General features: G+C 33.3%; 5 protein-coding genes across 11 annotated transcripts; 1 reads left to right on the forward strand and 4 right to left on the reverse strand.

The window, feature by feature from the left end:
• Positions 1–21,074: 21,074 nt before the first annotated feature.
• LOC118054868 (G-type lectin S-receptor-like serine/threonine-protein kinase At4g27290) lies at positions 21,075–25,213 on the reverse strand. The gene is made up of 7 exons (XM_035066637.2): positions 23,943–25,213; positions 23,429–23,569; positions 23,078–23,229; positions 22,614–22,824; positions 22,087–22,324; positions 21,858–22,008; positions 21,075–21,602 (listed from the first exon to the last, which is right to left on the reverse strand). Exons 1-7 carry the CDS (start codon positions 25,207–25,209, stop codon positions 21,297–21,299), a joined length of 2,466 nt encoding a protein of 821 aa, XP_034922528.1. The 5' UTR covers positions 25,210–25,213; the 3' UTR covers positions 21,075–21,296.
• A 7,518-nt stretch (positions 25,214–32,731) lies between these two features.
• Positions 32,732–37,582, reverse strand: LOC118054869 (aldehyde dehydrogenase family 3 member I1, chloroplastic). 4 transcript variants are annotated; one of them, XM_073403558.1, is made up of 13 exons: positions 37,448–37,582; positions 37,267–37,327; positions 36,825–36,953; positions 36,496–36,736; positions 36,177–36,245; positions 35,964–36,060; positions 35,475–35,681; positions 34,608–34,723; positions 34,422–34,526; positions 34,031–34,203; positions 33,838–33,928; positions 33,598–33,747; positions 32,732–33,269 (listed from the first exon to the last, which is right to left on the reverse strand). In XM_073403558.1, the coding sequence occupies exons 1-13, from the start codon at positions 37,518–37,520 to the stop codon at positions 33,030–33,032; spliced, it is 1,752 nt and encodes a 583-aa protein (XP_073259659.1). In that variant the 5' UTR covers positions 37,521–37,582; the 3' UTR covers positions 32,732–33,029. The 4 variants fall into 4 exon arrangements, with proteins under 4 accessions (XP_073259659.1, XP_034922529.1, XP_034922534.1 ...); XM_035066638.2 differs by having other exon boundaries at positions 37,267–37,363; positions 37,448–37,562; XM_035066643.2 differs by lacking the exon at positions 37,448–37,582 and having other exon boundaries at positions 36,850–36,953; positions 37,267–37,283.
• Positions 37,583–40,104: 2,522 nt separating this feature from the next.
• LOC118054871 (SWR1 complex subunit 2) lies at positions 40,105–46,038 on the forward strand. 3 transcript variants are annotated; one of them, XM_035066645.2, is made up of 12 exons: positions 40,105–40,283; positions 40,959–41,058; positions 41,178–41,247; positions 41,559–41,630; positions 41,771–41,811; positions 41,889–42,144; positions 42,290–42,365; positions 42,486–42,605; positions 42,737–42,802; positions 43,703–43,745; positions 45,384–45,449; positions 45,591–46,038. In XM_035066645.2, the coding sequence occupies exons 2-12, from the start codon at positions 40,988–40,990 to the stop codon at positions 45,775–45,777; spliced, it is 1,068 nt and encodes a 355-aa protein (XP_034922536.1). In that variant the 5' UTR covers positions 40,105–40,283; positions 40,959–40,987; the 3' UTR covers positions 45,778–46,038. The 3 variants fall into 3 exon arrangements, with proteins under 3 accessions (XP_034922536.1, XP_034922537.1, XP_034922538.1); XM_035066646.2 differs by having other exon boundaries at positions 40,980–41,058; XM_035066647.2 differs by having other exon boundaries at positions 40,983–41,058.
• Positions 46,039–48,905: 2,867 nt separating this feature from the next.
• LOC118054855 (G-type lectin S-receptor-like serine/threonine-protein kinase At4g27290) lies at positions 48,906–53,228 on the reverse strand. The gene is made up of 7 exons (XM_035066619.2): positions 51,903–53,228; positions 51,441–51,581; positions 51,141–51,277; positions 50,687–50,897; positions 50,083–50,332; positions 49,816–49,966; positions 48,906–49,521 (listed from the first exon to the last, which is right to left on the reverse strand). Exons 1-7 carry the CDS (start codon positions 53,161–53,163, stop codon positions 49,219–49,221), a joined length of 2,454 nt encoding a protein of 817 aa, XP_034922510.1. The 5' UTR covers positions 53,164–53,228; the 3' UTR covers positions 48,906–49,218.
• A 4,062-nt stretch (positions 53,229–57,290) lies between these two features.
• On the reverse strand, positions 57,291–64,549 carry LOC118054866 (G-type lectin S-receptor-like serine/threonine-protein kinase At4g27290). Of its 2 annotated transcripts, XM_073411944.1 has the most exons (8): positions 63,193–64,549; positions 62,162–62,308; positions 61,816–61,961; positions 61,343–61,553; positions 60,992–61,229; positions 60,768–60,918; positions 60,507–60,681; positions 57,291–57,421 (listed from the first exon to the last, which is right to left on the reverse strand). In XM_073411944.1, the coding sequence occupies exons 1-8, from the start codon at positions 64,466–64,468 to the stop codon at positions 57,357–57,359; spliced, it is 2,409 nt and encodes an 802-aa protein (XP_073268045.1). In that variant the 5' UTR covers positions 64,469–64,549; the 3' UTR covers positions 57,291–57,356. The 2 variants fall into 2 exon arrangements, with proteins under 2 accessions (XP_073268045.1, XP_034922527.1); XM_035066636.2 differs by lacking the exon at positions 57,291–57,421 and having other exon boundaries at positions 60,265–60,681.
• Positions 64,550–71,635: the final 7,086 nt, after the last annotated feature.

The raw sequence follows: 71,635 nt of genomic DNA on the forward strand, positions 1-71,635 counted from the left end.
AGAGCATTATTTATCGGTTCATATTGCTTACTTGATCGGAAAGGGCTTTTAAAAGCATGTAATACAAGCTATGGTTCATGGCTATGAAAGAAAGGGAAATTCACAAGCTCAAAAAGGTGTTTGAGGGTTTCAAAGAGTTAGGATCAACATCGACTATTCATCAATTCTCTTTCTCTTGTTGTCTTTGTAGAGAAAGTAACATATAACCTTGTTATCCTCAAATATCAAAATTCTCTTAACATAAATCATAAAGCAAATCCAACTTCTTTCTTGATGAATAACCAATCTAATCATTAGAGGCTTTATCATTGATACCAAAAGACAATGTTTGTAACTTGGTTTTTTTTTTTTTTTTTCTGGTATTGACTTTTAGCATTTTCTATGTATTTTCTTAATTGAAACCTCTTTTGCTCTTTCTAGACGTGATATGATTCTCCTTCCTTAATCTTTGACTTGTCTTTTGACAATTTCTACTCTCTTTTTTCTCATAACCTTCCTCAAAGTTTTCTTACATGCCCCCAATCTATGTCTTTTTTCTTTTAACCTTTTCTCAATTGTTGGACTTTTGTTCTTAGCCTTCCCCTTATCCATTGATTCTATCAGTATCTTCAAAATATCTCTTATTTGCCCCTAGTGTGGGGGTGTGATCCTAGTCAGGGTTTCTTTTGAAAAGAAATATTCTATCAGGCTCAAATAGGGATGCTAGGGGTAAATATCTTTAGGAAGTGAGAGGATATCAAAGATGACATTTTCTCATTTCAAGCAAGGTTGATTAGAATCTATAAATTTTGACCTCATCTAGTGTAATAATTTGGACTTGTAAGAATCATGATTTGTGGGTCCATAACTACTGAATCCACTACATATCATTATGCATACTACTAAAATTTAGCTATATGTCATGGTTCAATTTCATATGAGTTCAAAATTGTTTGGTCACCTCATATGGTTTATCTTACCATTTTGACAAATATTGAGTTATTTCTGCAATCAAAATACTTTTAATCTTCAAGATTGATTAACTTTAATTTTGCATTTTGGAGTTTGATCAAAATATTTTGTCAAAAAATGAAATGCTTAACATCTTCTGACTTCAGAACAACAAAGAGACAGAGAAAGACATGTTTTGTTAAAGGATGAGATGTGATCCCAAAACAAAATGCAGAAAGGCAAAACTCCCCAACAAAATGATTGACAATTCAGCATTTTTAGCTTTTCTAACAATATTTGTCTTTAGGTTGATGAACTCCCCTTTCAAAGGATGACATATGGTCATAACTCTTGTATGATGAAACAAAAATCTTGATTCTTGCCCAAACTCTATAATGAAAATTTCTAGAGTGACAGCCATTGTGTCACCCACAAGTCTTGAGTTCAAGATGCTTCAAGAAGGGTTTGCTCTGATGCAAATAACGATAGCACATACAACCTAAAGACAGGTTCTATTCATTATGTGAGCATGGGTAGATTTTCTACCTGGTCTCATGAGCAATGACAATCTTCGTAAAGATAGTATAGGGGAGTTGCGAGAAATGGTTAAGGGACTGGTTGTGGTTAGGGAAGATATTAGCACCCCTAACGCACCTTACCTTAGGTAAGCTGCTTCGTGGCTTTGATGTGTTAAAGAAGTTTTAAAAATTTTGTCTTTTCATTGTATATTAGAAATACAACTTACGTATAAGTTAATAATTCTGGACCATGAGCAAATCAAAATATTAAATTCTTCTTTAATCTTTGGAATTTCATCATAAAAAAACACATTCACTTTCACTATATTTTCTTCTTTTTTTGTTATTTTTTTTTGGTAAATCCACACTACAAATTATAAAAAATTCAAAACTAAACAAAAATCACATTAAATAATTTAAAATTTACAAATACCCCCTAAAACTCCAGAAATTACAGGGAAGTCCCTCTGCAACTGCAGGAACCGGTGGATCGAGGTCGTCTTCCTCTTCTCTATCTTCCTACATCGGCGGTGAAGGTCACCGTCACCTGCAACAAGGGAACCAACACACAACAACAATTGATTTTAATTTTTTTTTTCTTTTTGGTCCAAATCGGCTTCTCTTTCTCTCCTTCTCCATTTTGGATTTGCTTCTCTCTACAGATCGGTTCTTTTCCTTTGCTTTCTCATTCTTCTCCATTTCAGGTGGTGATAGAGTCATGGGTCAAAGCGTCAATGGCTTGTGGTCGGCAGGTTTTGTGGAAGGGGTGGTGCCGTTGATGATCTCCTCTCCTGGTGGTAGCAGCGGCAGTTGGGCTCACTACTGTCGTTTGTGAGGCATGTGGATCTTTGGTGAGGAACATCATTGTTGAAGGCAGTGAGTTGGGTCTGCTGCCGATTGGAGGAGATGATGAAGAGAATGTCTCTGTCTTGGCTAACGGTTAGGGAGAGAAACTTTGTTGTTGGGTCTACTGGGTTTAGGTGGTGTTTGGTTGAGGGGGATGATTGGCGGCTTGTGGAAGAAGAAGACAATGGGTTCAGCTGTGTGGGGTTCAAAAATTCCAGCGGAGGGAGGGTTGTGGCTGTTTTTTTTTAAAGAGAAAGGTTTAGGTTTAGGTTTTTTTAATTTTTCTCAAATGTGCAAAATTGTCCTCCCTTTTGTGTGTGTTAAAGGATACTATTTATAGGCAAAATGTTGCTTGGGCCTCAAAATTGGTCCCTCAACTTCTTGTTTTTTTTGTAAATTTTGATTTTTCTTAGTTTTTTTGTATTTTTTGAAAACAAACAATATCAATGATTTTAAAAAAGACGCGTGAAAAGTTGAACACATTCGAAAGACCCTTAAAAATTTAAATTCTTTTTTAGATGACATTGAAAATGCTAAAATGATGAAAATATATTGAAAAACATATTTTTTGGATTTTCGTTGTTTTTCTCTATTTTTGGATTTTTCTGAAAATTTATCAAAACATGGATCAAAAATTGGGTAGCAACATATCTCTAAAGAAATGACTGATCTTCGTGAGTGCATCCTATATTTTCTTTGGCAACAAATCATGAAAAGCTAATGGGATGAGTGTTTGCATAAACACGTGGCAGTCATGACTCTTCATTGCATGCAATCTGCAGTCCTCTATATTAACCAGCCTTGATATGTTCGAGGCATGTCCATACATAAAATGTAGACTCTTGAGCCATTTATAGACTAGTAGTTGTGCGTTTTTCTCTAACATGAAGCTTGCTCTTGGTTTTGTGACCCGTGATTCATCATAAACCAACTCCATATTTTTATGGTTATAGAATAAAGCTATATCCAATCTAGCCTTGATGTTGTCCTTTGTCTTCCCCTTCACATCCATGACGATGTTGAAAATGTTCTCAAACACGTTCTTTTCAATGTGCACGATGTCAAGGTTATAGCGAAGCAGATTGATCTTCCAATAAGGAATCTCTTAAAAGATACTTTGCTTAACCCAATTATGGGTCAAACTAAAACCAGGAAACTTTTACTTACTTGATTGAAGGCCAAACACAATGTCACCGTACTCTGATACAACATCATGTAATTTCTTCACCAAAAATACACAAGGATGCAACATCTTTTTTAACTCTGCCAATAAAGAAATCTTTTTTGTTCTTTCTATACCTGTGATTAAGTGGCAAGAAGCGACGGTGACAGTAAAAAAAGAAGCTTTACCTCCGTTTGCTAGTGTGAATGCCTTGTTGTTTTCCATGCAATATGGACATGCTAGTTTCCCATGCATGCTCCAACTAGAAAGCATTCCATAAGCTGGAAAATCATTGATAGTCCACATCAAAGCCGCCCGTATAAGGAAATTTTGTTTCCTCGATATATCATAAGTTAGAGCTTTGGAGGACCACAATTGCGCCAACTCATCAATCAACAGTCGAAGACAAACATCTATATTTTGCCCTGGGCTGCTTAGACAGGTATGACAGTAGATAAAAACATGAACTCCAGCCTCATACACATTCTCGATGGCAAGTTATAAACTGTAAGTATGACCAGCCAACAAGAATAAGGAGCAGCAAATGACCCAATGGGTTGAATCCGTTAGTACACAACCCAAGATGCACATTCCTTGATTCAGCTGAAAAGTGAGGATGCACACTGTTAAAGAGTTTCCACACTTCGCCAGCAGAAGGGTGCACCATCACTCCATTAACCGCATCATGTGCTTGGTGCCATGTTATGTGCTTAGTAGTCTTTGGTGACATGAATAACCTCTGCAGTTTAGGTGTGATTAGGAAGTATCTAAGTTTTTTATATGCCATTAGAGTCTTTCCCCTGCTAGTTATGGGTTTGTAACGAGAATGTCTGCATGTCATGCACTCGGTCATCTCAGCATTTTCAAGGTAGTATAACATGCAGAAGTTAGGGCACATGTCACTTTTCTCCTAAACCGAGGGGTTTCATCATGGACTTCGCAACATAGATGTTCTCTTTCAACGTGTTCTCTTCAGGTAAAATGCTTCTTGTCGTTTTGAATCCGTCGATGATTCTGTTGGAAAAAATCACCCGCAAAAACCTTTACGTTAGTGAACCGCCTTTTTTTTTTTTAATTCTGAACTTTTCATCCGTAATTTAGTCGGTAACTACTGATGGAATTTGTCCATCGATAGTTACCGATGGAAGTAGAAATGAAAAAAGTTCCATCAGTAAGTTCGACCCCAAATTAATGAAAGAAATTTTTCGCTAGTAAATTCGTTGCTATTAAGTGAATTTTTGGTAGGGAGCTACCAAAATAGTCGATCTTTGTATCAAATGGATACATTTGATTTGAGAAATTGATATTAGGTGATTGTTTTTACCTTGAAAGTGCCGAAAAAACATATGAGCCTAGGATGATTTTTTTTAGGATTGATTTCGAGTTTTGGGATGGTGTTTTAGGGTTTTTGAGGTCATGGTAATAAAATTATTGTTGTGACTAAAAAAGTCGCGGAAGGATGAGTAGTGTTGAAATGGGGGGTGATGTGGGGGGGCTGTTCATTGCAAATTTGTTTGGGGGGTTTGTTTAGTTATAGAGGGGAAGAAAGAGAAATGAGGGAGGAGAGGGTTGACCAAGTCATATATTTTTGTAACCGGCTTGTTGATTTTCAAAGTGTTTTTCATTCGGAAATACATCAAAATAATATTTTTTTAATTTTTAAAAATTATTTTTGACATCACCACATTAAAATGATCTGAAAACATAAAAAAATATTAATTTGAAATAAAAAAAAATAAAAATAATAATTTTTTTAAAAAAACACTTTGAAAACGCATAAACAAACAAGGCCTTAATGCTTTCAAATGGATTAGCTATCCTATTCCAAATAAAAAAAAAGATTTATTGCAAATCAGCATTCTGCATTTATATTTTTCAAATTTGATATGAAGTCTGGATTTTTCAAATATGGTAGCCTAGATTAATGCATTTTTTTAAAAACAATTCTCAAAATATCTTAAGAAATAAAATAAAATAAAAAATCAAAATTACTCAACCATTAAATTATTGAGAAATTGTTTTTTTAATAAGTAAAATCATATTCTTGTACAGGTTAAGGGCATTTTTAGAATAAAAAAATTAATTATATTAAAATTTAGATTAAAATAATATTAATCTGAATCCATTAATGAAAAGTTAACTACCACTTTAACATTTCAATAACAAATCTAATAAAACCACTTGATGTATCAAATTTTATAAGTATAAGTATTCAAAGAGAAACAATTCAGTATAATTACTCAAATAACAACAAATGAGAGAATGCAATTACTCAAATGCATTATCCCTAAAAAAGAATAAAAAAAATATTAACTTCAATCCACTTAACGAAAAATTAACAACCACATTAATATTTTGATAAATATAAATATTTAAATTAAAAAAAATTAGTACAATCACTCAAAATAAAATAAATGAAAGAATGCAATTGCTTCAAATGTCATTATCCATATTGATCAAATCTTTAGCTGTATGGCACCGCCCCTTTTGTCCACAAAAAAAGAATCCCCATCGCTAGTGGGCATTGTATTACCCTCTTTAAAAGGTTAATCTTTTAAGACTTGGGTCCCTTGTCCACAGATAACACGGTTTACATCGTGTTTTTTTTAAATTTTATTTTTTTATTAAAAATTATTTTATATATATATTTATATTATTTTGATATGTAGATTTTAAAAATAATTTTTAAAAATTTAAAAAATATATTATTTTAATGCATTTCTAAGTGAAAAATACTTTGAATCGCAACCGGTACCACAATTCCAAACAAGCAATAAGTTGTGTAGAATTTTTTTTTTTAAGGTGAGGTAGATATTGTTAGAGAATTATATAAATTATATATTAGGGTCTTATCTAATAATCTAAGTTATTAAGTTAAATTGATTTTTCGACATGGTATCAGGGCCGACCTTGTTGATTAAGTGATCACGATTTCAAATCACCACTTTTATTTTATTTGATATTAAAAAATAAGCACAAGGTAATCTGTGTTTGTGCAAGATTCAAGTCTAAAATAATTATATAAATCATATCTTGAAGTCTCAATTAACAATTTAAGCTATTAGATTAAATTGATTTTTCTTTTGACAAAAATCAAGTTTCAAATTATTTTGAAAATATGATATGGGGTAAAAAAAACAAAGAATTATTGCTTGTACGAGAGTGTGATAAAGATTACGTTTCAAATAATTTTTTACTTTAATATATATCAAAATAATATATTTTTTATTTTTAAAAATTTATTTTTTAACATCACCGCATTATATAATCTAAGATCACTAAAAAAAATAACAATTAAGCACATCAGAAAAACAGACATTGACTAGCTTTCTAGATTTTTTGGAGCTTGAAAGTGACCGTACAGGCAGTATCCATTTGGCTATTGAACAATCTCAATCAACTGATGAACGGGTACTAGCTAGTGCATGCTTAAGAAATATATTTATTAATAAAGTTAAGAGGTAAAAAGGAACAAGTTTTATCTGAAGCATCTCTAAATTTATTTTATGTTCAAATCATAAAACTAAATCTAATTAGCAATCATGTTCTTAAGAAATTTAATTTTTTTTTAAAATTTAATTTTTTTATATATTTTGAATCGTTTTAACGTACTGATTTCAAAAATAATTTTAAAAAAATAAAAAAATATATCATTTTAATATATTTCAGTACGAAAAAATTATTTAAAAAACAAACAACAACCACCCTTCCAATTACTAATAACATGTGGCTATGCTTTTCAATGTCTATAAAAATACTGGCTTATTCTTCTACTTGCATAAAAAAAAGTTTAATAGGAAAAAAAATAAAATATATTTTAAAAATAATTACAATTACACTCTTAATCTATCACTAAATTCAATGAAGGCAGGCACGTGACATGCGATTGAGTGATGGATCTCTGAAGGTTACTAAGAAGAGTTTGCTTCATGTCAAAATCAATTTGTTGAAATTAGTGTGCCTTTTCTTGGCTTTTCTCTTGGACAATTCTTGCGTTCATCTATCATCCTCGTAACCTTGAAGAAATCACATCACCATGCCGTATAAATTAATCATGCCCTTAGGCTCTTTTAATCGTATTGTTAATTGGGTTCCAAAATCAAACTTTGATTTATTTTTTTTATAATTAAAATAAGGAATTATCTTTCTTCACAACTTGAAGGGGCATTAATATTTCAAAACTAATCAAGTACATAGGATAATATAGATAATCTTCTCGTATACAATAATCAAATGAAGGGGCATTAATATTTCAAAACTAATCAAGTACATAGGATAATATAGATAATCTTCTCGTATACAATAATCAAATATCTATATTTTTTTTTACAATGAAAAATATATTTAAATTAACTTACTAAACAATTGAGATTAAACCCTTTTTAAAATAATTTTAAAAACACTTTCTTATATTAATTAATATAGTTAAGAGAATAAATTTATCTAAACACTAGTATCAAGATTCTAACTTCATAGGAGCAAACATTCTTAACCATTAAAATTAACAAAACACTAGCCATACTAACAAATTATTATTCATTGGTATAGTATTTTGTGTTTTTTTTTTTAGTTTTTTTATTTCATATTTCAACAACCCATTCTTCTTATATTAATTAATATATTTTAAAAAATAAATTTATTTAAATACTAGTATCAAGATTCTAACTACATAGGAGCAGCATTCTTAACCATCAAAAATCTATCCCTTGTGATTACAACAAGAAAATTGCATGAGAAATCTTAATTTAATTACAATATTTGAATTGAATGCTTGACAATACTTACTAGTATTACCACCAGCTATTTGATAAGCTTCTTGAAAAAAATTAACAATATTATAGCAAAATAAAATACATGTAACACTACTAGAGTTTTTAGATTTAACAATGAAATTTTCTATCAATATTTATATTTTTGGTATTTATAAAACCACATATGGATTTATTAACAGCATTTCTATTGGTTAATATGATATATCACCGACATAACAACAATATGTAATTTTATTAGTGAGTATAGAGTGACAATGTCATTTGCAATACTAAGATGTGTTGTCCGAGTTTGAACTTGGTCTAAAATCACTTTAAACTTTTGAGTTTGAGTGCTCAGAACTGATTGCAAGCATCTAATGGTTGAAACATTGCGAGCTATTCGCAAGTTTTTGGTTGTAATGTTAGATGAATTATACACCTAATTTCTATTGTATCCACTGAATAATCCTGCCTCCAACAACAAATCTGGATAGAGATTCGGATGGATTGAAGGATCATCTTTGTATCTCTCATTTAATCTGGTGTTATATATATCCTAAAAAAGTAAACAAATTCAAAACAATAATAACTTAAGAAAACAATGGTTGAAAACCAACATACCACAAAATGTTGAGCTTGGCTATCCATAAGTTGTTGCACCCTTTTTTTATGGTCATTAATCCACATGTGTTTTCACAAAAAGCTTCATCGGGCTAAACTCGCATCCAAAAACCTTGGCTTGTAAGAGAAAACTATTGTTAGTTAAAAATATTTATAAAAAAAATTAAAAAATTGATCTAATAAAAAAAGAATCATACCAACCGCTTCACATGCGAAATGAACAAAACATAACCGTCGATGTGTGTGGTAACAAAACAATGAACACATCGGTTATGGTTCTCTACATCGGACTGTAATCGTCACACGAAACACTTGAACATCAGATGCTGAATATATTCCGTCCATATAGCATCTAAGATATACAGTTGTATAAAATCCTTCCAAACTTTCACGTCCTTCCAGCCTGAAAGCTCTCTTCATTCATATATTTTCATCAATGATTTCATCGTCAATATTATAATTCTGGCATCGTTATGAAGGAACCCCGCCTCAATGTGACGACTTTTTACTCAACGAGCCCGCATCGTGAGTGAATATTTGTGTTTTAGGTGCTTATTCATGATAGGCACTTAATGACTTATGGTCGTCAGAATCACTGGTAGAATAACTAGTAGCGATCCTTTCCATATGACGTATTATTGCCTTTCTCCTAGGCATATACACAACTTAAAGAATTAAGGTACCGTAAACCATTCCTATTTTTTTTATATAAAAAAAAAATCAACAACACATTCTTTATATGAGAGACTACCCAAAATTATTAAAGAAGTGAATACACAACAATTTGAATAGATTGCCATAAACCAGAATTTATTTTATTTTAATCTATGTCAATCGAATTGATTTATATGGTAGTAAGTTTACTTTAAGGATTGAACACTTCTTCCCCTTCTTTATTTTCTTGAAAAAATAAAATAAAATCCTAGGTTTTGTGTAATAAAAACCCTAATCCATACCATTTCAACCGTGTGGGATCAGAGTAGAGAGTACCCGGTATGAGTCCTAATTTGGAGGAGGCAGATAGAGGAGTATCAACTGGTTTGCACGAAGTCATATCTGCTTGTTGGATGATATCGAGGGCATACTTATGTTGGCTTAATAAGATACCCATAGCAGTAGGTTTAACTTCAATGCCCAAGAAGAAATGAACAAAACCTTAATCCCAAAGCTTAAATTCTGATTGCAGCAAAGTAATCAATCTATGAAGCATAGCTTAGTTACTCCCGGTTAATAAAATATCATCAACATACACAAGCAGGTAAATCATGGCACCATCGTGAGAGAGAATAAACAGAGAAGTATCACCCTTGGATGCCTGAAATACAATAGAGAGTAAGAACTCACTCAACCGGTTGTACCAAGCACGAGGGGCTTGTTTCAAACCATATAGAGATTTATGGAGACGACACACATGAGACGAGAGTGCAGGATTGACACGACCAAAAGCTTGATGTCTTCTCCCAAGTGCAGGAGTGTCGAAGTAATAAATAACCCGGCAAGACCGGGGTCGAACCACAGAGAGGTTAATTGTATAAATTATAAATAACAATACAACAACAATAATAACAATAATAGTAATAGTAATAATAAAGAGAGCTTTGAGATGTAAAGTTGATGTAAGGATTAAACAACGATAAAAATAAATGTCAAGGTTAGAGGATCCACTAATGGTACTTCAAACAAGTATAATATAAACTTTTATTACTCAATTGGAAACCACACATAAAAGAGGTTCCAATCATATTATAAATTGTTAACATGATTACATTAGTTATCTTATTCGAATAAAGCTAATACTTGTAAATGTTGGCAGGCATTCATGATTATAACTTATGTTAACAACAAATCAAAGTCCCTTTCATAGCTCAGGTGTCGGTTATACCATACAGTATGGGCTATGAAAGTACCAAGTATTTGTTGTACCAAGTGTTATACAACATAAATCTAGATTAACCATTTAACAAGCAAAGTATTAAAAGTGAACAAGATAACAAAATATAAAACATGTTAGTATCCAACGTTAAGGTCCATATTAAGTTTTATATTATACTTATTCTTACACCATTAGTGTACCCTTTTCACCTTGACATAATTAACTTAGCTAAACATAATGAAAGAAAGAAACATAAATGAACAAGATAAGAACATAAATGAGAAAGAAGTTAACTAAGTAAAGGAAAGGAAATGAAGTGCATAAACTTGATATTAATGAAAGCAAAACATAAGCAATACAAAGAGAGAAAGCAAGAGCATGATCTTGATCTGGAAACCAAGATGCCTCAATACATGGTAAGTGCCTCCTTTTATAGGCCAAAATTTGGAACTATTGATTTGTTGACTAATTGATGAGTGGGTGGCCACATCTTGACTAGATAACAATCCTTATCTTCTTGTCTGATCAAGACGTCATTGCTAACATCATAATTTGCCCAGAATCCTCAAGAATGTTCTAGGAAATTGTCTCAGCTTTCCAAAAAAAAAAGATGAGGTCATTTGGACTTCTAGAACTCAAGATATGGGCTGAACACTAAATAGTGTTTGGGCTGCAGGACAGCTTCGGACTTCTTCGTTGTTCCTTCAATTTGGACTTCAAAACGACCTTTTCAAATCTTGGGCTCCTCATGAAAGTTGTAGGCCTTTGTCTTACCTTTCCATCCATATAAAGTGGACCTAAATCCGAGATCTAGAGCTCCAGATATGATCCAATTACCGAGCAATGTTCCGGTTTGGACTGCACCGACATCTCTTTTCTAAGTTTGGCCATCTCTTTGTCCTTTAACTTTCAATGCTTAAACTCATCAATCATTCCTTTTATTTATGTGATAGTCCTGCATTTAAAATGAGCATTTACCATAAATTAAGGTATCTTATAATATCAAACTTGTTATTATAAAACATGCTTTAGTTAAGGAGTTATTGATACTTCAAGTGCAAAATGATGATATAAAACCTTGATAAACATGCACTTTTAAGTACTAATCACACCCCCAACCAGCTTATTACTAGTCCCTAGTAATCTAAAGCGTTAAAATAGAGAAACAATTTGCAAGTTCCACAAAGCAAGGCATTCATCATTCAACTTCCATTAATCTATCCAGATAAACAAACTCTCATTAAATTTATATTCCTGCTTCATACTTCGTAAACAAGATATTAATAAACCTTCTTTTTGTGTGCTCAATGAAAACATAGATGATGGGGCTTTTGTTGGAAGAAAACAATATTATGTTCAAATGTTTAAGGTGAACTTCCTTGGGTTGGGATTATTATTTTTCTTCTTCTTCTTCTTTTTTTTTTTTTTTTTTTTTTTATCTTTTTTTTTTTTATATACACATACAACTTAAAAACACAATGTATCTTTAACCCGTGTAACGAGTTTTAGGCTAATGACTCCCAGACCAGTTGATCTTAGGGCATTAGGTGTTGAGACACCCCTACGAGCTTAACAACTCGGGTTGCAGATACTGATACGTAGATAGTGCAATGTTTGATTCCCTTAAGCTTTTCTCCTTAACCCATGTAACAAGCTTTGGGCCAATAGCTCCCAAGTCAGTTGACTTTAGGGTATTAGGTGTTAAAACACCCCTTCGGGCTTAATTGCTTAGGTTAGGGAGGCTACGAAACCAAACTTATCCACGTTTTATTATCATCAATACTATCTCTTTTTTTTTTTTTTCTTTTTTTTTTTTTTGAAATTATATACTATCCTTTTCCCTTAGTTGTTACCTTCAACAAAAGAACATAATTAATGTAATAATCCATTGTGCAACCCACAATCATATGTTAAAGTGTGTGTGTGAAAATGAAGGTTTAATAATACTTGTTAAATGAGTATAGGAGCAGAATCAAGTGATAACAATGTGAGAGTTTGAAAACCTGAATATTTCAAGAAGTATTATGATAGACCTTGGTAATGAAACTTACTAAGATGCGTTTCTAGAGTCAATAAAATTGATTCCATACTCTGCCATCCTAATAACAATTTTGTCAAATGGTTTTAATAATAGCAAAAACAATTAGCAAGTTAGTATTTTTTTTTTTTTTTTAAACTACTACCCTCTCCCCCCAACCAAAACGAGACATTGTCCTCAATGTTCGAAGGTAGAAAGATAGAGTATAGAAGACATCACCTGAAACAGCGAACAATGACAAACCTGAAACACACTTAAACAAACATAAGAAGTAACAAAACAAAATAATATGCTATTAATAAAACCAAAAGACACAAGGTTTCACAGATGAAGGCTCAAATCTAATCTAAGCTTTTTACTTTATTTTAACAAAGCATGTATGTACAGGTAGTTGTGATTGTGGCTCACATCTTCCCTTGGTTTTACGTCCAAGAACGGCTTAAACGCCCTCTATGGGTCGGGGATAGGCTTCCCATCCAGTTTTCTTAAAAACTGGCAAACAGGGTCTTTTTTAGTCAGATTCCCAAGACTAAGTCGATCATGTTCTTTATGGAATTGTGGCCATAAATCATGAATTACACGATGTACATCTCCACTAGGATGCGTCTCAAGGGTCAACAAAAGATTATCTAAAGACCCCTTACTCAGGCCATCCTTAATGAATTGTATCTTATCTTCACGGTTTACAGATACCATTCCTAAAGAACGACATGTTGCATTACAAGTCCATCTGGCACATCTATGACAGACTTTCAGTCGTTTTGCACGACGTTTCTTTACAAAAGTGCTTTTACCTGTTCCAGGCATGTGTGAAATGAAAGAATTGGAGGACTCACCTGATAATCGGACCTTTGCTTCAATTAGCCAGCGAATATCTTCAGGAATTCCATGATTCATTAACAACCTCAATCTTGCACACCTAGCACGGTAAATTTTTGTAATCGCATTCTGAGGCAGAGCGGGAAAATACCTTTTCAACTTTTCAAGAGTGGTGTCCATTTTAAAATTAGAATTGGGGAAAATATTCAAAGAAGGGAGAAAGAGCAGAGAATTGTACAAATATATACAAATATCAGTTATTTGGGAAACTGAAAGAACCGACTTATGTCACGGAGTACCGTTATCCGCCATTTGACCGGGGTGAGAGACTAGCAAAACAAAAGTCACACTAAAAAGCAACAAAAAAAATGTGAGAAAAACAAAATAATCAACCTTTATCAATAAGATTATTCAAACCAATGGATTCATTTTCACTAGGAAACTCATCAAAGTAAGCTTTTAAACGATGTTCATTTTCCTTCAAAACATTGTCATTCTTTGGATTCTCAATATCAAGGGCCCCATAAGGATACACATGTTTCAAAATAAATGGACCGCTCCATCTTGATCTTAGTTTTTCAGGAAATAAATGGAGTTGAGAATTATAAAGCAAAACTTTTTGACCAGTATCAACTTTTTGACAATTTTCACAAGTTTTGCAGAATGCATGTGTGTCCTTGAACATGGTGGGCCAATAAAATCCATTTTGTAAGATTTTTGCAGTCGTCTCTCTTGATGAGAATTGACTCCCACATGCTTCAGAATGACAAAGTTTAATGACATTACTTACCTCATTGTCGGGAATGCATTTTTGAAATATTTGATCAGGACAATTTTTGAATAAGTAAGGGTCATCTAAGTAAAAAGTTCTTCACTTCGTTCAAAAACTTTCCTTTGTCTTCGGTACTCCAGTGAGCTGGCAAATCTCCTGTTGCAAGAAAATTGATATTTTTAGCAAACCAAGGCATTGAACTGAGAGAAAGTAAGGATTCTTCAGGAAAGTAATCATCGATTGGTGTGATGTCAGATATCAAATTTGTTGTCACTCTTGACAAAAGATCGGCATCAATATTTTCGGTGCCTTTTTCATCCGTGATTTCTTCCTGAGAATAAATCATTTGCAAATCTTCATATTCATCCAACTCAATTTTACTCAAAGTAGATTCAAGTTGATCATGAACTAATTCTTCAATATGATCTACTTCTTGTAAATCATTATCATCTCCAGGCTGCTTGCAAACGTTGAAAATATTCATCTCTAATGTCATGTTTCCAAAAGATAACTTCATGAGTCCATTCCTACAATTAATCAATGCATTAGAAGTTGCAAGAAACGGACGTCCTAAAATAATAGGAAATGAATTACATGCTTCAACAGGTTGCGTGTCCAAGACAATAAAATCCACAGGATAAATGAATTTATCGACTTGTACTAACACATCTTCAATTATTCCTCTAGGCACTTTTTACAGATCTATCGGCGAGTAAAAAGAGTTACAGAAGTTGGTTTTAACTCACCTAGATTGAGACTTTGAAAAACTGAATATGGAAGTAAATTCACACTAGCTCCAAGATCAAGTAAGGCTCTTTCAATTTTATGTTCTCCAATAAAGCAAGAAATTGTAGGACAACCAGGGTCTTTATATTTCAAAGCATTATTGTTCTGAAGAATGGCACTTACTTGTTCGGCTAAAAAGGCTTTCTTTTTCACATTCAGTTTTCTCTTCACAGTGCACAGATCTTTCAAAAATTTAGCATAGGAAGGAACCTGTTTAATAGCATCCAACAAAGGTATATTGATCCTTACCTGTTTGAAAATTTCAAAGATTTCAGAGTTGTGATTGACTTTCCTTTGTTTGGTCATGGCATGAGGAAATGGAAGTGCTGGCGGGGAATCAACCTTTTCTTTGCAATGTTCAGGTTCAACCCCTTCCTTACCCTCAGAGATAGACTCATCATCTTTCTCACAAGGTTCAAGAATAGGTTTTTCAATAACCTTACCACTACGAAGAGTGATGACTGATTTGACTTGATCCATGTGTTGGCTTCCAGAACTACTTGCATTTGCATTGTATTGCCCCTTTGGATTTTGCTGTGGTTGAGAAGGAAACTTACCTTTCTCTTGGAAACTGAGAGCAGATGTTAATTTTGCAAGAGCATCTTTAAATCGGTCATGCTTTGAGCAATTTGAGTGTTGATTGTCTCCTGCTTTTCAATGAATGCATGCAATGTTTCCTCAAAATTTCTTCTAGGAGGTGGAGCATAAGGAGGTGCATATCCATGAGAATTTTGGAAATTATGGTGTGCTTGAAACGGTGGATGTGAAGTTTGTGCATTGTTTGCTATCACTCTTCCAACTAAAATTTGGGTGATTTCTCCAACCAGGGTTATATGTTTGTGAGTATGGGTTATGGTTGGGTCTTTGGAAACTGTTTAAAGCATGGGCTTGTTCATGGAGGCATTCCTTGAAAGAAGGCAAAGTTGGACAATCATTGGTTGCATGCTCATTTGTTTCACAGATTTGACACACAATGTCTTGAACAGATTTTAATTGACCACTCTTTTTTAATTCTAGTGCCTCGACTTTTCTAGCTAAAGATGCAAACTTGGCTTGGAGGTCATGATCTTCCCTAAGGTTGTGCATACCCCCACTAGATGTATGAGGTTGAGTTTTACCTGGTGCCTCATAAGTACCTGTGGTGTCCCAATTTTGAGCATTTTCGGCTAGCAAGTCTAGGTACTCCATTGCTTCATTAGGGTCTTTATCTTCAAAGGTTCCATTGCACATCAATTCAACCATTTGCCTATCTCTAGGTGTTAAACCTTCATAAAAATGTGAAACCAATCTCCATGTTTCAAAACCATGATGTGGGCAAGTATTAAGCAAATCTCGATACCTATCCCAACATTGGTAAAATGTTTCTCCTGGCTTTTGAGTGAAAGTGATGATTTGTCTTTTGAAAGAGTTTGTTCTATGAGATGGAAAAAACTTCTTTAAAAATTGTTGTTGCATTTCATCCCAAGCACGAATAGATCCTGGTCTCAAATTTTGTAGCCATGTTTTAGCTTTATCTTTTAATGAAAAAGAAAAAAGCTTTAATCGAATGGTGTTCATGCTACAATTTGAGTCATTATAGGTATTACAGACCTCCTCAAATTCCCTTAAATGCAAGTATGGATTTTCTAAGTCTAAGCCATGAAAAGATGGTAAAAGTTGAATAATGCCTGGCTTAAAATTAAAATGAGATGCATCAGGAGGGAAAACTATGCATGAGGGTGCACTTGTTCTTGTGGGATTCATGTGGTCTCTAAGTGTTCTCATACGGTTATTCTCATTATTCTCATTATGAAGTGATTGATTATCTTCTTCGGCCATATTTTCTGAAAATGATGAGGATACCCTACAAAGTCTACCACTTAATGTACGTGACCAAACTCTCATGCACGTGTAAGAAGAGAATAAAAGGAAGAAAAGAAAATAGAAGAAAAAGAAACAAAACAAAACAAAGGAAACAAAAATAGATAAAATGAAAAGTGAAAAGAGAAAATAAATTAAATATTATAATTTATACAAAAATTTACCTCCCCGGCAACGGCGCCAAAAACTTGACACGACCAAAAGCTTGATGTCTTCTCCCAAGTGCAGGAGTGTCGAAGTAATAAATAACCCGGCAAGACCGGGGTCGAACCACAGAGAGGTTAATTGTATAAATTATAAATAACAATACAACAACAATAATAACAATAATAGTAATAGTAATAATAAAGAGAGCTTTGAGATGTAAAGTTGATGTAAGGATTAAACAACGATAAAAATAAATGTCAAGGTTAGAGGATCCACTAATGGTACTTTCAAACAAGTATAATATAAACTTTTATTACTCAATTGGAAACCACACATAAAAGAGGTTCCAATCATATTATAAATTGTTAACATGATTACATTAGTTATCTTATTCGAATAAAGCTAATACTTGTAAATGTTGGCAGGCATTCATGATTATAACTTATGTTAACAACAAATCAAGTCCCTTTCATAGCTCAGGTGTCGGTTATACCATACAGTATGGGCTATGAAAGTACCAAGTATTTGTTGTACCAAGTGTTATACAACATAAATCTAGATTAACCATTTAACAAGCAAAGTATTAAAAGTGAACAAGATAACAAATATAAAACATGTTAGTATCCAACGTTAAGGTCCATATTAAGTTTATATTATACTTATTCTTACACCATTAGTGTACCCTTTTCACCTTGACATAATTAACTTAGCTAAACATAATGAAAGAAAGAAACATAAATGAACAAGATAAGAACATAAATGAGAAAGAAGTTAAACTAAGTAAAGGAAAGGAAATGAAGTGCATAAACTTGATATTAATGAAAGCAAAAACATAAGCAATACAAAGAGAGAAAGCAAGAGCATGATCTTGATCTGGAAACCAAGATGCCTCAATACATGGTAAGTGCCTCCTTTTATAGGCCAAAATTTGGAACTATTGATTTGTTGACTAATTGATGAGTGGGTGGCCACATCTTGACTAGATAACAATCCTTATCTTCTTGTCTGATCAAGACGTCATTGCTAACATCATAATTTGCCCAGAATCCTCAAAGAATGTTCTAGGAAATTGTCTCAGCTTTCCAACAAAAAAAGATGAGGTCATTTGGACTTCTAGAACTCAAGATATGGGCTGAACACTAAATAGTGTTTGGGCTGCAGGACAGCTTCGGACTTCTTCGTTGTTCCTTCAATTTGGACTTCAAAACGACCTTTTCAAATCTTGGGCTCCTCATGAAAGTTGTAGGCCTTTGTCTTACCTTTCCATCCATATAAAGTGGACCTAAATCCGAGATCTAGAGCTCCAGATATGATCCAATTACCGAGCAATGTTCCGGTTTGGACTGCACCGACATCTCTTTTCTAAGTTTGGCCATCTCTTTGTCCTTTAACTTTCAATGCTTAAACTCATCAATCATTCCTTTTATTTATGTGATAGTCCTGCATTTAAAATGAGCATTTACCATAAATTAAGGTATCTTATAATATCAAACTTGTTATTATAAAACATGCTTTAGTTAAGGAGTTATTGATACTTCAAGTGCAAAATGATGATATAAAACCTTGATAAACATGCACTTTTAAGTACTAATCAAGGATCAACAAACCCAGAGCGACATGTATACCTTTTCCTGAAGAATACCATTTAGGAAAGCATTATTATACACTCATCCACTTATATCCAAACATCATATTGGTGTTGAGGCGTTCCGTAATTAGGCTCCTATCATGGCCCTCACACCTTCTCCTGAGGTGTCTTTGCTTGTTGTCTTGGGGCGGTGTGAACTTGGGCTTATTTCATGGCCCTCACACCTTCTGTTTGAGGTGTTTCTGTCTGTCATTATAAGACAGTCTAATCTTGGACTTATATCATGATCCCCATACCTTATGTCTAAGGTGTTTATGCTTGTCCTCATGAGATGGTCTGATCTTGGACTCATATCATGGTCTTCACACATTCTCTAAGGTATTTTCGCCCGTTGTTAGGGGACAACCTAATCTTGGGCTCATATTATGGCCCTCACACCTTCTATTTGAAGTGTCTCTGCTTGTCGTGGAGCAGTCTCATCCTCCTTCATCTAGGATGACTCTAGTGACTCCAAGATTCTCTACCACCATGTGGACTTAGAAGAGATTACTGCCACTAACTACATAGAAAGAGAGAGTTGCAGTGCACTCTTCGCAATCCTCCATCTCAATTTCTATGTTTGAAGCTTCTATGCCTTTCTGCTTGATAGCTCCACCTACACCAACTTTTTTTAGTGTCTTCGCCTTTCATCACAGGCGGTCACCTTTTATCATAGGTGTTTGCACCCTCTTAATTAGGTGCATTTGCAACAACTCATCTTTCCATCCTTGTATGTATTAGAAAGGTCCTTGTGTGTTGTCTTTATTAAGAGCATAAGAGACTTCCTATTGTACATCCTTCACACAGTCTCTGCTCTAAGCTTTATTTGGGAACTCTTCTTCTCTTTGCACCTATTGTCTTATTACAGCACCTTGTTGGATCCTACAGGTACTCCTACACAATCTCTGTGTGCCTTCGTGCAATTTCTATTCTCTAGATTTCTCCTTATTCATTGCTTATGTTTGACAACAACTCATCCTATCACAACACCTATCTAAGTCAAAATAGGGTTATAATCTTTATCCATTTTCTATGTTTATCTTCCATTATCAGGGTCTATATCAATTCTTCCTTTGAGAAATCATAGTCATCGAATCTAACGTCTTTTGAGAAATCACCACTCCATCAGATCCTTGATCATACGAAACCCAATTGTTCCCCTTGTGTCGTCATCCTACTAGCTTTCACCAGTTTCATTACAAACTGTGTATCGTATGGATAATCCTTCAACTAAGCAAGTTCCTATGAAAGATTGGAGGGGTCACACCTATCCCGTTTAAAATCCAATCTCCTAGACAGAACTTCACAGGCCATATCTATCCATCGTACTGTCTTTCCGTATATACAACCATTTGCTAGCTTTGTTGCGTCTTTTCTTTACAAGTGATCTGGGGTATCCTAGTTTTATACCTAATTTTTCAATATCTAGCGAGACTATCAATGCTTAGATTCGTCAAAATTGGTCTTCATCAATTTCCATTCTCCACCTCAAATCGTCCACATGATCAGGTGTCTAGAGTATCCCAATTTTGCATTCCTTCAAGGAAATTAAAAATTTCCCTACTAAACAATTCAGCACTCATAATTGGGCAAACATGTGTGCCTTCTTCTTCTTTTCAACCACCATAATGACCTTCTGATGTCTCCTGATCCGGTAATCTCTCTTAATAATTCACCACCACCATTTTTTTATCTCAATCTTAATGATCAGACCATATCATTGCATCCGGAACGATCAAATTAGCTGGAAACAAGTCTGAAATCATCCAAATCGCATTTCAGACGGCTAAGATTTGATCAAAACAATTCTGGCCTAATGAACGGCCTAAATTCAATCTTAGATTCGGTTGCACGTAGGATCGGATACACTAGATCCTATCCCTTGGCTCACAGCTCGGCTCCAACTCAGCTTGGCTCCACTCTACTCACGTCTAATGACTTGGCATGAAGGTCTTACTGTGCTGACAAGTCCGCTGACTAGGAGCTGCCATGGCATGCCAACTGTGCATGCTGGCGCCATGAAATTCTCTTGCAAGTTAATTCAATCTATATGTCATCTAACAAGCACCTGCATATTAATTTTAGATATCTCTCGTATCTCAATTTATGAGAGCAAATACTTTCTTTTATAAAGATAGAATATAATATACACCAGTCTCAATGGCTCTATTAATATCCAATTTAAATAGAACATCGACTAGGAATGTTTATGAACAATGCTTTATAATTTTCTTTATAAAATATTTTTGTGAATTAAACTTTATTTTTACTCTGAATTCATTAATTAAAAAATAGATTTATTAATCAAATATAAACAAAATATTAAAAATAAAAAGCTTTTATTATAATAATAAATATGTTCTACATAAATAAAATAAGCACCACATATAACAAATAGGTTGACTACATGGTATATTCACTATCATAAGCACAAAAGGACCGGGAAGCACAAAAAGACTGGGAAACAACAATGGTACTTTCTAATAAGAGAACACGGCATAACAATAGAGAAACAAAATATCAACACCGACAACATTAAAAGCAATCTATCTTGGTTCTAACTCTGAAACCGAGCATTCGTTAACTGAACATGGTTTGCTGAGGCTGGATGAACAGCTTGCTCCGATCACATCCCTTTCAGTGAAGAAACCTGGTTGCTTAGGCTGAGGCAGTGCATCATCATTACCTAACATCAAAACTACATTTGACATGGTTGGCCTCATTTCTGGATTTTCTTGCACGCACAATAAACCCACGTGAATTGATCGTAGCACTTCTGATAAATTGCATGTTATAGCTATTGAATCTGCAGCCAGTTCCAAAGACCTGTTTTCTTTGAACAGTATCCAAGCCTGATAAACAAAACCATGTTATTATAACAGATTTGATATCTAGAATTAAGAAAATATTTGCACCGACTCCATCTCCCCATGATTCTTTGATCCAAAACCATCATGCATAACATTTTCAGACTGGATTAGTTTACAGACTTTTACAAATATTTAAAGCATTTGAAGTGTCCAAAACATGCCAAGCACCTGCAACCTAACATAGGTGCTCAAGAGTAAGATGAAAAGAAGAGTAAATAAAATAGTTTTGAAACTTACATGCCCAAGAAGGTTGAGATGGTGGTCTGGATGACTGAATCCTCTGTTCTTGTTCCCACTCACTATCTCTAGCACCAATACACCGAAGCTGAAGATGTCTGATTTTACCGAGTAGAGTCCATGATTTGCATACTCAGGGGATATGTAGCCGCTGCACTCATTCATGGAATGTTAAGTGGTGTCTGTGAAAAAACGAAGATAAAAATCATATGTCAGAAGAGACACTTACTATGTACCAGCCACTTTATTAGTATTGGCTTCAATTTCATTTCCTCCAAAACTTCTAGCCAGGCCAAAGTCTGAAATTTTCGGGTTCAGCTCATAATCCAATAAAATATTGCCAGCTTTCAGGTCTCTATGAATTACTCTTAATCTTGAATCCTGGTGAAGATAAAGGAGTCCACGAGCAATACCATTGATGATGTTGAAGCGCTTAGGCCAATCAAGTAGAAAGCTTCGTGTTTTTTCTGTCAATTATTTGCCCAATTCAAATCATTATAGCATCAGATTCCTAAATGGATATGAGAAGGTACGAAAGAAAGGTAATGCGTACTTAAAAATAAAAAAATGTTCAAATAAAATCACAAATTGGTTTGCCATTTTCCCAAGAGTTTTGAAGGAAACACAACAGATGATTGTTTTTCCTTAAACCACTGCTCATGGCATTGTTCACTGAGATTTGGTTACGGTGCAATGACTGCTCTATATTGCTATTATATAAATGGAAAGAATTTGTAGCGGTTTTGAGATTCATACCGAAAATAAAAAAGTCTAAGCTTTTGTTAGGCAAGAATTCATAGATCAACATCTTTTCATCTCTTTCGATGCAGCATCCTAGAAGCTTCACTAGATTCCGGTGCTGAAGTTTCATAATATAATTGGCTTCATTTTTTAACTCATCAAGACCTTGCCTCGAAATCTTAGAGAGCCTCTTCACTGCTATTTCTCGTCCATCTGCTAATGTTCCCTGTAAACAATCACTCAGTATCATAATCAATCATTTGTCTTGTAAAAATAGGGAATCACGGTGTGATGTTCCCCACTACTTGCATCTGTCGTGACTACAAAGTTTGAACACTTTCCGAGAAGTCATTGTTTTATGTTTAAAGGCTGTCCGTGGTAGAAGTTCCAAGCAAACTAATACCAACAAATAATAAAAATCGGTCTGTGCCATGAAAAATTGAAGCAATCCAGTTGCCTGATTGTTTTTAGATAAGTACCTTGTAAACTGTTCCGAAACCCCCTTCTCCAAGTTTTTTGTCGATAGAGAAATTATTTGTTGCACAAGCCAAGGTACTGAAATCAAACAATGGAAGTTCCAGATCTTCTTTCTTCTGCATGTTATTTGAACTTCTTTCCAGAGACATTTGTCCTGCAGGCAGAATAACTGGCATGAATAAGAAAGAAGCATGGGAACAATATTTTTGGTTACAGTAAGCTACCAAATACTCTTTTAACATTTTCACGATGCCTTCCATTTTTAAAAATCAAAATTCAAAAGAAACAAAACATCTTATCTGAAAATGGAGAGATGGAGTACTTGTTAAATGTTCATGGTGTGAATTACGTACTGTTTTTCTGATGCTTCTTCATCCAAGCATACAAGACCAAGGCTAGGCCAAGGAACAGAATCCCAGTAGATAACACAGTGCTTATTATGATCCTTTTCTTGGCTTCGGGTTTTTTATTTATCCTGGCACCATCTCCAATATCTACAACATTGAAGAGAAAAACTGGAGTTAAAAGACAACAATAGTAAAGTCAAGAGGGATAGAATTTTTATTAGCTACAGCACCCTTTCTCATGGTTATCTATATTTTGATTCATTTCCAAATTCATTCTTAGTAATATAGTTACAAGGAAACACGGTTTGCAACGAGATTGAAAATGAAGATTTTTTAGAAATATACTATAATGGAAGAGATAGCTGTAGAAGCGCAGGAAAATCTTCTTCTATGTCTAATATGTTTGATTTCCTATTTTAGCTTTAAATAGGCAGTTACTGTTTAAAGAATGACTTAGCCAAAAGTTGCTAGAAAGTGATTTATAGATAGTGAGTTTGCTTGTCTGAAGATAAATTCATACCTAGTTCTGATTCGGCCATTCGTATATAAATCTCTTGCTCATTTTCAGCAAAAACTCTTATGTCAACCAGGTCGCCGAACCAGAGCAAGCACCCACTTCCTCCGTTCCTGATGTCCAGATTTGAATATGCTGTACAGTTGCACTTCTCCAAGCACGTGTTCCTGCACTCCTCAAGATTCATCGTCTTGCTAAACCAAGATGATTTTGTCTCAGGCATCTTCACTCCAGCGAGCTTTCGGAACCCATCTCCAGAACAATTTAGTGGAGTCCTTCTAACACAGCCATTTGACCAATCAGTCACGTCCCAATCTCTTGGGGATTTTGGCGCAAATCCATTCAAGCAATCACACACTGGAGAGCTTTGAATATCACAGAAACCATTTGCACCACATAGTGCATATCGATCACAATTATCTGTATTTGCTGTTTCATAAAGCAACCAACTTTGTGTTTTCTCAATCCAAGTAAAGCTCGCGATATCACCATTCTGTCTTGTCACGAGCCTCCAATGCATCGACTTATCAAGAAGACTTTCTCTGTAAAATATCTCCTTCGCATTGAAAACAAATTCATATTTGTATATAGGATTTGGTTTTGTGCTAGGTACGCCACTGAACCGCAGACCATCCCATAGTCCAGATCGGTACTTCACTTCCGAACCTTCCATCACAACCATTTCAGAATATCCATAAGGAGCAAGTTTACATGTAACGTTACCTCTGGAAGGATCATCTTCTGATTTCCATGATGTCATGGACCAATCCATTCCTGTTATTCTACTTCTTCCTAGCTTCATGCCTGGCAATATCGTATCAGTCGGGTGTTCAAAACTCTGCCACAAGGAATTTTCCAGGTTGTGATCGCCCTCCTCTTTCACAACAAGGTTTCCTGACTCCAAAAGTTGAGCGGTTGGATTCCTCGCAGGTCTTGCTGTGTTGGAAGACCAAATCACGCTCCCACTGCGATCGAGAAGGACAAGAATTCCTTTGTTTGTGATCTTTAAAACCCCCAACGAATCATTAAGGGGAGTTTCTCTATTGGCAACCCAAACTACTGTTTGAACTGGTATTTTCCCATACCATATGCCCAAGTATCTGTTTTTGGACTTTCCAGGGCTGAAAAATCCTAATTCATAGGTTCCATCTGCTGAAACTATGGTATCGCCATCCCTGATGAACTGAGTTGTGTTTATGATGTCGATGGCTGTGGCCGTTACTCTATTCAGCAATGAAAAGAAGCAAAAAAGAAGTATGGGAATGAAACCCATCCTTACTTCTATGGTTCTTTTCTGTATGGAAAATATTCATATTTATAGCCACAACTTCTTCACGAAAGCGATGTTCCATTTTTCATGTATGAGTGAACAATCATCTTCAAGGACTCCATTTTTCACATTCTTAACGAATAGAGGATTCCATTCACATATTTAGTCAGACAACTCTCTCTCCTCACATTCTTAAGGGGGAGATTAAAACATTTTTAGATTGTTATTATTATTATTTTATTATCTGTGGCATCACCCTTTCCGATGGACTGAGTTGTTTTTATGATGTCAATGGCTGTTGCAGCTTCTATATTCAGCAATAAAAAGAAGCACAAAAGAAGTATGGGAGTATAATATATTGATAAATTCATGATTTTTTTCTATAGATCACTTTGTTATTGTAATGGCTCTCTTAGTTGTGAAAATATTATTCTTCAAAAACTGCATGTTTTAAGCCCACATGGAGAGCAGTACGGATCCAATTTTATGAAGGCAAGCTGTCGTTGTTTTTCAACTGCACATTGATGAGGGATCGTACACTTTTATGAAACTCGTTGGATTCTTGACTTTATGGTGTTGTTTGGTCACTTTCTACGATTTTCCCTTTGCTTTGATTGGTATTGGTTGCTGAAACATCTATAATCCCCAACAATTTGCCCTTTCTTCTTGTTTGGAAGACTTGTAAGTTTTGTATGAAGAAAGATTTTGGGAATATGCTAAATATCTATAACGTGTAGTCATTTCATTATGCAAAAATGTATGGTTTATCTTTTTATATTTTTCTAGTGATCAATTTTTTTTTTCAATTTAATCCTTAAATTATTTTTTGTAAGATTACATCTTGTTTTAGCCATATTCAAGGAAAATTAAATCAAATTTGTTGACTAAGGATAAATTAAAAGACAAAAAACTAAATTTAGTATTCATACTTTTAAAAGTATACATATTTGGTATCTTGATATTTTTTCAATTTAATTTAATATAAAAGTTTATTTTTATTATTTTTAGTTCTTGGTTTAAGAGACAAAAGAGAAAGGTCACTGAATTTTATGTGATAGAGAGAGAGAAAAAAAAATCTCATTTGTGCTGATTTTAGCTATCAAAATAGTTGGTTTTTGTATCAAATGGATCTATTTGATTTGAGAAATTCATATTAGGTGATTGTTTTTACCTTAAAAGTGTCTAAAAAACATGAGCCTAGGATGATTCTTCTTAGGGTTGATTTCAGGCTTTGGCATAGTGTTTTAGGGTTTTTGAGGTAATGAATATGTTTATCACGATTCCTAAATGTTTTAGGTCAAAAATAGATTTTTTTGGTAAATAATCTTCTACCCTAATTTTTTTACCATCATAATGACTAGCATCTAAGCAAAATTAGATGACACGTCGTGTGTCTTTGCATGCGATATATCGTCTAATTTTTTTTTTCCCAAAACATTTAGGGTATATAACATGTCATCCACCTCACATGCAACCAAAAAAGGTTAATTTAAAAATATCTCGTATTGTGAGATTAAATATCGTGATTTATATTTGTCTCTCAATTTTTCAAGTTTTAGTTTTTGTTATCATATATAACTAGTTTTTTATTTATTAACACGCATAGTTCTTGATTTATCTGATTATATATTTGCTTAAGTTTTTTTTTATTTTAACTTATTTTTTTTAATTACAAACATGCATTGAAAAATCTTGCTATATAATTTTTTTAAATTGGAAAGGAATATCTTACCCACGATGAAACACCGGTAAAATAACTAGTTAATTAGCTATCACTTGTCATTGGACCTACCTAAGGCTCTGTTTATTTCTTGGAAAGTGGTTTCCGGGAAATCACTTTTCAAACTTTCATGTGTTTGTTTGCCATTAGAAAAGTTGGTCAACGAAAAACACTTTCCAGTTAAAGAAAAATTTGGCTTGGTTTTCAGAAAAGTTTTTTCCTGAAAAATTTGGGCGGAAAACACTTTACGGAAGTTGTGAAAAATTTAGAAATATCATATTATTTACTGATTATATCAAATTTAGTCCTTAAACTTTTGATTGCTATATATATATTCTGTTTTGAATATTTATTTTTCAATTTAATCTGTTAAATTTTTAATTTTTATATTAACTTTGGTCCTCATTTTTATAATTGTTATTTGCTTTTTTCTTATCATTTTTTTATTGAAAATTTTTTATCTATCAAATTTGATCCTCGTTCTTTTAATCGTTCCTTATTTATTTGAAATAATTTATGAAATGTTAATTATTATTATTTTAATTTCTTCATCTTTTATTTTTTTTATTTTTTAGATTTGATCTCTATTATTTTGATTATTATTTATTTATTTGAAATAATTTATGAAATTATATTTTTTTTTTTCAATTTTATTCTCATTCAACTTTTTAATTTATAAGATTTGTTCCTCATTATTTTAATAAACTTGAGAAAAAATAAAACATTAATAAGTTGTTTTACAGTTCATTTTTCATGATATAACCAAACACTGAAAAGTGTTTTCCAATTTATTTTCTATTTTTCAGAATTTATTTTTTTTAAATTCACTTTTTAAAAAAGACTACTTTCCAGCATAGTCTGAATTCAATTCTACCACATGAAAGAAGGCATCAATCACGTTGAATTTGCTGGACCTTACTCAGCAGAATAAATGCAATCCAACATGTTCCTTAGACCTTACAAATGATGAATGAAGGTATGGACTTTGACTCACGTTGAATTTGTTGGACCTTGCCAAGCAGAATATATACAATCCACGTGTTCCTGCCTCGATAAAGCGTGATACAATCCAACGTGCGTTGAAGAGCATGAGTATTTTTTTTAAATATATTTTTTAATTAAAAAATATATAAAAGTTATATATTTTTTCCTAGTATATTAAAAACATCAAAATACACTTCAAAAATATGAATTTAATATATTTTTATATAAAAAAACAATTTAAAAAATATATAAAACCGCAACAACAAGGTCCGAGGAGAGCATGTTTGTCGTATAGAATAAGGCATGCATTTAATTATCATTGACCAATATTCTTGGACGAATACCTAAGCTATAGGTATGTTCACATTCTACCCCACGGTAACGGTACTGGGATATTTCGGATCAAGAGTAATATTTCAGCTGCATTAATGTTGAGGTAACTTAAAGTCTTTTTTATCAATTATTTTTACGGATTAATCAGGTGGTTAATGCTTCTTTTCATTTTAACTATGTACTTTTTTCGTTATTTTTACATCCTTTTATCATTTCATAGTTATTAAACCGGGTGTAGAGTTGATTTGATTAAGAAACCAGGTCGTGATTTTATAAGTCAACTCAGGTCAACCCGGATTATTTTTTAAAAAAATTATATATATATATATACACTAATAAATTTCAAATTTCATATTGAAAAAACATAGCATTTTTCTTGTGAATATATAGCATATATAATAATAGGTTTCAAATCTCATATTAAAAAGATATTATGTTATCCGTTTAAGTTGAAGTATTTAAACCAAAAGGTTTTTTATCTCACATTAAAAAAGCATATCTTTTTTTTTTTTTGGAATATAAAGTATATATACTAAGGGGTTTCAAATTCCACATTTGAAAGAAAAAGAAAAAAACACCGAGTCTCGCCTAGGTTACTTGGGTCACGGGTTGACCCGCCGGGTCGACCAGGTTTGGCCGAGTCGTTGCACCAACAAGTCTTTTGACAAACCTAGAATGGTCCAATCCCCGAGTCGACCCGCCTGGCCGGTCCGGGTTTTAATAAATAATGTATCAATTGATGCTTATTAATGCTTTAACAATTTACATGTGTCGCTTGTTCACAACATGAATCTTTCACTAATATATGTTTTGGTTCATAAATGTTTTTGCAGATTTTATTTTGGTACCTATATTATTATTATTTTTTTTTGCAGAGAAGTCCTTCATTGAAATTTTTTGTCATATCTGACAGTCATATACAATTTAGTTTCTAAATGATTTTTCTAAGTTAAATCCCTACATATCAAATTATAAATTTAGTTAAAATTAATCAAATAATTAAAATGAATTGATGAATAAGGTATGCTTTAAATGGATTTGAAAATATACACTCATATAATTTTTTTTTAAAAATGAAGTAAAAACAATTCTCATATCATAATATCAAATCTTCCAAGGCTATTGGCTTTGATAATATTATTTGTATTGATCCTATAGGTTTCTTTGCAGAAATACGGTGCCTGTAGCATAGTTCTAGTGTTCAGCCTCAAGTTCTCCTTGCTCATCATCTATATTTGTATTTTATTATTATTTACGACCATGGTGCTTTTATATTTCTTATCACGTCAATATGTAATCTCGAAGTACTTAATATACGTTTCGGCTAATAGGAGAGCACTTTATTCTATTTTTGATATATTTGGAAATTTTCATTGAGTCACTTCATTAAAAAATCTCATCTCCAAACATATTATAATCTTAAAAAAGTATAAATATTTAAGATTTTTTATGCTAATTAAAATCATATGATACTTACTAGATTGGTGGCCACGATATACCAAAATAATTTCAACTTGGAAAACAATTCTAAGAGACAATTTGTTTTATAAAGAGATTAAAATAAATTGATAATCAAGTTAAAATTTGATTAATATAATAATATGATTGAAAAATCAAAGACAAACAACAAGATAAATAAATTAAAAACAATTAAATATTGCCCAAGACAAAGCTGGGTTAAAAGGCGAAACACATTATCTAATACATGAGATCATAATAATCCTATAGAATAATAATATCAACTATAAAAAACACCTGGAAAAAAAAATCAAAGCCATCCTGACCTAATGTCACGACCCGAATCCCGGATCCGTGACCGGCAACGTAGGAGCGGTGTCGAAAGGACACATCACCTACGCTAAGCCTCAGAACGGACATATCAAAAGAACAATTTGTTCAAAAATACGTAGCGGCTCATAATATTCAGAAATATTATATTATTCAAATATTGATGAAACCAAAAGATAGTTATTAAAACAAAAATAATAATTCATAATACTCATTACATTGTCAAAATCCAACTTTAATTAAACTAAGGTAACAGTGGAGCATCTAAGACATCAAATCAAAACTGAAAGGAAAGCCTCGCGAACAAGCAAGGTATACCGACCAGAACTGAAGAAGCAGAAACACTCAACAAAGTCCCAGAAACTAAGAACCTGAAATAATATTAAAAATGAGAGGTGAGTTCAACCAACTCAGTGAGGGAATAACATTTAATATACATTTTAGATATTTCAGATATTAATAAGTTGTAAGATGATTTATCTTAATATACATATACATATACTTACTAAACATATTATCATAACGTAACATATTATCATAACGTAGTGGATTACATGTCAGAGATCAGATGACACCCGAAGGTGACCAGATGACACCCGTAGATGACCAGATGACACCCGTCGGTGACCACTGTGGGATGATCAATCACCACAGGCTGATGCCTCTCTCACCAGCTAGGTAACAGAATACTATGTGCACACAGGCTAACTACTCTCCGTTAGCATGGAGTTACTGACAAGTCCCATATCAAGGCATAATAGATATTCATAGAATCATCAAAGAAACGTATATCATATCAAATAGAATTTACTTTATCAGATTGCTAGTGAAATTCAAGAATAAATGAGTACTCGGAAAATAAAGCAACATATATAAATATTCAAGAAATTTACTAGTTGTACTCATTGTATAATCAACATACATATTTATTTATATTATATGCATATTAAAGATTATTCCACTCACCTTGAAAATATAGAACTAAAAGGAATGTCGGACGAAAGACCCGAAAATCCTATTAAGGATCGTTAGGAGAACCTACAATAAATATATGAAATATACTAAAAAACAAATCAAACAAAAGATCCCAATGCATAAAATAAAACCGGGCTTAATCTCCCAAGTTTAGGGACTAAAACGACAATTTTCCAAAACAGGGACCAAAACGTAATTTTACCAAAATTTGAGGAACGAATTGTAAATATATAACCATACTGAAATTTATCCATAATTCATCCTTATCTTTGTCCAGAATCTTGAATTATGCCCCAAGGTCCAAAATGTGATTTTATCAAAATATTAGGGGTCAAATCGTAATTCATTATCCTTCAATTTAATCTCTCAAAATCAACTAATTAATCAAATACCCACAATAATCAACTCCTAACCTTCAAATTAATTCATCAATTAACTCAAAATACAAACTTCAAAACTCTCCAATTAATCAAAACTGAAATTTAACATATTATACACTTCAAACCATAAATCTTCCCTTTTTACTTATTTCCTCTACTTCTCTTCTCCTTCCTTTCCTTCTCTCCTTTCTTTTCTTCTTCTTCCTCTTTCCTTATCTCTCCCGTAGCTTTCTTTCTCTCAAAATCAGATTCCTCTTTTTTTTTTTTCTTCTTATTTATATTTATCAACTATTGGTCAATTACACACTACCCTTCAATCATTTATACCCTCTCTTTAAGCCACCAAGAGCTTTATTGTATTTCCAATCTTTTTAATACAAAACATCACACCTAATCTATCAAATCTGTGACCTAAATGGTTAATAAAAGTTCCAACAAAAACAAGATTACAAACAAAATAAATAGTAATCAAGAGAATAAAAAGCAAAGCCAACATAAAGTAAAAAAATTAAAAAATATAATTAAAAATACTATTTAATTAAAGAATGATATAAAAAATCAAGTATTTTTACTTTGTTATCCAACATATACACTTTTCTTTTTTTTTTGCTTGCTAATTTTTTGTTGATGACGTTTCTTGTGTTATGAAATCTTTAGGTATGTGCTTTGACTCTTTTTTTTTTTTTTTTTTTTTCTATTGTACACTCACACCTGAGTCTTCCTTCTTTACTTGTGCTTTTTATATTTGATTCTTAGATTTTTCTTGGCTTGCAACACCAGAAACAGGATGCACATCTTCTGTTTTGAACGATGAAGCTGTCGACAACATAGGTGCTGCTGGTGGTTCCAGCTTCTTTCCTCCTGCTGCTTCTGATGATCATAGTAATGAGATAGGTTGAAGGTCTCCTCAAACCAAAATGAACTGTGCTGTTCTCATGTTATTATTTTTTATTTAACTATGTATATCCACAAATTGCTTAAAGGAAAGGTTAGGCATTTGGAACAGTCACAAACGCGAGAAAGGAAAGGCTCATTGTTTTATGAAGATCAACTTGGTCACAGCAGACCCTTATTAGCTCATCTTTAATTGAAAATTAATTCGTTTGTTTCCCAACCCAACTTAAACAAGTAGATAACTTATTTGTGGTTATGGCAGTATGGCTTAAAGGCTGTGAAAACTACCTAGATTAAAATGTGTTTTCCAGATGTAATCTACTATCATCTTTCACACTCTTCAGGAATTTGATAGGCTATCAGAGAACAACTGCCAGCAACCAGCATGGGTTAGGATCTTCTTGCATTAAAGATAACATATCTGATCACTTTTACGAGGCTAAGATTCATGTAAGATTCCAAGTTCAAATATAATTTACAATTTCAAATCATTGGAACGTTGCCCTTCAAATGATACAGTACCTATTACAAATTGTTTTTCCCCATTTTGTTCTGATAAAACCAGTTCCAACAACAGGACACTCTCCCTTGAATGGATGCTCTCTAACAATCTAAAAGTAATGGTGCAGCTGGCTACTAATCATACAGCTATTATCTCATAAGTATTTGATTAGATGGGACTTGAGAAAATACACATTCAAGAGAGAGGGTAACCACCACAAGAAGGAACCCGTCTTTAAGTCATGTGTTCAATCTCTAGACCATCCCATCAAAGCAAGAATTATGTCAAATATGCCACCATTCATCACAGCCCTAATTAGCTTCTGCTTTTCTGGTGTATATGGTGGATATCTGACAGATGCATCTCCACTGAAACTTCTGTACAGAACTGCCTTCTTGTGACTGAAAGCATCAAAAGAAAATTTACCATGGTATGATCCCATTCCACTCTCCCCAACTCCTCCAAAGGGTAAACTGGAAACTGTAACCTGCAGAATTTGAAAGTCTAGCTTCAAATAGACAATTCGGTCATGCATAACAGTATTACTTACTGTATAAATTTTGGAACTGCTTCTAACTATAAAAAATTGAGTCCTATTCCCTCCCCTTTTCTTTACAGGAGTGAGTACAGTTGGACTCGATGCAGAGTGGTACTGTCTGTCCCAACACTGCAGACTATTTAATAGTTTGGGGATCTTACAATCTATTTGAGGAGACAAGTGACTTAGGCTGCATTTCAGCGTCAATACACGATACTGAATTTTTTTGGAAAGCGCATCATTATATGTGGGTCATAAGTAAGAGATGAATACATACATGTAGCACAGTGTCATTGATAACCATTCCTCCAGAGGACACACTTTGCACAAAGTTATTCTTTAGCTTCTCATTGTTGGTGAAGAGATATGCAGTAAGAGGCTTTGGTTTTGAATTTATCAGATCAATACTGTCTTCCACATTTTCAACCTATCAAATCACAAATAAAATGATTAATAGTTGAAGCGTATTGTCTCTGATTATATCAAGCATGATTGCATAGTGTTACTCTTTACTCACAGTGATAATAGGAAGCAATGGCCCAAATATCTCTTCCTGCATCAGTTGAGAGTCTCCAGGAACATCTAAGAATATTGTTGGAGCAATCTTTCTGCAATAGAAGGATAAGTCTTGAAGTCATGTTTTTTCCTATGTATCATTGTTGAGTTATATTCTAGAAGCATCAATCTGGCAAGAAATGTATCAAACCCACAAATTCTTCTGATTCCTTTGTCCTCCAACAACAATTTTGTTGAAAACCTTGTAATTATCCATGAGACTTTCCAAACGTGAAAAATGATTTGAGCTCACAATACGGGATATGTCTTTCGATTCCATTAGATCTGTTCCAAAAAATTCCTCTATCCCTTTCCTTAGTGCATCTATCTGTTCAGCAGGCATGCATCAAGAATAAATCAGTTGGAACTGACCTTCTGTTAAAGCGAACAGAAAGGGTAAGATTTAACTAATAACATCTAAAATATGAAGCAAAATTCTCATTTATATTGTAACTAATGACAAAAAAATGGAGTAAATGATGAATCAAATGATACCCTTGTTTCTTAAAATGGATGTAATTTTCTTGACAAAATAGATAATCGTACCAACTTTGGGGCAAACTCTTTTGTTGTTATGATATAATCAACACTAATGCAAGCTTGTCCATTATTCAATTGCCACTTGCCTGCAATGATCCTCCTTACAGTAACCTTCACATGAAACCAATTAATTCTGTAGGGAAAAGAATCCATGACTGATGCATACTCAAGCTATGAACTTCATGTTCTTACTTGTAAGTCAACATCAGAATCAATAACAGCTGGGCACTTCCCTCCAAGTTCTAGGACAACAGGAGTAAGGTGCTTTGCTGCAGCAGTCATAACAATGCGCCCTACTCTTGGACTCCCTGAAAAGTAAAAAAAGGGCCACTTCAGCTAAATGTCAGATGTAGAGACCTTTCTTCATAAATACTAGCTGGCTAGCGGCATCAAGTCTTAGACTTTGCACTTGCAAAGTTGTACCTAGTATGCAAAATCAAATGGACGATATTAGGAGTAATGAAAATTCAAAACATGTTTATGAAATGCCTTTGGAACAACAGTCAAAGATACATTTTCCTTATATTTTTTTATGCAACTTTTTGGAAAGTCATGAATAATAGCAGAGGTATTCTGATACGAAGAACAAGTGCAAGGAAAAGTAAATGGAACACGAAGAATTTCAATAAAAGAATCTTCATGGAGGTACAAAGTGAAAATTATGTTGCTGGAACTTGTACGAGTTCGGGAATCAGGTTTGGGGCTTGAGCTTGGTTTCTCTGAAGTTATCTAGACTTTTCCACTGATTTCAAGTGTCCAACTGTTGTATCCTTTGTCTGAGTATTCTAGTGCAAAATAGGGACTTTAGACTAAACTAAAGATTTGAAGTAACAAATGTTTAATGGATTGTCTGACATCATCCTATTTACAAGACCTCTAGATAGTGTTTTCTGTTAGGATTAAGTTAAATTATGTTTTCCACTTTTTGATTCGATAGGAGGTGTTTTTAACACCAGCTACAGATTGTAATGCATGCCAGTGGAGAAATGTTGATTGGTGTTCAATCCATGAACCTGTACAATCAGAGCATTTCAAAATTAAAATATTCTAGTGTCGAACCTGTGTAGAATATTTTGTCCCACTTCTGCTCAAGCAATGCAGTTGTTTCAAGAACACCTCCCTCGACTACTCTTACGGCAGATCTGTCTAGATATTCCTCAAATAATTTTGAAAGCAGTGAAGAAGTAGCTGGAGCAATTTCTGAAGGTTTTAATGCCACAGCATTTCCAGCTGTGATAGCCCCAATGACTGGTTTAACTGACAACGCTGCAAGATTGAAAGAAAGGCCAATCGAAATCAACAATAGAAAGTGCAAAAGTTTATTATTATTATTGTTGCTGTTGTCGTTGTTGTTTTTCCTATTTCAAAGATTTTTCATGTGATTAACATTATCTTAAAGCTAAATGGTATTCTCTAGCTTCCCATGTGAAACTCATTTGTGGATTGATTTTTTTCATTCTGCAAAACTGAGAATCATGTTTTTTGTGAAGAGTATGGATGCATGAATAGAACATAATTTTGTTAAAATAATTCTTATTTTCAACTTACAAAATGGGTAGTTCCAAGTTGAGATGACCAGCACAGCTCCGAGAGGTTCTGACACAATTTCCGCTGATGAAGGATAGGTTGCCATTGAGGTTTTGGCCTGAAATATGAGGGGAGATTGGAATTAAATTAGCTTAAACCCGATCTTACATGGATATAGTCACAAGAGCACTTTACATTGTCAGTATGGAGTGATTTTTACTGCAGTTCAGTTACCTTTTCTGGCTTCATCCACTGTTTCAATTCTTTAAGAGCCTCCTCGCAAGACGATTTTACCATAGCAATCTGTATCACACGTTGTGGGGAAAGATATGCAATGCATAAGTGAGTTGAAAACAGATGATATAATATGAAACTTTTTGTACCGTAAACACATGCAAATATCTCATCCGTGGTGATGACTGAAGTTGAACTGCGCTTCTTACCATCAAGATACATGGTGTTTCGAAACACAAGAATGAGACTATACGAAGAATGCAAGCATTAATTTAGACATAATATTGGAGAAATGGACAACAAGCAAATAGATTTAAACCTCAGAAACAAAGGCTTCATATTCAGGCTTAGAGAGGTCCTTATAAAGGGCTTCGGAAATATCCTTCTCCCTTTCCACAACCATCTTTTCAATACTCTTCAATTGTGACACTCTCCACTCATAACTCTTTGTCTTGCGAGTTCTGAAGCTTTCATTTAGTTCCTTAACTAGCAAATCAGCTTCATTCGCATCAAAAGTTTGCTTCTTCTCCTCCATCATTACCGGTAGATTTGCAGAAGAGCTTTCGAAAATTCAAAAAATAAAAATACAGCATAAAAACTCGAAAAAGTAAATTCAAATAAGGCAGCTGGGAATGTAAGCAAGCATACGAGAGGCAAATACAGAGTGATTTACGAAAGGGGCTGGAGAGAGGGAACGAAAGGACAGCTTCGTGCTTATGATTGGTCTTCCACGAAGAGCAGTGGGTGAAAGCTCTCCTCGCACCAGTATCAACAACACTGTTCCACAAGACGGTAATAAAAGGTAATGATCCAAGAAACATAGCAACTGTTTGAATCTGAATCCTAACTCTTTCTTTGAAAGAGTATTAGTGAATTAAACCTTCATTTATCTCATTGGTCTAACAGTATCTATACGTTTATAATTCAATTCCTCCTTTCCTGCCTTCGTTCATAAACATCACCTCTTCTAAACAACATGAATAAGTTTTGGAACCTTTCACCCACATGCATGCCAAGAACATACATACAGAAACGCACACGAATGCATCAAAGAAGCAGGAATTCAGAAAGAGTCAAGAAGGAGAAGTACCTGATATTTTGAAAGGGCTCAACACAGAGGCTTCTCATGATAGGGAGAGCTTCAGTCTGGGCTAGCAGAATAATGATATGGGTTCATTCAATATCACCTATAAAGCATAAAAAACATGGGGAAACGGTAGACATGTGGAGGTTTCTCAGCCATGAAAGAAGAGGATAGTTTAGAAAGTTACCTGCAAATATCTCACGACACCACCACAGTACTTGGTTGGTATCTGTCACCGGGTGGAATGGAAGGGACCACATAGTTGGAGGCCCAGGGCAATTATTGAACCCCAGCTCAAGCTCGCTTTTGCTTTTTTATGCTAACTTTGCTAGATTTGAAGCTGAACATGACGTTCAGTTATACTAAACAATTATTGACATTAAGCATTGCGAAATTTAGGATAAAGGCACTAAGGAAGGATAGTGGAAATCGAGCTTAATTTGTGGGGTTTTTGTTACTAAAGGTAACATCATGACATATTTCTTGAAACAACTTTGAAGCATGCTTACACTTCATCGTATAACTTCATGTCATGCTCCTGTGATGCCGCGGGTCTATAGTATATTTGTGCTTTGTTATAGATTTGTGAAGGAAAAAAAATAAAAATTATATGAAGAAAAATTATTTCAATTCATAATATTTTTTAAAAAAAATTATAAAATTAAATTTTTAACCAGATTAATATTTTAAAAATAAAATGAACAAAATTTTTTTTGAAAAAAATTATAACAAAAAAAAATAAAAGGAAAAAAACCATGTAGGGAAATACTGTAGCAATATATAGTGTTTCATAAGAAAATCTATAGTTGTAATTCTTAACGAGTTCAATATTAAAAATAATACAATTGATAAAGATAATTAAAAAAATCATAACAAAAAAAAAATCATGTGGGAATACCATAGCATTCATATGTGTTTTTTTTTTTAAAAAAAAAAACTACGAAACTAAATTTTCAACTAGCTTGATATGAAAAAAAAAAATTGACAAGGATAATTTTTAGAAAAAAAAAAACAAAAAAAAAACCATATGAGGAAACATTGTAGCAATACATAAGTGTTTTAAAGAAAAAAAAAACTACAAAGCCAAATTTTCAACCAACTCCATATTAAAAAATTAAAATCAACAAAAATAATTTTGCGAAAAAAAAAAAAAAAAAAACAAAAAAGAAGATAATTTTAGGAAAAAAAACAAAAAATGAAAAAAAAACAAATAGGGAAAATTAAAGCTAAATTCTCAACCAGCTTAATATTAAAAAAAAATCAATAAAAATAATTTTGAAAAAAAAACATGTGAAGAAACATTATAGCAAAATAAAAACCATATGGAGAAACATTGTAGCAATCCATAGTATTATTTTTCATGAAAAAAAATAAAATGAAAAAAACCATGCAGGGAAATAATGTAGCAATCTATAATGTTTCATGATAAAATCTACAGTTGTAATTCTTAACTAGCTCAATATTAAAAATAATAAAATCGATAAAGATAATTTTAAAAAAAATTCATAACAAAAAAAAAATTCATATGGGGGAATACTATAGCAATTCACAGTGTTTTAAAGAAAAAAAACTATGAAGCAAAATTCTCAATCAACTCAATATAAAAAAAAAAAATCAACAAAGATTATTTTGAAAAAAAAAAAATTTCATAAAAAAACATGTAGGGAAATATTATAGTAATCTATAATGTTTTTTTTAAAAAACCTACATAACTAAATTTTCAACCAGTTCAATATTAAAAAAAAACGATAAAAATATTAAAAAAAACACATAAGAAAAAGATAGTCATGGAAAAAAAACATGTAAAACCCAAAAAAAAAAAAAAAAATATGGGGAAAACAAAAAAAAAGAAGAAAGATAATACACAAAAAAACAAAAATAGATGAAAAAAATAAAAAAAATATATATTAAAAAATATATAGTACTTTCCTCACACATTTTAGAATATTTATTAATAATTGCATGTTTGTTATTGTGTTTTTTTCTATTATATATATATATATATATATATATATATATAAAATTTTCAGTAATAAATATTCAACTCATGAATTTTTCATTGCCATGTAAAGTAAAAATACATCATATTTTTATTCTATAATCTACAATTTTTGTTTACCTTTTGTGTGTAAAAGGATTTTTGCATCTTAATATGTTATACTAGTTATGTAGTTAAATATATTTTTTTAAAGTATTTTTTATTTAAAAATTTATTAAAATCATTTTTAAAATTAACACATTAAAATTATAAAAATAATAATAAAAAATATATTATTTTAATAATTTTTAAAATAAAAGTATTTTAGAAAAGTACTTAAAAGCAGAAGTTATTATATTTTCAAACGGTCTTTAAATTCATTAGCTACTAAAATAGTCTGGTTTTTCAATTGGATTGTTTAAGCAATTGACAATAATTAAGTTTGCTATGAATCGAAGAGAATTAAGTGCCCGAGTCCGGTTGAACCGATTCGTATCCCCCTGATTTTTTCATATTTATATTTCAATTTTACCCCTTAATTTTAAATGACTAACAAAGAAATGACTTTTTCATATTTATATTTCAATTCTACCCTTTAATTTTAAATGACTAACAAAGAACCGACTTTTTCATATTTATATTTTAATTTTACCCTTTAATTTTAAATGACTAACAAAGAACTGACTTTTTCATGTGATTCAAAAAAAGAAAAAAAGAAAGAAATCTCAAGCACCAAATTGGAAAGGGTTTACAAGTAAAATTTAAACATTGGGAAAATAGAAGGGCAATATTACAAAATACTAAACTATAGTAATAGAAGTGAAACAATGGTGAATGCATAGGAACAAAAATAAAGTTTACCCTTAACAAAGAGAGCAGAACTCGAGGCCGGTAGTTTATGGAAGTTGGTCCTTGGTGTGGACTCTCCCTATTCCCTAGAAGAAGAAACCCTCAACTCTTTTTTTCCCTCAGAAATTTATCCAACTTGGTTTTTCATCAATAACAGATTCTCTCTCTCCAAGTCGGATTTGCATCTAAACACCAGGTAAATTGAAAAATCTTTTCTTTGCTTTTTGGTGCCTGATTTTGTTCTTTGCAGCTGTTAATGGGCCATCTCGAAAATAATGGGAAAATGGGTTTTTTTACATTCTTAGATAAGTAAATTCAAGTGGGTTTGGTTGTTCTCTAGGGTTTATGTTATATTTTTCAGTGTTCGCAAAGCGTTTGATGAAATGACCCTGCGAGAATTGTCGTTTTGTTTTGTTAAGGTTCTAGTTTTTGTAAGAACTTCTGAATGTATGATACTATGATTTTCTTTTGTCTTGTTTAATAGAAAGGCATAATGATTGTATTCAAAGTAATCTTGTGTGTTAATATCATCATGCATATTCAAGGTAGCAGTGTTTTGAACAAATTAAATGACTACTTATATGCTGATTTCTTTATATATCACCTGTTAGTTGTCAAACTGGATCTTGCCTTCGGAGGAATCTAAGTTATTGGAGTTAAGGAAATTTCCCATCTCATAGCATTATAAACAAAGCCCTATAGGCAGTCAATTTGCATTTTCAATCTGTTTCTCATAATCACATGCAAGTTGAGAAAAGCAGGCTTATTTTGTAGAAGAATATGCATGAAGAAGAAACAGAAGAAGAAACAAGGAAAGATTAGGGCTAAGTTATTCCATTGTTAATATGTCACACAATTTTGTTGATTTTAGATTTGGTTTCATACATTGAAGTAGCTATCATGGAAGTCTCTAAGGAAGATGATTCACTTGTGCTTCTGGACCGAGCCTCTCGAGCAACAAGAGGAAAACGGTTAGAATTTCAAACCTTTTTATGTGATTTTCTCTTTAGAAAGGTACATGAGAAACTTGATTTTTTAAGAAAAAAATCCCAAATATTCAGATTTTGATGCTTTTTTATTTTTATGTAAGGATGACCAAGTTGATTGACGATGAACTTGAAGAGGACGAGTTGTTTTGGAACCAGGAAGCTCTTAAAGATGTAAGTAAAATTCATATCTTCAAAAAAGAAAAGAGTAAAATTGTATCAGACTAAACTGGTTTCATTCAATGGTGAATCTACATATAACTATAACCAGGTCGCATGCGACCATTGTGTCAAACTAAATTGGTATCATTCAATTGTGATGTTACGAATAACTATAATCAAGTCACATGATCTCTCTTCAGGGATGGTTTGTTGAAGGTAGCAGCTTGTGCTTCTTTTATTATTCATTTTTTTCCTTTTCTTGTAGCCATGAGGCCTGTAAGTTAAAACCCGCAATTTTATAAAATGTTTTCTCATATATGTAGGAAGAGGATGATGATAATTATCAAGAGGAAACAGAGGTTGTTGATGAGTTTGATAGTGACTTTGACGAAGACGTGAGTACTTTTTTACTGTTGTACTTTGTGTATATATATTTGTCACCTCTAACTAATCTTAATGCAACGATTGTTGTTTTCAACTTTTTAGCCAACATGAAAATGTTACTACTTACTTTTGTGCTTCATATTGGTGCTAGGAGCCTGAGCCAGATGAAGCAGAAAAGGAAGTAGAAGAAAGGTTTGAAATCTATCAGCTGAAGCAATCTATAACTGCTTCTAATCTGTTGAAATTTCTAATTCTTAATCATTTTTTAGGCCACAGAACAAGAAGCGGCTTATATTTCCTGGAAAGACTTTACCAAAGAAGAAAACAAAAAAGAAAGACCTTTCAAAATTAGATAAGCTTTCCATGAATGAAAAATCAACTCAACAACCTGCTACTCCTGACCATCAAGATGCTCCTGATGACGTGGAAGGGGAAAGAATAGTGAGGAAATCTACAAGGACCTCAGTCATTGTTAGGCAAGCTGAGAGAGATGCAATACGTGCAGCTTTGCAGGCAACAATGAAGGTCAGTTATTCACTACTGATGGCATATTTGTTCTTTCATCATGAAAGTTGCGTGATAAGATTTTCCTTTCTTGGTTCTTAAGTTTCTCAATTTTAAAATGTACAATTATGCAATCGGGATAGATAAATATTTTGTTTTTCTCCAGCCAATAAAAAGAAAAAAAGAAGGCGAGGAGAAGAGGATGACGCAAGAAGAAATGCTTCTTGAAGCAGCACAGACAGGTTTATCTCATGATGTGTTGTTGCTGGAATGTTTGCCTGATTGATTGAAGTTGTGAGATTCTTTGTTACATCTCATATAATATCAATTTGAATGTTCTATGTTGTGATTGGCCTTGGCAGAAATCGTGAATTTAAGGAACTTAGAGCGTGTTTTAGCAAGGGAGGAAGAAGTTAAGAAAAGAGCAATTGTGCACAAAGCTGTGTACAGTGGCCCACAGATACGATATTTTTCTAAAAATGGCAAGCTACTATTGTTTTTATTTTAATCATTTTTAGATATGCAACTGTTAATATCTATTAATGTGCTGCTTGTTATTAAGGTTTAGCTTATTATCATAACTGTTTTATGTCAATTTCTTCATTTCTTCCAGGTTGCTCCTATCTAGAATTCAAAGGATTGTCGTTTCAGTCACAGCTTTCAACAACATCTGTTCCATGTAAGTTTATGTTTAAATGCTGCTAATAATAGCATCAATGCTAGCTTACTTAAAAAATCAGATGTGAAACTTGCAGTGGTCAGTGGCTCCACTTTCTCTGGCTTTGTTGTTTGATCTCTCTTCCATTTTTAATGTATATAACCAGAGAGAGCCCTGCTTTGATCAAAGCAGCAGGATCAATATTCACAAAACTGCTCTTTATATTGTACTTAGATTCGATCTTCAGGCCTCTGTCAATATTTCCTATTCACTTGGCATGATGAGCATAAAGCTTAATCAATCCTAGGATTTGATTATATTACCACTGAAATTTTTTTTATATGGATAGAAATTGGCTTCTCTATTTCATTTGGATAACGTTTGAAATACAATTGGTTGTTTGGCATGGTATTAGTGCATGATGTGAGCATACCCGCACATCTGGATTGGATATTTTCCTGAATTTTGCATCAGAATTACTGTCACAAGAAAATTCTCTTTTAGTTTGACCTGTATTTTAGTCTTAGAAACATAATTCTCCTGCTTTTGGCTGTTGAAATGAGATACCTACTGTGATGAAAGGTGCTGAAGACAAGTTTAGTACCCCTCTTTTGAAAGTATTCTATCTCCAGATATCTATCTAAGATCTGGAAGATCCAGACATATAAAAAGTGCATCCTTTCCATACACAGTTTTGCTAAAATTATCTTTGCATATGGAAAATTGAAATTTGCATCTACTTTGTGACTCGAAACATTCTTTGCCCTTTTTTGAATGTTTTAGATCTTCAGTTTTAGACATTTGAAGCAATAAAAAGAACAAAAAGAAGATGCGTTATGGATCTTTTTGTTAGGTTGATGTCCTTTGTTATGTTTTATTTCTGTGGTCTGATAATCCTTTTCTATACCAATCACTTGCCAGATCCAGAGAAGGCTATATGTGCTGTAACAGGATTGCCTGCCAAGTAAGAGCTCATTTCCACATTAATGGTCACTTGTTATTTGTTTAAAAGTATCAGCTTGAGATACTTGTGGTTCTTTTATTTTGAAATTTGACGGTGCTAGGCTAGTTTGCGAATCGTGTTTTTTATTTGGTGCTCATCACCTTGATAATTTTGAATGTTGATCTATCCAAATAAATAAATAATGAAATGATAGAAGGAATTGAAACATTTTTCTTTCAATTTGTGATTGGACATTGTGTAGAAGATTTAATTGATAAACTGCTCCTAGTCACATCACCATTCCTTTTGAAAATTGTGATTGTAAACTAGTGCCTTCGATGTTCAACTTGAATGGAGTGGCATTAATGATGCGAGAACCCAATAAAAGGGGATATACTTGAGTGGCTGACCCGAACTATATTTCTAAGGAGATGGGGGCTTAAAAGAAACAAGAAAGAATTGCCATTGCCTTTCCTTCTGTGAAACTCAGTTAAGATCTAGAATTATGATCCTAAGACAAAAAAAAAAAAAAAAGTTTCAGTAATATATCTCATACTAAGCATATTTGATTCTATTTCAAATATAATAAAAGACAAGCAAGGCATTAGTGAAACTCAGTTAATATCTAGAATTATGATCCTAAGACAAAAAAAGAAGAAGAAGGTTTCATTAATATAGCTCATACTAAGCATATTTGATTCTATTTCAAATATAATAAAAGACAAGAAGCAAGGCATTAGTGACCAACTTTTCTAGAATTGAGTGTTCAAGCAAGCTATAGACTGGCAGGCTGTAGGAACATGGTTAGCATCCTTTGGATAGACATGAGCTTTTTTCCAAGTGATGAGATTCTTGACTGTAATCTGGATGCATTTAGTCAAGATGCAATTAATGCAGAAAAGCCTTGAGAATAGAAAGTATTTCAGTGTATAAAGAATGAGGTATGAATATTTTATGTAGACAATTATGTAAAATAAAGGATTGGTGTTTCAAGGAATTGATATTGGAATTAGGATGAATATGTGATTTTAGGCTGGATTGAGACCTGATTAATTGAAGAAGAAAGGTGAAGAATTAGAATATAGAAATTAGGGTGGAAGACGAGAAAAAGAAAACTATGCCCTAAGCATAAAACAAAATATTAGATCTTAATTTTATTCCATAAAGTCTCTTGAGAAAGGACATTACAGATATATAGGGATCAAACTTCTAAATAGACTAGGGCCAGGACTATTAAAATAGGATCAACACAAGTATGCTTTGATTTTTTAAGAATGTCAGTAATTGAGAACAACTTATTAAAGACCACTGAAACTGAAATTCAAAATAGAAAGCTAGACCTCCTGATTCAATTTGGAAATTATCAAATAAGCTTGTTTTGCTGTAATACGCAAAAGATAAAATTCTTTCCCTGCTTACAAATCACCCAAGGCTCAATAATTAAAACCTTAAGCCAAGATACTTACCATGGAAACATATTGCCATACCAGAGCTATGCATTTTTCTTTTCATCTTCTCTCTACTGAAATTAAAAAAGTTCACAATGAAAAGTACTCTTTTCAGTTTTTTTCTCCACCCCCCCCCCACCTCTCTTTCCAATTATTTATGCAAACTATGCTCAATGAGAATCATTGTTTTGATTCTGAATTGATGTTCCAGGTATCGTGATCCAAAGACAGGGCTACCTTATGCAACAAAAGAAGCTTTCAAAATTATTCGTGAACGGTATGGAATCCCATCTTTATTTCTTCATGGTCAGTAGCTAGAAAATTGATTGGATGCTTTGCTTATCAGCTCACTTCCTGCTAAAGAAAATTCTTCAAAGCTGATCCTGACGCCTTTCATGATATCTTTGTTGGTTTCCAGTTTTATGGATGAAAATAACAATATCAAGAAAATGGCCATGGGTGATCTATTTGATTCACTAGTTGGGACTGGATTTCATGGCAAGAGGAAGCGATTGCCAACTTCAAATAGACGCAAAATGTCACATTTGTCCCGTTTTGCTAATTTTGGTATGACTTCTATTGTTGATATTGAATCTTCTGAATAGAGCCACGGAATATGGGGAATCAATATTGTTGTATTAGTTTTAGCAACAGCATGTCCATTTTAGCAACAGGCTTGTATAGTTGTCCGGCTTAGAGAAAGGATGACATTAATGAGAAAATCCGAGCAATTATCCGATTTCTAGGGTTTAGTCCAGCAATTATTTCAGTTTGGACCAAACAAAAGGTTTTTATTTTTATTTTTTGTGGTCAATTTAGCTGCAACACTTAACTGTGGCAAGTAACCTGCGCACTTCTCACCTTCATGTGAGTTTCATCTGATGCAAGCACAGCACAGGGATAGTCCACTCAAGAAAACACAAATTGTTTCTTCTGTTAACCAGAAAGAAAAAGTCAAATCATGGCATAAGATCACTGTTGAAACACTTGTATAGTTTGTCTAAAAGCTGCCGTTGATGTCTTGTGCTTTCTATTTTACGTACAAGGATTACTTGTGAGAAATTTAGAGAATTTGGTGGCTCATTTTCTTGTTGCCTCAATTTGCACTTGTTCGATTTGATGCTTGATTGTTTGAATTATACATGCAATACTATTATTCACTGTTCCATTATTGTTAAAATGAGATTGGATAAATTAAAATAACTTTTAGGTTGTGAAATTATAAAGAACATTTAAAATTTTAAACATCAGACAGAAAATAATTATATATTTTAAAAATATTACAGTAACCTTCTATTGAGTTCTATTATACCCAAAATGCCTTTAATTACTTTTTAGAAAGAAAAAAAAAACATTAACTAAATTTGAAAAATTTTAAAATTAGCAAAATATTATGAAAAGAAAACTTAAAATAAAATTGAATGAGATTAAATTAAATTAAATTGTGAAACAAATATATGTACTAAAAAAAGTCATGTCCTATTTTCTAATATTTTTTTTTATCTAATTTGTAAGTTCTTAATCTGATTATCTTATTGCTTTTTATAAAAATAATTAGGGTATTGTGGGTATATTAAAACTGCAAAGGAGATTTGTGTAGTATTTTTTTAAAAGCAACTTTTTTTTAAAGTGAAAAAAGTCAAGGAATCTCAGTGCCAATTTTATAAATCATGATTAATCTTCTTAAATCTATAATTCATTAAATTTTAGATCCAAATTAAAATAAAAAGCTAAACACTTGGCCAATTAAATTTTATAATATAAAATGATATAAAAAAAATTTTTTTTAAGGAGAAAAAAGCCAAGGAATCTTGTGTCGAATGATTAATCTCTTAAACATATAATCCATTGAATTTTAGACTTGGATTGAACTAAAAAGCTAAACACTTTTTATAAGATAAAACTTTAAAAAATCAATCTAAAAAAATCTTGCAAGGTAAAATAATAATAACAATGATTATTATCATAATTTTAAAACTCGACATGAAAGTTAACCCGGGGCAAGTCCAAAATCATGAGTTAGGTTGATCATTGACTCTAGTCAATGTAAAAAATAAAAATGATTATTATCATAATTTTTAAAATATGATTTGAGAATCGTTCTAGGACAAAGCCCCGATCACGGGTCGAGTTAACCTTTGACTAGGGTCAACATAAGAATAAAAATTATTATTATAATAGTTTCAATACCCAACTTTGGGATCAACCCAGGGCAAGACTCGGGTTGAGCATTGACTTAGATCAATCTAAGTAAAAGTGATTATTATTATAGTTTTAAAACCTGACTCGTGAATCAATCTGAGACAATGCTCGATTATTATTATAATTTTAAAACCTAACTTGAGAGTCGATGTAAGGCAAGGCTTGGGTCCTAATTGAGAGAGTCAACACAGGTTGAATCAAGTTAATATAAGGGTAAAATTTGCTATTATCATTTTTTTAAACCTAACTTGGAAGTCAATCAAGGGAAAGATCCAAGTTACAGGTCAAAAGGGTCAACCAAATTAAAAAAATCAAAGCAACTTTGTTTTGACAAAAACAATTCAAAAAACAAAGATCAATAGATTTTTTTTTACCTTTGTTTATCTCGAGTCATTAGAATCACAGGTCAACCTGGGTTTTTTATCAGGTTATAATGGATAAATTCTTCCTCTAATTTTTCTTAAATCCAAATCTGTCTAGATTAGTCGTATTTTGTCCAATGTCTACTAAACACAAAATAAAATAAATTATCAAGTACAATCCAATACATACAAAACACAAGATAAGACAATTGTTTATCTAGTTTAGTTCAATCCATTCTAATCTTGTATATTCCATTCAATACCATCCAATATAGCAAACACTATCTTACATAATAATAGTATATCAAAAAGCTCCATGGTTTATATTTTTGAATTGAGATAATTATTTTATATAATATTAAAATTATTTTTTGATAAATAGTTATAAATTCAAATCTTACAACCACCTCATTTTCTCTTTTAATAACCTTGTATAATAGATTAACTTTTGAGTTGAAATATTATTTAACAAGCAACATTGTACCGGAGCTGAAGACATCAGGTTTTACTGAGTAGAGTCCATCAATTAAGTATTCTGGTGACATGCAGCCAAATCTCCTTGCTAGGATGGCTTTCACATCTCTGAATTATTCTTGGCATTCCCGTTGCTAATGTGGTGGCGCTTCGGCCAGTCTAGCAGTGTGCTCTGCGTTCGGATGTGTGATTGAATTCAAGAATCTTTTGTTTTTATATTTTGAAAGTATTTAAAAAAATATTCTTTTATTAAATTAAATTTTTTATATTTTTATATTATTTTAATATACTGATATTAAAAATAAATTTTAATTTTTTTAAAATTATTATATAAAATTTTTAATAAAAAATATTTTAAAAAATAACCACTTATTAAATTCATAAACATATAATAGAGGAGCTCTAGCGCAAGGTTCAGAGAATCTCGAACCAAAAATGAGGTAGTCCAAGCTCTTTTTAGGCATTAACTTGCAGATTAGCTTCATTTGATCTGCTTCAAAACATTCACACCCTATCCTCTCTAAGATGATGGTTGCCCAATTCTTTTAGGTCTGGTTCGAGGGAATTAAGGATTTACACCTTAGCGTGCCCTTAGAAGTCTTCTATGAATCTGCACATGATCTTTTCTATTAAAAAACCCGTTGTAAGGTTTTATTACAAGCATACGACTGTCATGTTTTCCGTAGATCATATAGTTTCGAAAATTGCAGGAGTTTTAATTTTAGAACACCAATATCGCAGAGACGAATTTGCTAATGAAAATGAAGTTGCAAGCATCAAGAAACAAGAATCTAAATACAAAAAGAAAACCAAGAATCTATCTAGCCTCAGGAATTCTGATAGTGAATTCATTGACCGAGCATGATAAGTTCTGTAAAAATATGAAGAATTTGCTTCCACTTTCAGCAACCAAAAACCTGGTTGTTTTGGCTGAGGAAATGCACCTTCACCACGCAACATTAGACATACAGCTTCTATGAATACGCAATCACGTCCATGAAAAACTCATTACCTTGCATCTAACAGTGAAATCGAGCATTCGTTTTCTGATAGTGGTTTGCTCTGTTTTGGTAAACTTTCTTCAGTAGCATCCCTTTCAATGAAGAAACCTGGATGCTTAGGCCGAGGCAATGCATCTTCATTACCCAACATCAAAACCACATATGACATGTTCGGTCTGTCTTCTCGATTTTCTTGCACACAGAGAAGAGCCACATGAATTGAACGTAACACTTGAGATCGATTGAATGCTTCAATTATTGATTCCGAAACCAGTTCTATAGGCCTCCCTTCTTGGAAAAGTCTCCAAGCCTGATAAATTAAAGCATGTTATTAATAACAATTGGTATCTTGAAGAAAATGCTTCAACTGCCACTGTGTTCCCTTGTAGGATCCAAATCCAAGCACAGGGCATGTCTGACATGCTTAACCTTGTCTGGCTCGATTAGTTTACAAAATTTCTTCCTTTTTTTTTCCCTATCTCCTTTCTTTTTTCCTTTTGTATATTTGAAGTGTACAGTCAGTAAACATGCCCATGCAGCTGTTGGAACCTCATGCAGGTACCACAAAGTAAATTAAATTGAAGAACATAGTTTTGAAACTTACATGCCCTAGAAGGTTGAGGCTATGATCCGGATGACAGAATCCTCTGTTCCTGTTCCCACTCACTATCTCTATCACCAAGACTCCAAAGCTGAAGACGTCTGATTTCAGCGAGTAGACTCCATGATTTGCGTACTCTGGAGATATGTAGCCACTGCACGTATTAGTAGAATGTTAAGTTGCATTTTGTGGAGAACCTATTCATAGGATGTTAAGTTGCATTTGCGGAAAATGCAGATAAAATATTACTATGATGGAGCATTCACTTACTATGTACCAGCCACTTTATTAGTGTTGGCTTCGATTTCATTTCCTACAAAACTTCTAGCCAGTCCAAAGTCTGAAATTTTTGGTTTCAGTTCATAGTCGAGTAAAATATTGCTGGCTTTCAAATCTCTATGAATTACCCTTAGTCTTGAATCCTGGTGAAGATAAAGAAGTCCACGAGCAATCCCATTGATGATGTTGTAGCGTGTCGGCCAATCTAGCAGCCTGTCCTTTGTTTCACCTGCACAATTATCTGCTCAAGTCTGTTCACTATGGTTCTTATCAGATCTATAAATATATGTGAAAGAAAAACAGAACAGGTGATGGTGATTAATACTTGATAAATTTCCAGTTGTAATCACAAATTGATATGGCAGCCTCTTGGCCACCAACCCGTTGTCCTAAATCGTTCGAGGATGCTCATAGCTTCTGTTCCCAAATTAATTTAGCTACCAAGCTTAGTTTTAGGTCATTGCTCAAAGCATGACCTCTCAAACAGTTGATTTTGGTGTTCGTACAATGCCATGCTAAAATGTACACTGTTTTGTTTTGAGAAGTGAAGTGTGCTAACTAAAATGTATTTGTTAAGGTTTTGAGAGATTCATACCGAAAATAAAAAAGTTCAAGCTTTTGTTAGGCAAAAACTCGTAGATGAGCATCGTTTCATCTCCTTCAATGCAGCATCCTAGAAGCTTCACCAGATTCTGATGTTGAAGTTTCACAATACACTTAACTTCATTTTTGAACTCATCAACTCCTTGTCTTGAATTATTAGAAAGCCTCTTCACAGCTATTTCTCGTCCATCTCTCAGTGTTCCCTGCAAATAACCAGTCATTATCACAAGCATTGTCCTGTGAAAGTTGGAAAGCAAGGTATGATGTGGCAAACTACTCGCATCTGTTAGGAAATTATAAGTCGAAACTCTTACCAAGTAGTCATTGTTTATGCTTGGAAATAGCCAGTCTCATGGTCTAAGTTCCCAGTAAATACAGTGGTTTTCAGAGTTTGTACAACGAAATATGTAAGCTGTCACTTTGCGTGATTAATTATAGATTAGTACCTTATAAACAGGTCCGAAGCCCCCTTCTCCGAGTTTATTTTCAACAGAAAAGTTATTTGTTGCACGCGCCACGGTACCCAAATCAAACAACGGTAAGTCCAAATCATCTTTCTTATGTGGATTTCTTTGCAAAGCACCTGTCATTTGCCATGCAAGCAGAGATTTTAAGAATAAATAGAAGCAGGGGATCTGATCTATTCTCTGTTACATTAAAATTTCCTTGACATGTCTATTATAACGAGCTCCTATCAATTTGTAGTTGTAACTTATTTGTAGATGTTAGTAGATTGAACAACGAACCGTTTTTTTGCTGCTTCCTTTTCCAAACATACAAGACCAAGGCTAGGACAAGGAAGAGAATGGCTGTAGACAATGCGGTGCTTACTATGATCCTTCTCTTTACCTTGGATTTTGTATGAACCTTCAAGAAGTCACCATTGTCTATACCATGACAGTGAAAAACTGGAGTTAGAATGACAATAACAGGAAATGCCAAGATCCCATTGTAGTTTTTTGGTACTGGAAGCATTTCAATAGCTTCCATGGTAATTCTACTCACGGCAGAGTAAAATGTGATATATCAAGTCATTGATCTTGTTGTTCTTAAAGTTCTTTAAAACCAAGCAGTCTACGCATGTCATGTTATCATGGCATATACATGCAAACATAAAAAGGAACATCTTGAACTTTATGTTTTCTAGACTTTTGCATGCAAAAACATATCTTCATACCAAATTTTCTAGACTGAAGATAAATTCATACCTAGATCTGATGCCGCCATCCGTATATAAACATCTTGATCGTTTTCAGAAAGTATTCTAATATCAATCAGGTCACCGAACCAAAGCAAGCACCCACTTCCTCCATTCCTGATGTCCAAATTTGAATATGCTGTACAGCTGCAGTTCCTTAAGCACTTGTTCTTGCACTCCTCAAGATTCATGCTGGAGTTAATCCAAGATGATTTTATCTCGGGCAATTTCGCTTTGGAAAGCTTTTGAAATCCATCACCAGAACAATTTAGTGGAGTCTTTCTTACACAACCTTTTGACCAATCCATCTTGTTCCAATCTCTTGAGTTATTTGGAACAAATCCTTTCAAGCAATCACAGATAGGAGAGTTGTGAATACTACAGATACCATTTGCACCACACAGTGCATACCTTCCACAATTATCAGTATTTCCTATCTCGTATAGCAACCAACTCTGTGTGCTCTCAATCCACACGAAGTTGTGGTTTTCACCATCGTGAGTTATCACGATCCTCCAATGTGTTGATTTGTTAACAAGATGCTCCCTGAAAAATATCTCCTTCTCATTGGAAACGAATTCATATGTGTACAAGGGATTTTGTCTTAAATACGGTGTACCACTGTACCGCACGCCATTCCATGGCCCTGACCGGTGCCTCACTTTCGAATTATCCATCAATAGTACCTCAGAACATCCATGAGGAACAAGAATACATGTAAAGTTACCTCTGGAAGGATCATCCGGTGACTTCCATGATGTCATGTTCCAGTCCATGCCCGTTATTTTATTCCGTCCTAGCTTCATTTCTGGCAATAGAGTATCAGTTGGGTGTTCAAAACTCTGCCACAAGGGATTTTCCAGGCTGCCATCACCTTTCTCCTTCACAACAAGGTTTCCTGAATCCAAAAGTTGAGCTGCTGGATTAGTTGTTGGTCTCGACGGGTTAGAGGACCAAATCCAGCTCCTATCGTGATCGAGAAGGACAAGACTTCCTTCGTTAGTAAGTCTGAAAACGCCTGAAGAATCATTAAGGGGGGTTTCTCTGTTGGCAACCCAAACTACAGTGATGACAGGTATTGTGCCATACCATATCCCCACGTATCGGTTTTTTGATTTTCCAGGGCTGAAAAATCCTAATACATAGGTCCCTTCTGCTGAAACAATTGTATCACCATCTCTAATGGAATGAGTTGTGTTCATGGTATCAATACCTTCGGCTGCTTCTCCTATAAGCAATAACGTTAAGAGAAAAGTAGGGATGTAATCCATTGGAACCGGCCCTCTTGATTTTCTTGTTGCTCACTTTCTTGTTCTATAATGGGCGGCTTTAACTTGAAAATTTATTCATGATTTAACATAACAGTAATCTGAAATGATATTCCATTTGAGCGAAAAAACTTTATTTGCAGTCAACATCGACATGCGGAAGGATAGACGAGAGTACAGGAGAACGGTAACGAGGAAAGAATATTTTGTACTTGTTCTTCGTCTGCAAGTGGTGATTGGCTCAAACAAATTAAACAAATGATTAATGACCTACAGAATTAAGAATAAATCCTTCGTTGCTTGACTTTACGATGTCTTCTGCTGTGGCTTCCCTCTGTTCACGCTCACCCTTTCTCAGTCTTTCCAGGATTTTCTTCTGTTGAGAACCATCATTGTAACCGAGTATTGGCGCCGGGGTGGGTTCATAAATTTTACTTAATATTTCAATTAATTTAAAATATTTAAGTTAATGAAATTAAAATAAATCAGCTTGTAGATATTTTTTAAATGAATAAGTATTTTGTGTAAGTAATTAACATCATGCTCAATTTTGAAGCGAAACATAATTATCCAAAAATAATATAAATTAAAAATGATAAATTATTAACTATCAAATCCTTGATATTTAGAATCTTTTCTTACATATGTTAATTTGTCTTTAGTGTTGATATTATTTTTTAAAGAAAAAAAGCAATTTTATATTCGTTGTTAATTAGTGTCATTTAAAAAAAAAAAAACTATGCATCTTAATTATATTGATGAATTATCATTTATTAAAACTCAATTATGGTAAAAAAAAAATTACATTTAATCATTATTTTTTTAACAACAATTATTATTTTCATACTAATTTTGAGAAAAAATAAAGAAGAAAACAGGAAAAATCATTTTTGTTAGGTTGTATATATAAAAAATAAAATTAACAACCATTAATTATTTATTCGTGGAACATTGATAATGAAAAAATAATAAATAATTAGAAAAGAAAAGAAATACAAAATGCTTATTGTTTGTACTTTATACGCTATCTTCTTTTAAACATCCATCCACAGGGCTGTGATTAAAAATATATATATGTACGCATGTGATGACGGGTGACACCCTTGATTTTGGGTATATATATATATATATATATATATATATATATATATATATATATATATATATATATATATATATTCTATTCAACTTCAAAGAAGTTTGTGACTTTTGGGAGTTCAATGCAACCTTTGCTTTATCATCTTAGATAGGCTTCCATTATTGTTAAAAAGTTTGACTATCAATCATTATTTTTTTACAGGGTTGAATGAAGAATAACTGTTTTTCACAATAATTATTATTTTTATACAAATTTTGAGAAAAATAATAAGAAATTCAAAATCATGAAAAAATATCATTATTTTCTGGTGATGTTATATAAAAAATAAAAAAAAAAATCATTAATTACTTGATTAAAATTTATATTGAGAAATAATAAAAGATTAGATATTAAAGAAAAAAAAAAAAGAAGAAGAAAGTTGGGTTGAGCATGCATTAGTCATCTATGCATGGGTTTGGTGGAAACTAGGCTCGAGCTCCTAGGCTAGTCATTCCCGGCCTAGGACGTTTAAAAGATTTCTAAGTAAAAGGGGGAGGACATGTCGGTCATGATGAGTAATGCATCGGCCGTGAGCAACCACCAGCGGTGGCTCTGCAACTCTGGAACTACCGCCTGCAACTTCTGAAAAAATAGTGGATGATGTTTTTGCCTCCCACACTTGATTTCTACATTATTTTTATCTAAAACAACGAAAAATCATTCTAAAAACATGTAAAAACCTATTTTGATAGTCTAAACATGTTCTAATGAATCTTAGAAACCGCGCCTACCATCTGGAACCTGGTATTGGTACTCAAGATTAAAGTGAAATGGAGAATCGAAGTAACATGATTTCACAACTTACATGCCAAGGAAGGTTAAGTTGGTGGTCTAGATGATTATGTTAAAGAATCATCTCAATTCAATAACTTAAACTGTTAGGTAAAGTCTCAGGATATGATTTATATTATTTTCTAAAACACCTTCTCAATTTGGGCTTGAAACTTACACAAGTTCATATTACTTTGTGCTTGATTTTTTTTATCAAATAAATAGTGATGGTGAGATTCGAACTCGTGACCGCTTGATCATCAAGGCTCTGATACCATGTCAAAGAACCATCTCAACCCAATAACTTAAGCTATTAGGTGAAGTCCCAGGATATGATTTATATTATTCTCTAACAGACTAATCCTTTGTTCCTGTTCCTTCTCACTATCTCCAGTATCAATACACCAAAGCTAAACACATATGATTTCGGTAAGTAAAGTCCAGATTTTGCATGCTCTAGGGATATGTAACTGTTAAAGTAATCTAAATTAACACCTAAAAAAAAAAGAAGGAGATTAGAGTTCTTATTAATATATTTATTCTAAAGTGCTTGTTTAACCTAAATATATATATATATATATATATATATATATGTTAAACTAAAAATATTATTCTATCCTTAATAAATAAAATAAGATAAATGTATTATTTAAATTTCCCTTTAAACTCACGATGCAGAAGCTATAAGCATCAAGAGTTTGCCAACTACAAAATAAAAATGAGAAATGGAATGCGACTTAGTAAAGAAATCTACAATCTGCAAGGAAGAAGAAACAAATGGCAAAGTAACGGTGTCATGCTTGAGAAGATGATGAGTAAGATGACAATCGATCTCAATGTGCTTAGTTTATTTATGAAAAACCGAGTTGTGAGCAATCTGAATAAATTCTAGTTGTCACAATACATTGGAGTAAGATGAGAAAATAAAACTCCTATATCTGCAAGTAATCATCGTAACCAAACAATCTCTTTGGTAAATGTCATAGCACGATATTCTACTTCAGTTAAGGATTGAGAAACAATAGATTGTTTCTTGTTCTTCCAAGAAATAAAAGAATCACCTAAAAAGATTTATAAATTAGTAACAGACTTGCGATTAGAGTATGCACGTAGCTTCAAGGAAGAGGTGGATGTAAGTAAAAGACTCCGAAATAATGTACTCCGGAGATATCATAAAATACAAAGAACAACTGCCTAGTGAACAGTAATAGGAGAAGCAACAAACTGACTAACAACATGAACAACATATGTAATATCTGGACAAGTAATGATGAGATATATTAAGCTCCCAACAATAATACGATATAAAGTAGGATCTGTCAAAGGTAAACCATCAAAAGAAGAATACCTTGCGTTAACTTAAATCGAAGAATCTACAGTCTCGTTATTAGTAAGTCCAGCCCACTCAAGAATCTCTGCAATATATTTCGACTGAGAAAGAAGATAACCTCTAGGTGAGTAAGCTACCTTAATACCTAGGAAATATCGAAGACAACCCAAATCCTTCATTTCAAACTGTCTAGTCAACTTTGTTTTTAAAATTGAGATACCATCAATGTTATCATCAGTAATAATCATGTCATAAGGATAAAATGATACGACCTGTATAAATACACTTAATAAAAAGAGCAGAATCATAACTACTAGAAACAAATCCAAAAGACGAGATCACAATAGAAAATTTCTCAAACCAGGCACGTGGTACTTATTTGAGACTATATAATACTTTCTTGAGCTTACAAACATACCCAGAGTCATGTGAAGCACTAGGAGGAGGTGCCTTATAAACTTCTTCTTGAATATCTCCATTCAAGAAGGCATTTTTAACATCAAGTTGAGAGATATGCCACTGACGAATTGAAGCTACGATAATAAGAGTATGAATAGTAGTCATTTTTGCAACAGGGGCAAATGTCTCTTTGTAATCCATACCATACTATTGAAAGTATCCTTTTGCAACCAACTTAGCTTTGTATTGCTCAATAGACCCATTAGAATTAGTCTTGATCTTATACACCCAACAACAACCAATAACATTCTTACCAGAAGGTAGAGAAACCAAATCCTAAGTATCTGTTTTATGCAAAGCAAAAAGTTTCTTATTCATAACTTGATGCCAAATAGGATCAATAATTGCCTCTTTATAAGAAAAGGGCTCAGAGAGACAATGAATAAAAGCTAAAAAAGAAGTAAATGATGAAGAATAACAAGAATAAGCAAAATCTGGTTACTTTACGGACTTACAAATGCGTATGGATTGATGTAGAGGTGGATCTATAATCTCATATTAAGCTTGAGAGGTTGTAGATGGAAATGGAACTTTAGGTGTGCCAAAGAGTAAAGTGTCAGTACCTGCAGATTGATGAGTACAAATTGGTCGAACATAAGGAGGGGTGCCTGAGGTACTAGGAACATGAGATGATAAATTATCTGAATTCTTAGAAAAGAAATCTATACAAATAAGATTAGGTCTAGTCAGGCTATGAGTAATGGATGGAATAGAAAAAAAATGTATATGCTCAAGCAAGATAACATGATGAGACATATAAAGTTTTTGAGTTATTAGATCAAAACAACGATGCCTCTTTTTACCTTCACGATAACCTAGAAAGACACAAATAACAGATCGAGAAGACAACTTATAGCGTTTTACATGAGAACAAATAACGAAACAAGTACAACCAAATACTCTAAAGGAGGGATAATCAAGGACATACCCATATAACTTTTCAAAACAAGATAAACTTGAATTAAGAGAATATAGAATTGTATTAATCAAACTTGGAATAATAAGAACAACTTCTCCCCAAAACTCACTAGAAACAAAAGCAAACAATAAGAGAGAATGAGCAGTTTCGATAATGTGCCTATGTTTTCTTTCAACAACTTCATTTTGCTTAGGAGTATCTGTACATGAAGTTTGGTGAATGGTTTCATCTAAAGCAAGAAACAAATAAAATTTATTAGAGGTGTATTCCTCATCCAAATCACACCTAAAAAAATTGATTACAGTAGAATGTTGAGTTTTAATAAGAGCTGAGTTTTAATAAGAGCTTGAAAGATTGTATTTTTTCATTTACTTCATATTATTTTCTCCTCCTATGTAACTTAAGTATTAGAGTGTTTCATTTGTATATAAGAGACTTTGTTTTGTAGGACATCATACAAACTAACCCAAGATCACAGTCTAAAAAAGCCCATATCCAATCTAAGGTTTTTTCATAACTTCATTAGTGGTATTGTCTATAAGAAACTGAACAAAAGCTATTTAAATTCCTTTCACTCAAAAAAACTTATTTCCATGGCTGACAAAATTAAAAGGCAGGGGAGAATAATTGATCATCCCACTATAAGAACTCCCCCAAATCTCTATTTATGTGGCTATTGACATCAATCCTTTTCTAAATCTTGCTTATATACTCCTTATTTAAAAAAAAACCCAGACACGAGACAAGATCAATAACTACATGAACATCACCACCACCAAGTGGAAGACTCTTTATTGTGTCATTGAGTGTCACATGCTTGTCTCTCCAAAGTTTGTGTCTTCGCAAAGGCCAACTTAGACAACAATAATGGTTTTATAGATCCTAGAAAGCGTGTACAAAATTTCATAAGGATACTAGAACTTGTAAAGAAAAAGAGTGATGTTAGGTGTAAAATTCCACCAATGATATTCCATGGATATGCTCAGTTGTGGTATCATAACCTTAAGCATAACTCTATCCTTAGCCATCATGATCTTTGTGTTAAGTTCATGTCTTATTTTAGCACTAGTATGCTAGCTAAAAAAAGCATGATTATGCTCTTTACCATCATCCAATCAGAAGATGAAAGCTCTAGAACATATCTTCATATATTAAACAAGGAAATGTTAAACGTGAAAGATTTACTTGAACTCATTTTTATTGAAGCCCTGATTAATTAAGCCCACAACTACTCTTTATAGGAATGCTTGTATACTCTTCCTAATAGGACTCTTTTTAACTCAAACAAATAATGAAAAACATATTTGAGTAGAAGGATCAAGTGTGACCAGACAAGGACTCCCTTGTTTTCAGAGAGGAGAATCTTCATAGTGCCATCACTCTTTTACTAGGGCATCAAAGAGGAACACTAAAGGATCCATTTATGATTGCATGACATTCCTTGAACTTTTGACCACACCTCTTACCACTACACGTGCTGAGGTGTTTGTTGCCATTCAGGAAAAGAATTTAATGTGATACCCACTTCTAACGAAGAGTGACACGAATACAAGGAACTTTAACAATTTTTTCTATGCATGCAATATTTTTTCTATAAAGGACATGCATCACTTTTCTAGCTAATGGTTATTTAAATGTCAATATATTTACCAATGATACACATGGCACAACAACCCTCTAATTTCTAGGAAAATGTTGTCATCAATGTCTTTATCAATAGGATATATGACCCAACACCTGATGACTTAATTCTCTATGAAAATATTTTTTTCTCTCCATAAAGTAAGTTCAAGGATTAAGTGTATAAATACTCAAATCATAAATAAGAATAAAACAAGATAAATCTTAAACTCCATACACAACCGTTAAAGGCAAGATCATACAATATCATCGACCACCCAACACTTTCAGGAACCGCCATTAATCATCCAACAATTCCATAAATCATCAATAACCACTTTACAATTCTAAAATCACAAACAAGCACTCAAAAATTCTTACAACATACAATTTTTCTTACTTTCTCTTGATATTTTTCCATTTACCATACATTATTTTTCCCTCCCACGTCCTACTAACTTAGGAAATGGAGAATTTCATGTGCCCATAGAACACTTGTTTTGCAAGACAACTTAAACAACCGCTTTTATACTTTGTTTTAAAGCAGGACCTTAAAATTAATTAGCTTGCATGCTTGGCACATGGATATTTTTTGCTTAATTGGGATGTCAAAATCGTATTTTGAAGGGCTAGATAATCACTTTGACTGAATTCACTATGCTGTGGTAATCAGACTAATAGTGAGGAATGGAGGCCAGGGCAGCGAATGCCTTTTATGCTCTAGTGTAACTCAATTTCTGAACGTGACATGAAGGTAATTAACCTAAACTTTTATTTCTTTAGACTTTATTTTCAACCTTTTTCATGTTTCTGGATAGAAAATAAGAGTAATCTTTGATTCTACCTTTGACTAGCTGCGAACAGTACTTGTGGGCTGAAGTGATGGATTTCAAGATTCACACTTAATAGTCTTAAAAAACAAAAAAGTAAAGTAAGAGAAAGCAGTTCCGTCTTGAAGTGAACAGTACTAAATGTAATCTATCTCGCCTCTAATTGTGTGATCGTGAATTGATTCACCGAACAAGATGTATTCTGTCTTGAGGAAGTATTTGCTTCAGCCAAATTCCTATCATTAAAAAAACCTGGTTGTTTTGGCTGAGGCAATGTACCTTCTCCACAAAGCATTAGAACCACAGATGACATGCTTGGCCTGTCATTTGGACTGCATTGCACACATAAAAGACCCACATGAATTGAACGAAGCACTTCAGATAAGTTGTATGATTCTGCTACTGATTCAGGAATCAGTTCAAAATGCCTGCCTTCTTGAAATAGTCTCCATGCCTGAGAATGAAAATCAAGTTATTGGTAGGAGATTTGGTGCATAGAGTTAAGAAAATGTTTCGACAATCATTTTTTTTCTAACTTACATGGCCAAGAAGGTTGAGGTCGTGGTCTGGATGACAGAATCCCCTATTTCTGTTCCCACTCACTATCTCAAGCACCAATACACCGAAGCTGAAGACATCAGATTTTATTGAGTAGAGACCATCAATCACATACTCTGGGGATATGTAGCCACTGCAGACAACTATCGAATGTTAAATCCAAGTTTAAGGAATGGGCATAGACTGCTAAAGTAGGAGATACTTACTATGTTCCTACCACCCTACTTGTGATGGCTTCTGTGTCCTTCTCTCCAAAACTCCTCGCTAGGCCAAAGTCTGAAATTTTGGGGTTCATATCATTATCTAATAAGATGTTGCTGGCTTTCAGATCTCTGTGAATTATTCTTAGTCTCGAATCTTGGTGGAGATAAAGGAGTCCACGAGCAATTCCATGGATAATGTGGTAGCGATTAGGCCAGTCTAGTTGTGTGCTCCGAGTTTTGCCTGCCCAATTTTTTTACCCAAGTCAATCAAATTCTGGCTCTCGTCAGATTCAAGAACAAATATATATGAAAGGAAGTCTGAAATTAAATTTGCAAGTCCGGAGAGCCTCAAACCAAAAATTAGGCTGTCCAAGCTTCTGTTAGGCATAAACTCGTAGATTAGCATCCTTTCATCTGCTTGAATGCAGCATCCTAGGAGCTTAACTAGATTGCGGTGTTGAAGTTTTGCAATATGCTTTACTTCGTTCTTGAACTCTTCGGGTCCTTGTCTCGAATTCCTTGAGAGCCTCTTCACTGCTATTTCTTGCCCGTCTTTCAAAATTCCCTGCAAATATTCATTCCTTACTTGAGAAACCTTTCTTTGGATGTAAGATTTGAGAATTTTTGCAAAATGCTCCGTGCTACTCGGATTTTTCTTTGTTGAACTAAAAAGAGTTGGAGTGCTTCCTTAGAAGTCAAAGTTTCATCCATGGAAAATAATAAATAAATAAAGTCCATTCAGTTGAATAGGTTGAAGATAACTACCGAGGTGCCAGGGACTCCCAACATGAAATTCAGAAGCCATTGACAGCTTGTTATATCATTACCTTATATACTGGTCCGAAACCCCCTTCTCCTAGTTTATTTGTAACAGAAAAATTCTCGGTTGCAATAGCCATGGCACCAAAGTGAAACATCTGCAGTTCTTGATCTTGCTTGGTGCTGTTCTTGTTCGAGCTTCTTTCGATAACACCTGTCATGTTTCCTACAAATTAGAGCTTGAACAAAAACCAAATCCTATCCCCTCTTTTTAGCTAACCGACCTTTCATTATTTATTTTAAATATAACAAGTTCATTACGACTTTTTTTCCCACGAAGTATCCAGGTCAAATATCAGTATAAAAAAGGCCTTGAGGATTTGGAAAGTGGGGGTGAAGATTTGAATTACTTACCGTTTGTCTGCCGTTTCTTCTTCCATAAACACAAGACCAAGAGTAGGCCAAGTAAAAGCATTCCTGCTGGCAGCGTTGAGATTATTATGATCCTCATTTGTTTCTTTTTATTGGATTTATAGTTATTCTTCGTATCATCCTCGTGATCTAGATACCAGTTGAGGAGCAAATCCAAGAGTTAAAAATCAACAATACGAAATTTCAGAAACTCAGTGCTGTATTTTTTTGGTTGGTAGGTGTGGTTGGATAAAACAGATAAACAACATGAATCCATCCCCTGCAGCTATCTATCAAATTCAGAGTATACTGATGCATGATCTTACAACATTGACTGACAAATCCATTTAATTTTGTCAGAGAAGTTACGAAAACAGCTTCGGGTCAAGTCAATCAGTTCACTATGTTGCTATCATATATGTTTGTGTGTGTGAATTGCTTGATCGAAGGAAAAACACAACAGAAGCAAACTCCTGCTACAGAGCAACATAGCTGTACAAAAAAAACAAGTACTAATAAGATCAGTTCCCTGCTGTAACAAATAGCAAACAAACGTGTTCTTCTTATAGATGGTTCGATAGATGGGAGTTTTCTGCAGTTTATGCTTCACAGCAAAAAGAATAGCTTGAAAGACACTATTAATAGAAGAGTTTTCATAATTGTCACTAAATGATATGTTAGGTGACATGGAATATCCTGTGGATGCGTTTATAGATTAGTTAAATAAGGCAAAGCCCGAGAAGAATTCGGACATTCTAAACAGAAAGTATGACAAAAACAATCACCATTTTGGATTCGACCATTGGAACATGCTAAAATTTTTCACTATATGGGGGCGTCATTAGGCATGTAACATGAACATGGTCAGTCTCCTATTCATATCCTATGGTGTTTTTCCATTTTCTGATTAAAAGGAAAAAAAAGGAAAGGAATGCTTCCCTTGCATGCTGTTTTCTATCTAACCTTTCACTTCAGTTACAACAACAGCCATCCGTATGAGAAACTACCTTTCAAGTCAGAGGATAGATTCTTACCTAGTTCTGACGCAGCCATCCGTATATAAATGTCTTGCCCATTTTCATTTAATCGTCTGATATCAATCAGATCACTGAACCAGAGCAAGCATCCACTTCCTCCTTCCCTGATGTCCAAATTTGTGTAAGCTATACAGGAGCAGTTCTTCGTACACATGTTTTTGCACTCTTCCAGATTCATGCTTTTGCTGAACCAGGAATTTGCTGTCTCCGGCAACTTCACACCAGAGTACTTTCTAAAACCATCTGTCGAGCAATTTAAGTGGGTCCTTCTTTCACAGCCACCTGACCAATTCATCATCTGCCAATCTTTTGGAACTTTCGGTATAAATCCTCTCAGGCAACCACACATTGGGGAATCGTTAATATGACAGCTACCATATACACCACACTGTGCATACCGGTTACAATCATCAACTTGTGCTGTAAGATAAAATACCCAACCGGGTGCGCTACTAGACCATGTGAAGCGCTGGATGTTGCCATTTTGAGTAAGAGTTACCCTTGAAAGGATTGATCTGTCAAGAAGCTGATAGCTATAGTACATCTCCTTTTCAGTAAAAACAAACCCATAAGTGTACACGGGATTTGGCTTCAATTGAGGACAGCCACTGAATCGAATACCATTCCAAGGTCCAGATCGATAAATCTGAAGTGAATTCGCTCGCAGAACCTTTTCAGGATATCCAGCAGCTTTCAATTCATATGTAAAGTCACCTCTAGATGGATCATCAGGTGTCTTCCATGAAGATAAGTATCGATCCAGGCCTGTCATTGTATTCCTTCCAAGCTTCATACCTGGCAGTAAAGTGTCACATGGATAGTCAAAACTCTGCCACAGTAAATTTTCCATGCTACCGTCACCCTCATCTTTCACTACAAGGTTTCCAGAATCCAAAAGCTGTGCAACTGGATTCCTTACAGATCTTGACGAGTTGGTCGACCAAATGATGTTCCCGCTATGATTGAGAAGGACAAGAACTCCCCGGTGGGTAACCCTTAAAACACCAGACGAATCGGTGAGAGGAATTTCCCTGTTGGCAACCCAAACTACAGTCCTGACAGATATTTTGTTGTACCAGATGCCCAAATAACGGTTTTTGGAGCTGCCAGGGCTAAAAAATCCCAGCTTAAAGCTTCCATCAGCTGAGACCATGGCCTCGCTATCTCTGATAGATTCAGTTGTATTCATGGAATCAACTGCAGAGGAGATCGTCATAATGAACAACAAAGTGGAGCTAAAAACAAGTATGGGAATGCCATCCACAGGCACCATCTTTGTTTTTTTACTTTTTTTTGCATAAAACTTTGTTATAGCATCAATCCTTAAGTAAACTATTCTCCTCTCCCATATAATTAATTTTGAGAGCGAGAAATCCCAAACATGTGTGGTAAATTAGAGACCTGTCAATTCCTCAACAACCAGGAATTTTCAGTGCGGTATCTGTTATAGTCTTCGAAACTGATCTCCATCCTTTGAATAATGAGAAGGAAAAAGCAAAGTTGAAATAATAAAAAATGAGGGATCTCTCAATCATGAGGGAGTTTTCAAAGCTTTTCAATTTAAAAAGTGGTAGATTTCTTACTAATCTGCAATTAGTTGACCCTGGAGCAATGAAGGTTCACACTCAAATTTCTTAAATAAATGCTAATTGACGATGTAAAAGTCATCAGAAAGACAAGTTTTGTATCTGAACGTAATCCAGTATTGTACACGAAACCTGACCCAGTCAACATGGAAAATTGGTATAAATTGCCGTGTCCCGTTAACTAAAATGCAAGAAGTCTAATCATATTCACACGTTCACGTAGCCGGAAAATCCAAGAATTGGCTTCTGCGCGAATCCCGTTTCCAAGGTGCACTTCACATGCATGTTATCTCTATTTGAAAATGAGTTAATTTTGTATCTGAGTCTTACTTCTTTGTTTTTGGGTAACACATGCAACCCATGAAAAGTGATTAATTCTCGTTCTGTTTTTTTTACAGCCTTGCCGTGGCTAATGGACTACCTTGACTGATTTCCTTGACCAGGTATATGCTTACATTTTTACATGTTTATTTTGTTTTGTTTTTTGTGTTTAACATTCACTACACTGTTTTACCAAATTAAGACTTTATCGAACAAACTGGGGGCAGGGAAGAAGAAAGTACTTGATTTACCTATGGTGGATTCTGATTTGCATGCAGAGAAGAAGAAACCCTAGATTTTTTTGGTGTGGTGTTTTATCCTAAAACGATTTTCTCTCTTTTTTTTCCATGCAACAAAGAAAGAAATGAAGAAAAGATAATCCTTATGAAGGGAATTGAATGCTCCTTTTGGTTTGATAAAAACTATCCTCTACAACAGGACAAAATTTTTGCACAGTACAAAAATACATCAAATAATTTCCTTAAGAAATTATGTACAGTGCATTTCTTGTCAAACATGCCAAACATTCCTCAAAAGAATAGCATCCTAGAAGCTTCATTAGATTCCAGCGCTGAAGTTTTACAATATAATGGTATTTAGAAGTGTTATAGCAATTATTTTTTCCGTTTTTTTTCTTGGAAAAGTACTAGAATAATTTATTTTTTTTATTTTTTATAAATTATTTTTGATATTAATACATTAAAATTTAGCCAATTTCTTTTTAAAATGCAATGCCAAAACAGGGTCTTTAATTCTTATATAGCCTCTTCACAGCTATCATGTCCATCTTTGAATGTTCACTGTAATCACTCAATACCAAAAGCAAATCATATATTTGTCCAGTGAAAATTCAGTCTGTTGGAGCTCAGAACCTATAAAACTTTCATAATTTTAATTGTTTTAGTTCAATGGTTCCAGGAGTTTTCATCATGAAATTGCTTGATTGTTCATTGATTAGTACCTTGTAAACATGTCCCCACCTTCTCCCAGATTTGTTGTCTGAGAAATTATTCGTTGCAAGAGCCAAGGTTTCCAAATCAAACAAAGTTAAATCAAGATCTTCTTTCCCAGGACTGTTATTCAAACCTCTCTCAATATACCTGTGATTTTTCCTGCAAGTAAAACTGCTATAATTTAAAAAGGAAACAGGGGACCTCTGTTTCTGTTAACTCAAATTTCTGAGACATCAAATTAAATGAGTTCTTTACAAAATTGTGGCTGACTGGCTGTACCTTACATTACCACAATCAAATTGGAAAATAAAATAAACTGCCTAGGACAAAAGTGATTTTTTTTTTTTTTCTGGGATAAAAGTGCTGAGAAATTCATGATCTTAAGAACTTACCCTTTTTCTGCTGCTTCCTTTTACAAATATATCATAACAAGACTAGGACAGGGAATAGAATCCATGTTGACAACACAGTGCTTACTACGATCCTCTTCTTCGCATTGGATCTAGCATTAATCTTTGCATCATTTCCATTATCTCACGACATAATTGAAATCAACACAAATAAGCACAAGCAAAAATAGTACCATCACATAAAAATTCTAATTTAAAATTTTACTACAAAATATTTAAAATTTTACTACAAAATATTTTCTCTTTAATCTCTAAAAATCTTACAACTCCTTAAATAAATCCAAAAATTAACCCAAACAAACTAAAAAAATAAAAAACTAGTAAACTTAAGTTTATTAGGTGTTCATCAATCCGGATATACTAAGATCTTGGTACCTGTTTTAAACCATACAAGACCTTTTTTAGTTGATATACCTTCTCCCATTGTCCTTGAAAAACAAATCCTTCATGTCTCTACACACAAATTTCTTCCTCCAAGAATCCATTAAGAAAGATGGAATGACAACCATTTTATTTACAACCCAAGCCTTTTATACAACAAGATTTATCCATTCAAAATCTACCCCAGCTATTTATGCATATCCCTTGACAACCAGCCTTGCATTATACTTTATTATAGAACTATCAAGATTTAGCTTGGTCTAGTAAACCCACTTGGCTCCTATAGCTTTCTTGTGTTTAGCTCTATCCACTAATTTTCATGTTTGATTCTTTTTAATTATTTTTAGCTCCTTATTCATTATAGTTATCCATTTCTATTTAGTTGCGGCTTCATCATATCTTGCAGGCTCCATTACTACAACATTACAACTCTGATAATTATTAGAAAGTGATGCGGTTCCTCTCAAGGTTGATCATCCACATCCTCATTCTCTTTCTGAGATTCAAGTTTCTTGTCATTTTCCCAACTACAACCATTTGACTATAAAAATTTGACATCCCTACTGACAATCATTTTGTTGGTTTATGGCAATTAAATCCTATATGCCTTCAAATTTGAGTTATAGCCTACAAAGATCTCAGGTTCTACTTTCTTATCCAACTTGTCTCTCTTAACCTGTGGAATATATGAGAAACGCAATGGAGTCCTTTTTTGCAATGGTTTTGTTGGCTACTTGTTTAATAGAAATACTACAATGTTTACTACCTTAATGCAAAAAAAATTTGGCAACCCTTTATCATGAAGTAAACACCTTGTCACCTTTATTGTTGTTTTGTTATTCCTCTCCATAACACTATTTTTTTCAAAGGAGTGTAAAATACAGTCAATAGATGTTCAATGCCTACCACTTCACAAAACTTGTTAAATTTTTGTAAGGTGTATTTAGTTTCATCGTTATACCTTATTACCTATATTTCCCATCCACCTTGAGTTTTAACTCACGCTTTAAACTTTCCGAAAATGTCAACAACCTTCAATTTAAGTTTTATAAAATAAATCCAACACATTCTTATATAATCATCAATAAAAGCAATATAAAACTTACTTCCATTTAGTGATGATGTTTTTATAGGTCCCCTAACATTCGTGTGTATCAATTGTAGTTTCTATGTGACTTTCCATACCTTGCTTTGTTGAAAAGAAAACCTTGACAGTTTACTATATTGACAAGCAACATATGTAGAAAGCTCATCCTTTAATTTAGACAAGTTTTCCACCAATATGTTTTTCTTCATGAAGAGTTGAGTAAAATGATGGAAATTTCCTCATTCTTTTATGCCAAAGCACTGAATTGTCTTTTTCTTTGTGTATTGTAGTATGCTTTATTTTTCTTCAAATCTAAAGCAAAGCTTTTGTCTTTTATTTAGACTTTAAACACTTTTATGCCCCTTACATCTTTAATCACACAATTTTTGCCTTTAAATAGCACCTTGTAACCTTTTTCAAGCAATTGGATGACATTTAACATGTGTTGATTAATTTTAGGAACGTATAAAATATCAGATATTAATTTTAAACCTGTATGACCTTCATTTTCCATTGTTCCTTTGTCTTTTACTGCAATTCATGCTCCATTTGCAATTCTCACTTTAGAAACAACAATTTTATCAAGCTCTTTAAATAGCTTTTGATCAAAGGTCATGTGGTTTGTACAACCACTGTCTATAAGCCAACTTTAAGTGGAACTATTAGTGGCAAAATATGATGTCACAAATAATTGTTTCTCTTCATTTTCATCCTCAACAATGTTGACTTCACCTTCTTGTTGTGGAGTCTTACATATCTTTTCATGTGTCCTAACTAACAACACTTATGACATCTTGTATTTGGTCTCCACCAACACTTTTTCTTCTGGATGATTGGTTTTTTATAGTGGAGGGAAAGTGGAAAGACTTGAGTGTTGCTTTTTTTTGCTTTTTTTTCCCTATAAAACCTTTTAGCTTGTATAGTTGCATTGCTTCTTCTTCTTCTTCTTCTTCTTTTTTTTTTTTTTGCTTCCATTGTTCTTACATGTTTTGGCTAAAAAAAACCCCTTCCACATATCCTTCTTTCCTCATAAGCTTTATTTGTTCTTATGCTTGTAGTGCATCTTAACTATACCAAGGTAATACTTGACAAATCTTTTGAGTTTTACAAAGAAGAGATTGTAGCCTCAAACTTCTCATGAATTGTAACTATGATTTTATGAACTATTCTAGAATCAGAAAAATTGGTACCATATCTTGCTTTGTTGACAAAGATAATTTCTATTTTAGGGTACTTTATTATTTTTGAATCTTTCATTTTTTACATCTCAAATTCTCAAATCAAATTTAGCACTTGTATCCCTTTGACCTTTTCATCTACATCATATTTGTTCTTAAAAAAATCTCAGATTTCCTTAGCTTTTTTTCAAAGTCATAATTCTAATAAAAATAAAGGATGAGATAGCTACAAACATTCTTGCTCTTGCTTTTCATTTTCTTTGCTTCCTCTCCTAATGACTTTTTATTTGTGCAAGAGTTAGATTGTTTGGTAGAGGTGTAACTTCATACTCTTGTTTAATAGCTTCTCATAGATCATTAGCATCAAGATAGGCTTTCATTCCGACAACCCACACTTGATAATTTGTTCTATCAAACATTGAAGATGAAATTGCAATGAATGAAATTTTTGAATTCATATTGGATAGGTTGTAGGTTTGTAGTATTACGTAAAAAGAGTTTAAAGGTTATGTTTTTTGCTTTTTTAATTTCACAAGTCCTTCAAGAAAATTATTACGATACCAATCTATTGGTATATATATATATATATATATATATATATATATATAGAGAGAGAGAGAGAGAGAGAGGATGGAAACAAATATGGAGTTGGATTATAGGCGTGAAAACACTGTCTTTAAGATGTTTATTTATCCCACATAAAGACAGCACCTCTAGAATACAACTAAGACCTCTAAACCTCTAAAAGAATGAGAAAATAAGACCAAGAAAAGAATATATGTTTTTATTGTGTTTTCTTTTTTTCTATGTAGTAACAGGTTTTTATAAACTTGGAACATAACGATGAAACAATATGACTATTAATCAAACATTATAACTGTTGATAAAACAATATGACTATTCATGAAACATTATGACTATTCATGAAACAATTATACTTTAAATTAAATTCAATAGTTGCTATTTAGTTTTATCTCAACAATCACAAATATCAAAATTAATTACGCTAATTAATTCAAAGATAAATTAATCTCACTGACATTTCAAGTTCCAAGTCTCAAATGTCATCTTTTGATATTATAAATATCCATATAATATCATTAAAAATCCAAATAGGAGAGTTCTACCACCATGGTTTAATTTACTACACAATAGAAACTCACACTTATGCTCTGTTTGTTTCAAGGAAAACGAATTCCTGGAATTCTTTTTCCTTACTTTCCCATGTTTGGTAACAATATGAAACAATAAGTCAACGAAAACTTAATTCTGGTCAACATAAAATAGCTGCTTTGAGAAAGGAAAGTGTTTTCCTTATGATAAAGAAAGGAAAACACTTTCCTTCTTCTCTAACACACAGCCACTCCCCTTCTCCAAGACAACAGCTCAATTTGTCTTTTCAGCAATACACAAACACAGCCACACCTCCCTCCACACCAGAGCCCCATCTTCTTCTTCCATTTCCCTCAGCCGGTTCTCTTTCAACAGTGTCACCGTCCCTCTTCATCTGCTTTTCTCCCCTGAGGCCGGCCATTTCAGAGCCACTCTCCGTCATCCCTCTCTCGGCCATTTCCACCCCCATCAAATAGACTCAGCCAGAGAACCCCCTGGCCATCGGCCATTTTCCTCTCTCCCGTTCACTCCTTTTCCTCAGCCGCAGAGGCGCCAGCCCTCACTCCAGTCGCCCACCATTTGGGCAAACCAGCGGTGTCTCTACATCAGCGTCGCCTGAAGAAACAGCTCCACCGTAGCTTCAACAGACCCAGCAACCAGCCGGACAGAGACCAGCGCCGTCCCCCTTCGATCTCTTCCATAGCAACCGGCCGGCAGCAGATCCAGCTCATCGCCTCCCGCAACGGCCCAGACATCAACTGGGGAGGGAGGAAGGAGCAACGGGCAGAAGAAAAAATAAAATAAAAACAGATCTAAAACAAACTAAAATAAAAAATCAACTTGTTGTATGCGGAAGTGATGAAATGCGTTGTATGCAGAAGTGATGAAATGTGTTGTATGCGGAAGTGATAATTACCTTTACCCATAAAAAAAAAAATAGGGATAATTGCCTTTACTCATAAAAAAAAATATTTATCCTAAAAACCTATCAAAATATTTTTGTATGTATTTATCTTTTAAAAAATTCTTCATACAAAAAAAAAAAACCCCCAAATATATAACTCTTACCATAAACTAATTTGGCTTTCTTCATATGAAAAAAAAAAACTTATTTTAAGCTTTTAAAATTAAAAAAATATATATTAATAGATTTTACTTAAAAAATATTTCACAGGTTTATTTCTATATAATATGATATGACATATATAGTTATATTTTATAAAATAAGTTATGTATGAATATAGGATATAATAAAAAAAAAATCATCATTATACTTTTTAGATTTCATTTTTTTTATTGTAAGTGATTAAATATTTTTATATATATTAGATAAACCTGAAAAAAAAATTAATTCATTAATAAATTATTTTCCAGTTTATTTTTCATAACACAAGCAAACACTGGAAAGTGT

This window comes from Populus alba, chromosome 1 (genome assembly GCF_005239225.2).
Source record: "Populus alba chromosome 1, ASM523922v2, whole genome shotgun sequence".
Classification (NCBI taxonomy): Eukaryota; Viridiplantae; Streptophyta; class Magnoliopsida; order Malpighiales; family Salicaceae; genus Populus; species Populus alba.

Bases quoted from the DNA above. Each gene is read 5' to 3' on its own strand.
- LOC118054868 (XM_035066637.2), bottom strand. From the start codon at position 25,209: ATGGGTTTCATTCCCATACTTCTTTTTTGCTTCTTTTCATTGCTGAAT. The intron at 23,570-23,942 runs GTATGAATTTAT...TCAATGTTGTAG, and splicing joins AATGGCCGAATCAGAACTAG to ATATTGGAGATGGTGCCAGG. The intron at 22,325-22,613 runs GTATGAATCTCA...AATAATTGACAG, and splicing joins CTTAGACTTTTTTATTTTCG to AAAAAACACGAAGCTTTCTA.
- LOC118054869 (XM_073403558.1), bottom strand. From the start codon at position 37,520: ATGTGGTCCCTTCCATTCCACCCGGTGACAGATACCAACCAAGTACTG. The intron at 36,737-36,824 runs GTATGCTTGCTT...AATTTTCGAAAG, and splicing joins TCACTCTGTATTTGCCTCTC to CTCTTCTGCAAATCTACCGG. The intron at 36,061-36,176 runs GTAACTGAACTG...CTCATATTTCAG, and splicing joins AGTGGATGAAGCCAGAAAAG to GCCAAAACCTCAATGGCAAC.
- LOC118054871 (XM_035066645.2), top strand. From the start codon at position 40,988: ATGGAAGTCTCTAAGGAAGATGATTCACTTGTGCTTCTGGACCGAGCC. The intron at 41,631-41,770 runs GTGAGTACTTTT...TATTGGTGCTAG, and splicing joins ATAGTGACTTTGACGAAGAC to GAGCCTGAGCCAGATGAAGC. The intron at 42,803-43,702 runs GTAAGTTTATGT...ATCACTTGCCAG, and splicing joins TTCAACAACATCTGTTCCAT to ATCCAGAGAAGGCTATATGT.
- LOC118054855 (XM_035066619.2), bottom strand. From the start codon at position 53,163: ATGGATTACATCCCTACTTTTCTCTTAACGTTATTGCTTATAGGAGAA. The intron at 51,278-51,440 runs GTTCGTTGTTCA...GGCAAATGACAG, and splicing joins AAGGAAGCAGCAAAAAAACG to GTGCTTTGCAAAGAAATCCA. The intron at 49,967-50,082 runs GTAAGTGAATGC...TAATACGTGCAG, and splicing joins AATAAAGTGGCTGGTACATA to TGGCTACATATCTCCAGAGT.
- LOC118054866 (XM_035066636.2), bottom strand. From the start codon at position 64,468: ATGGTGCCTGTGGATGGCATTCCCATACTTGTTTTTAGCTCCACTTTG. The intron at 60,919-60,991 runs GTAAGTATCTCC...AGTTGTCTGCAG, and splicing joins AGTAGGGTGGTAGGAACATA to TGGCTACATATCCCCAGAGT. The intron at 60,682-60,767 runs GTAAGTTAGAAA...TTTCATTCTCAG, and splicing joins ACCTCAACCTTCTTGGCCAT to GCATGGAGACTATTTCAAGA.